The sequence below is a fragment of the Equus asinus genome, chromosome 4, assembly GCF_041296235.1.
Source record: "Equus asinus isolate D_3611 breed Donkey chromosome 4, EquAss-T2T_v2, whole genome shotgun sequence".
NCBI lineage: Eukaryota > Metazoa > Chordata > Mammalia > Perissodactyla > Equidae > Equus > Equus asinus.
The window spans coordinates 130,151,050-130,223,138 of NC_091793.1; the positions used below are offsets into that span (position 1 = coordinate 130,151,050).

General features: G+C 36.3%; 1 long non-coding RNA gene across 1 annotated transcript; it reads right to left on the minus strand.

Annotated features, from left to right (window-relative positions):
• Positions 1-36,414: 36,414 nt before the first annotated feature.
• On the minus strand, positions 36,415-56,365 carry LOC123284975 (uncharacterized). The gene is made up of 3 exons (XR_006526379.2): positions 55,993-56,365; positions 37,942-38,083; positions 36,415-37,045 (listed from the first exon to the last, which is right to left on the minus strand). It is a non-coding gene; the product is annotated as an uncharacterized lncRNA (long non-coding RNA).
• Positions 56,366-72,089: the final 15,724 nt, after the last annotated feature.

Genomic DNA, 72,089 nt, shown 5'->3' on the forward strand with positions numbered 1-72,089 from the left:
ACAGCTAGTAGCCCAGCTAAATTTGATGCAATAGTCTAGTCGAGAGAGCCGAGCGACAGAACAGGCGGTGGCCTCAGGGATAGAGAGAAGGAGACAGAGCCTGGAAAGGGAAGGGCAAAAGTCCACAGAAGTTGGTGACAAGTTGACTGTGGTGAGGGAGAGTGTGAGTGACAGAAAATGAGATACTTCTCACTTTTCAGGGTTTGGCATGCCGAAGAATGACAATCCTGGCCGTTAAGTCTCGGATTTGAGAAGACGCTTTTGGAGAGTAAGTGATTTCTATTTTGTTTAGGACATTATAAGATTTCCAACTATGATTACTACTTCCAACTTCTACTACTAGAAATATCTAGTAGATGGTTATTAGATTCAGGAAAGACAAGGAAAAGAGATCATCTTGGGATTCAAATTTTGGATCAGTTATTATGTGTGCAGTAGTGCAAGGATTTGCAGTATGTGGAATCATCTTGAATTGTTAGAGAAAATGAAATGTGCTTGAGAACAAAAGCAGAATCTTGAATAAGAGCTACATTTCAGGAACAAACAGAGAAAACAGAGTGGTCAGACATGTAGAAAAATGAGCATTCAGTGGCATTTTGGAAATCAAAGAGTAGTTTCCCACAGGAATATGTAGTTAACTATAAAGACTTGTAGATACTAAAATGATACCCACATTATTGAGAAAAGAGGTAAAGACATTTCTGCAGTCACAGTACTAAGACTGACACTAGTGGCACAGACACTAGGCTGGGAGACGCAGCCCAGTTCTTGTTCTTGTTCTTTGTTCTTGTTCTGACTTTAACTATTGGCATGATATCTAACAAGCCCCTTATTCTCTCTGAAACCTGGTTGGTAAGAAAAGGATGACCTGGGAGACTTTAAGACTATTTCAACTTAAATTCCCATGGCTCCTCTATTATTTCCCCAAAATGTATCATACTAGAGAATTGCAACATTATTTGAATATTAAATCTTTGTAACACATACTAATGTTTAGCCCTCTCCTAATTTATTCAGCAATAATTTTCTTTACCTATTATGAGCTAGCCCGGTGCCAGACACTGAAAATACAGCAAGGAACAAATAAATTTTCTGGGTTTATATTCCATAAAATCTGTTGGGAGATAATGGCAAAAGCTAATAATCACACAAATCACACTGAAGTAAGAATGGCATAAATGAAAATTACCCAAAACAATATGACATGCAAAATCATAACAGGACACAATCTATAACAGGGTCAAGAATAAAGTAACATTTGGGCCAGCCTGGTGGCATAATGGTTAAGTTTGTGTGCTCTGCTTTGGCAGCCAAGGGTTCGCCAGTTCAGATCCTGGGCATGGACCTACGTACTGCTCATCAAGCCATGCTGTGGCTGGCATCCCACATATAAAGTAGAGGAAGATGGGGGTGGATGTTAGCCCAGGGCCAATCTTCCTCAGCAAAAAGAGGAGGATTGGCAGCAGATGTTAGCTAATCTTCCTTAAAAAAAAAAAAAAGAGAGAGAGAATAAAGCGACATTTGATCAGAAGATAGGGAAGAATACATCACATGAGGAGTTTGGGAAGAGAGTAGGCACTGGGGTAGCAAGATGCATGTGGCAGTAATTGTGTGATGGAAGCACAGTGAACCAAAAGGACATAGTCTGGAAAGGATGGGGAGATATTCAGGGACAGGAACGTGCAGAAATGTGTCTGTCCTGTTTAGTATTTTTAATATCATCCTTAGTTTATTACAAAGCCATTGGAGGATTTTTAAACCGAGAATAATGTGATCCAATTTGTATTTTTTAAATTATTCTGGTTACTATAACAAGCAAGGCCTGAGGACGGTAAGAGCAGATGTTGCGAGAGGTATTGTCAGGCTAGTGAAGTAGCAGAGATAAGAAATGATGAGAGCTAGGGCTACTGTGACAGCAGAGACAGTGGGGAAAACAGGACCATATAGTTGTGATACAAGCAGAATAGAAGAAAACAGCACAACCTGGTGATGGGTTGGACGCAGGCAGTGTGTGGGAGGGAGACGTAAATGATGATACCCAGATTTCTGGTGTGAGCCACATGAAAAATGGAAATGCCATTTACTATGATTGGGAGCATTAGAGGAGAATCACATTTAGAGGGAGAAGATCATAAGTTCATTTTTGAATATATTAAATTTGATAAGTTAATTGGACCTTGTCAATTTCCGTTGCTTGTCTATTTTTCCTAAACATATTGCTTTGCACTTACACAGTTATTGCACTTCATTCTTTTTGTATTTTTAGAATTAATTTAATATCCTAAACTTTGGAAAATTAACCTTATTCAACCAGTAATTTAATGTGCATTTTCTTTAATTGCAGCAATTTTTTCTTAACTTCACAGATCAAAAAGATGATATGAATCTAAATACAGTCTTTAAAAATAAGGATACATTTTCCAAACCTAGATGGAAATTTTACGTTACGTTCATAGTCATAATCATTTTAGATTTATGCAAACCTATGATGGACCTCAAGATTTTGGGTTGATGTGAGAATTAATGGGAAAAACAAAAACTGTGGAAAAATGCTTATTTGTTAATATTATGAAATAAAGCAAAATAATGACAGTTGTACCAACAAACGTTACCTGAAAAGGGTTTCATGTAATTCCAGAAAAACGCAATGGAATTAATGTTTAAAGACTATTCTTCCAGTTCATACAATTGTACAGTAAGTCAAAATCCATACATAAATCTTAATATTTTTAGGATTTACCCTCGTACAAAAGTTGCTTAGTTTCCCGATTTATCCTTTAGTTTAGCTTCAGTTTGCATTTTGTGATTATTTTCCTTTGCGTACTATCAAAATTTATAATCCAAATTTGGACAGAATTTCTTTTGAGTTTTTGTTTTATTTTCTGCATCCGGCAAGATGCCGTTTACCCACTCTAATGCTGCAAGTTGCTGCCTTGTTGAGTACATTGGATACTGCCATGTACAAGCCTCAGGGTTTGTTTTGATTTCAACATTTGGTCTCTGGTTGAAAGTCAAATAAAAATAAAATTAGATTTTTTTTTATTGTTGTCAATCTTTCTCAATCTTCTTTATCCCAGGCCCTATCCTCTCTCGTCCGTGTGTGAATTTGTATTAGCTGAGTGCCAGAAGCTAAATTAAAAAAAAGAAATAAAATTTAATTGCTTTATTGTGTCTGTCTGTTTCAATTATCTTGAAGCTCTACTATGTGTTGTTAGCTGAAGGAAGGTGCCATCGTTTTTTTTTGTTCTTTTTCTCACCTCTGTACCTCACATGAGTATTGAGATTGAAATAAACACCGACCAAAAAGAACAGTTAACATAAACGCTGAAACTCATCGTGTGCTCTGCCTTATTCGAGAAAATCGCTAATGCGTGACATTGCTGCTCTGGGACAGAAAGAGCGAAAGTGCATGGGTAATACAAAGCACTGGGATGAAAAGACAGAAGATGAAAAAAATTAAAAATGAAGAATGTCAAAGCAAATGAGTTTGGTGCCTGATAGAGTCTGTTGAAATTAGCATGGTGAAATAAATTAAAGTGATGCCAGTTAGAAACTGATAGCATGTGGGAAACCACATTCAGAAAATATGCCATTAAACATCTAGATAAGCCACAAAGGCCTGATATTTTTCAGTGCCAAACACAATCCTTTGTATTTTATCAATGACCTAATTTTGCAGACCAAAAAAAAAGTGTATTATTTAAGGCTAGAAAAAAAAATTTAGACATCCATTTTTCTCAATAATTTAATTGGTAAATAAGACTTTGTTTTTATTTTTCCAATAAATAAAATGTCAGAAATGTCTCCAGCTTATTCTCCTACATAGAATGAAATAAAATATGCTCCTTTAAAGTTTGAGAAAAATTGACACCAGGAGAGATTGAGATAGTTGAATTAACACACTATGACAATATTTTTACTATAGAAAACGTTTTCATTTTACTGACATTCAGTACTCACTTCTCTCCATGTTAGAGGAAAGGGGCTACTGCACTACCACAAGGGTGTGGCACAAACATGACAAGTTGACTCCCTGTGATTGGTGACCTTGCGTAACTTCCTCTTTTTGAGTGTGGGTGGATCTTATAACTTGCTTTTAGCCAATAGAATATGACAAAAGTGTAGGAATGTCGCTGCCTTGGCTACATTATGTGTCCAAGATGATGAGGGTGTTAGTTTTGTATATTATGAAATGTGCATATATATACCCAAATGTATATATATACGTGTGTGTGTTATATATATATATATATATATACCCACTAGAGATGCTCTCCTGCTGGCCTTGAGAAAACAAACTGCCATACTGTAAGCTGCCTTAAAGAAAAAGCAATGTGTGAGGCAAGGAAATCACTGCAGGAGGCATCTGCAAGCTCACAGCAACCTCCAGCCTGTAGCCAGTAAGAAGATAGGCCCTTGCTCATATAACCACAAGGAAATGAATTTTGCCAATAGAATGAACTTGAAAGTGGATTCTTCCCAATACAGCCTCCAAATGAGAACACGGTCTGACCAACACCCTGATTTCAGCCTTGTGAGACTAAGAGCAGATGACTTATCGAAACCTTGGTTGAGGGCCGGCCCCGTGGCAGAGTGGTTAAGTTCGTGCACTCCGCTTTGGTAGCCTAGGGTTTTGCCAGTTTGGATCCTGGGCATGGACATAGCACCACTCATTAGGCCATGCTGAGGTGGTCCCACATGCCACAACTAGAAGGACCCACAACTAAAATATACAACTATGTACTGGGGGAATCTGGAGAGAAAAAGCAGAAAAAAGAAAGAAGGTTGGCAACAGTTGAAGGTTGGCAACAGTTGTTAGCTCAGGTGCCAATCTTTAAAAAAAAACGAAAAAACCTTGTTTGGAATTCTGTCCACAGAATTGTTGAGAAACTGTAGATAATAAATGTGTTTTTTTTTTAAGCTGCTAAATTTGTGATATATCTGTGATATAGCAATACAAAATGAATTTAGATGATATTAACATGGTTCCTGTAAATAACCATATACTTTAAAAACTGTTTATATGCTGGAGTTTTTCTGTAAATCCTTTATCACTTGGAAAGCTTGATATACTCATTTTTCTGTAATCCAACATTGATTAATCAAATCTGTAGTTTTGTTTTGTTTTGTTTTTAAAGATTTTATTTTTTCCTTTTTCTCCCCAAAGCCCCCCAGTACATAGTTGTATATTCTTTGTTGTGGGTCCTTCTAGTTGTAGCATGTGGGACGCTGCCTCAGCGTGGTTTGATGAGCAGTGCCATGTCCATGCCCAGGATTCGAACCAACGAAACACTGGGCCGCCTGCAGTGGAGCACACAGACTTAACCACTCGGCCACGGGGGCCAGCCCCTCAAATCTGTAGTTTTTATTTCCCACAAAGTTCTCATTAAGTAAATTAGTGAGTTCCCTATGATGGCCTTTGCACAAGCATAGATTTCTAGTTCTCTTAGAAGTCAGGTGAAAGTCTTCTTTTTTTCTGTCTAGGAATCAGGATGATACGGTCCGCTGGGACTGCACTGTGTTGGCATTTGTCCAGTTGACCTAAGAATAATGGATCCTGATGTAGCAGCCACATATCACTATCTACAAGGTTAGAGAGAAAGCAAGGATTACATTTTCTTGTCAACTTTGGCTTTGGTTGCAGAACCCTACACAGGAATCCTCATACGTGGGCTGGGATACTTTAAGGATGGAAGTTCATTTTCAAGGAAAACTGTGAATCATATTTCATAACTAATGTTGACCTTCCAAAATACATATAGTGATTGTGCCCAACCATTTTTCAAAGGCTGAATTTCAAACTTCTTTTGGGTGGTTTAAATGGAGGATTTGCAAGATTGGAGTGTGCATGCCTCTTTCACTCATTCTTCCTTTATGTTTTGCTGATGACTCACCCCTCCATGTCTTAACGGAAGACTCTGCTCTGCCTCTCCACCTTGCTGTGGAGCTGTGGAGCACAATTTACTACTCACCAGAAAAACACAAGGTGAGAAACAATTATGCTTTTTTATTGAGAAGAGACCTGAACTGGTATTATTTTCATTTTTAAGAAATAAATTTTCACTTCATTTGAAATCCACAAAACTATTAAAAGTATGTTAAATTAGATATTTATTGATTCACTTATATGTTAGGCATTCTACTATTTGCTGGTGATGAAGAGATGAGGAGAATATGTCCTCTGCCCATGGCAAGCTACAGTCCAACTAGGGAAACCCACATGTACAACTTAATATAACACATAACTGAATGATGAATGTAAAAACATAAGAAAATAAAAATATTAATTTTTATTGGAAACTATAAAGTTCAAGTTACTTTTAGGTTTCGTCTTAAAGTATTAGAAGACATTTGCTAGAGAAAGGAAGAAGGGGGATGCAAATGGCATATTAACAACCAAATGAGCACATGTGGCCAGCTGGTCTAATAAACTGGCAGGAAAGGGGTTGGGAAGTGTGGGTTAGGGCCAGATTTTGGAAACATTTAAAGGCTACACATCTTAATGTCTGTTAATGTGTATCTACTTGATGGAAAAAAAAGATATTTGATGTGTTGGAGCCAGCTGAAGTTGGCTCACACAGACTTAAAGGAGAGCTTGTACACATATCTTCCCAATTCCAAATTCAGTAATATCACGTTGGTAGCTTGAAATTGGCCATGATGGGAGTATTTACTTATCTCATGGAAATCAACAAACGCTACAAAAATCAGGCCTTCATTTCCCAGAAAACCAGTTAAATGCTTATCCACATACCATAGTATACACACACACAATAATACTCATGCGTTTATTCAAAAACTCAAGAAGTGTCTGAGTATCTTCTGTGTCAGGCACTGTCCTGAGGATAACTTTTGGGAAAAAATAAACTGTCTCTGTCCTAGTCAGTCTTAAACAGGTATTTAACTAAACTAATTTCAGGTATTTATAAATGAAATGAAAAAAAGAGAACTAAGTAATGAATAGACTAGAGCAACTGGGTTTTGGTGAGGGGTTGAGACTTTAGACAGGCTGATAAGGGAAAGCCTCTTTCAATATTTTAGCTGAGACCTAAATGTTGAGGAGGTAGCAGCGTGTGAAGATTTGGTGACAGTGCATTCCAAGCAGAGGAAATAGCAAGTACAAAGACTCTAGCAGGATGCATGATTTTTTTTTTTCTAGAAGGCTAATGTGGCTAAAATACAATAAATAACAGTAAAAGCAACGGAAACTGAAGACAGGATAGAAAAGTAAGCAGTGATCACCTCAAATGTGGCCTTTTGGGTCAAGCATCTTTGCAGAAATGCTTGAATTAGATGTATATTAATTCATCCAGTAATTAATTTATGTGGCATATTTTAGGCACCAGCTACGATGCTAGGTGATTAAGATAAGAAAAAGTGAAAGTCTTTTCCATAAAGAATCCATAGTGTTTTTGAGAGGGCATGATGACGGACCAGCTCCCTCGCATGTCCTGGACTGTATGGGCAGCTCAATCTCCCCTTCTTCACATTTCCTCACCCCATTTCCTCCATGGCTGCTTTAGGAAATCCACTGAGGTTTCTCTAGTTAAATGTTCAAATCCTATAAGAGGTGATAGTAAACACTGAAATTATATTAATATTTTGGCCAGATGTACTCAAATTGTACTCCAGAAAAAATTTAACCCTAAGAAGTCTCTGAGAGGGTATATATGCTCAGGATGACAACTGGCAAATTAAAGTTAAAAAACATTTTACTAATAAATTAGGTTTTGCTCCAGTCCATGTGTAGAATTGAAACAAAGTATTTTTGTTTGTTTTCCTATGCAAATAATGCCCTAAAAATTTTTAATCAAAAAGTCAAAAATTGGTTTTCTCAAGGCAAAGTTAAGATTTGACTTTTATTATTCCGTTATGAGAAATGGCCTTTGCTAAAGGAGAGGAAATAAGAGAGAGACGTCTTATAAGGAGAAAAGACTGTTTTCTACAAGATGTAGAGATGTCTGGCCAGGAAGAGCAAATAAAGTCTAGTCTCAAATGTGCAGCAGAAAAGGGAGAGAAGAAACTAAAAAGATAGGAACATCAACTCTCTTGCAAGAGGGGATATTTAAAATCATGGCTATCTAGGCTTCTAGGAGGAAAAGGATTCAACAAGCAACGAAGGACCGGAGAAAACCACAGCTCCTCCCCCAGCTTTGGGGAAGCAGGTAACACTCGCTTCCTTTCTGTCTTGAAGCAAGAACCATCTCTGACCAAAGTAGGGGAGGGAGGAAGAGTAGGAAATGGGAAAAAAAAAAGAGAGAGAGAATAGTAACAAAGACTACCACCATTTATCCACGCTATTTAAAAGCTCTGTCCACTAACTGTGGCAAATAAAATGTGTTTAAGTCTGGCCAAACAGAGAAGTGTCTCCTTCTTACATAAAGAGGAAAGTCAAGGAAACAGTCTTGAGTGACCCTAAGAGTCAAAAAACGTTGGATGGTAAAATTGCTGATATAAAGGTGTGTGGGGTGTAGTGAGAATAGATTATGAGTAAAGAGGAAAATAGGATGAAGATAAAATGCTCCAAAAAAATAGTGTACTTATATATGATAATATACTTAGATAACTTGATTTTTGCCAAATGGGCATTGGAAGAAGAAAACATTTTAATGTTAGCAGACAAAAACAAAAGTTAGATATTTCAGAATATGGCAGTTAATAGGGTTGAGTTGGCTGATATGTTGGGATGAAGGAGATGGAAAGATTCTTCAATGACTCTTGCCCATCTGTTGCCTACAAATAATGGTTGTAAACATTTTTTTTTATAACATTATTTAATAGCCTCTGTCATGTTTCCTGCTCTGAATATAAAATTTATTATCATAACCAGATCCTGTTGAGAGGCTAAGAGGGGAATGGTCAGATGAGTTGTCGCTGTAGGATTCAAACTATCATTTTATTGATCACAACTTGGTTATGCAGAGCTAAGAAACGTGTTTGTAGCACTTCCTGATTCTTTGATACCTTGTTTTGAGCCAACATTCTATTTAATACTGCTGAGAACAGCTATCTGGAGGAATTGCATGCCTAGATCATAAGGCAAATACAAAGAGAAGCAAAGTTTAGCGTCTCGAAGATAAACTCCATGTAGGCGGGTATTTTGTTATTGTTGTTTTTCTCTCATATGTTCTGCAAGGAGGGAGAGAAAGATATCAAATGGCATTCCATCAGGAAAAGACAGGTTGGATACTGTTTGGAAAAAATGCTAAGACACATGATAAGTGAGAAAAGTGATATGTATCATACAGGTAAAAAAGAGAGTTTCTTAATACATTGAAATATATTCTACTATTTAATGAATCACCTTTATATACATGATACGATAGGAGATTCTGTACTTACATAAATGAAAGGTTAGTTCCTACCAATGATATATATGTATATATACATTAATATGTATACAAATACGTATTTATAGATAGGTATATATATATATATATATACCTATCTATACATAAAATAGATATACATACGTGTATATACATACAGACTATATTTAAATAACAAAATGATGAAAATGTGTATGAATCTGGATAGAAGATTTCAACGAAATAAAAGCTTTTTTGCTTTTTTCTTTGATTAGTTATATATTTTCTAAACGTATGTGGATATTACCTAATACCATGGAGTGGTATTATGAAGAAAGGAATGCTATTCAAATGGTTTTGTCTCAATAGTTCATTCTTATTCAGCACTCATTACTGAGAATCAAATATATACCAGCCACTTTGCTAGGCTATTATAATGAATAAATGAGTAAGAGAAAATGATTGCTCTCAATTAGTTCAAGAGGAAACTAAAAATGAACGGTTGAACTATAAAGTGCTAAAGTTTATTAGATAAGGTTATGCATAAATTCCTATAGGATTATGGGTGGGCACTAAGAAGACAGAAACTGACTTCCGGGAAGTAATCGCAGAGAAAATTTATAGCTCAAAATGCACAGCTCAAAACTCTAAAATTGAAACAGAATAATCCAAAAGAAAAAAACCTCCTCATAAGCAAAGGAAATCCTCAAAAAGCCAAAGGAAAGAAACTCTCAAAAACATAAGCACAAACCATGATGTGCACACTGTCTTGCGTGCTCTGAAAATTCATGTAACTTTAAGCTGCAGTCTAATGTCATCTTGGGTAATTGAGGCAAAGCCTTGGGAATGCACCAGGTGAGAGACACTTGCACAAATCTATGTGCTTCCAAGCACTAGACACTCCATGAATGAATGATCTATAAAGTCACCCCACAAAAGTGGATAGTAAGGAAATGCCTTTGCTCATATCTTATCTCTGAAAAGAGGAGGAAAATGTGTCCACTGAGAAACTCAACCAGCCTTCCCATGGATCCGTGGCCTGAATCCATACAACCCACATTGCACAAAGTAATTCAGGGCCAGATAAGCCAGTTTTGCACAGTTCGGGGAAGTACACTTAACATAGACAATCAGTAATATGTGAGATTACTGGAATATATATGTCTAAGAAATTCCTTTGTAGAGTAACATGCTAGAAAATTTTATCCATCCTTGCCTAAGGGGCATACAATTTCTTAAGAAGTTAGGCTATTTTATTGAAGGGGGATAGGTGGTTCCTAACAGATATCCTTTGGCTTCCACTGTGCTTTACTCACTGAGTTGAGATTGCCCTTAGCAATTATTTTACAGAATGGGCTGTGGACCAAGTAAATGAGAATAACCCAGGATAATTTTTAAAATGGCATACCCCTGTGCGCTACTTCAGGCCTGAGGATGTGAATTCTTAATATTAAAATTTGAGAAATTGGACCATGCTGTGGGGCTGCTCTTCAGCAGGCTTTGGAAAGGTCAATAAATATTACTTTTAATATAAACAGGAGACATTTATAAGGAGTACAGTGCCAAGACTCAGCAAGAAATTTCAAATTGTGGTTAGAAAGTACCACTTATTTTAAGGTGGGGGCAATAACAATTATTTAGAAGTTGCCTCCAAGCAGAATGACATAAAAGAAAGAGCTTCTGGCTCCTCTCAAACCGAACTCTTGGAGATGGCATGGAAGTGAGAAGGAGGGCGACAGACTCCAGAGCCAAATAACTATAAAATACACACATAGCCAACAACAATAACAAAACCTTGGGAAACTCTCAGCAAGACAGAATGTGGCAAGCTCCTAGTCTGTGGGGAGTAAATGACAGCTGAGTGAGGCAGAGGACCTCGTGGCAGGACAGCTTTCCAGCTGTGCTCCTTGCTCTCACTCATGCCCTGGAGATGTGACTACCTGGCCCACTGCCACTGGGAAAGGAGCAGCGTGAGCCAGTCTCCAAAGTCATTGCCGCATTAGGGAAGTTGGGATGTGGCTGAGTTGAGAAGTATTGTAACAAGTACAGTTCAGCTTGCCAGACCCTGATGTTTCCCTTTCTACTCTGATGGGACAGCTTAGCTCAGCATGAGGAGGTGATCTGTGGAAAAGAGCAGTACCTGAGGGAAGTAATGGGAGAGTCCCAAAGGTCAGAATGGATGAACCAAGATTGCAACAAGAAAGTCTGTCCCACTCTGAGGGCTTCACCCTCCTTAATTCACCAGTTGGCTCAAAACCCTCATCTTCCAGCACAGTGTCTAATAATTTTCAGGTAACATGAACAGGAAACTTATGGAACCTTTGAGTAATGCAAACACTATACATTTAAAAAAAAAAAAAAACCTCACAATAAACTAAATATCTTAAAACAGAGAAATCAGAAGAAATAAATTGCCCAGAACAAGAACTTAAAATATGCATAATAAATAGCCTTAAAGGAAAAAAAAACAATATTGGAAGCTTAAGCAAAGAGAGGCAAGCCATTATGAAGGATGAATTGAAGACATTGTTTGGGTTAAACAATACTGTACATGCCAAAATGCGAGGGATTAATTAGAGAACTGGAAGACCAGCAAATGTTCTATTTCAAAGGCCACCCAAAATCGATAAAGATATGGAAAACATAAAACAAGATGCAATATCCAGGGAAGACACAAATAGTGTCGAACACCAGCATGAGCTCCAGGTGGAGAGGAAGACGTTAAATGAGAAGGAGAAATGCTTAAAGAAATAACGACTGTAGCCCAGAATTGAAGAAAGATATAAATTATCAGATCGATGGGTTGCAAAGGGTCAAGAAGAGATAAATGAGGAAAAAAACAAATAAGACCCCATAATTAGGTGTAGTATTAGGAATCTAAACCGTTAGAAACAAAAAAAAAGCCAAATGTAGAATAAAAGAGCAGGTCAAACACAAAGGAACAAACTTCAGATTAACGGCAGGTTTAACAGAAATCCTATATTATAGAAAACAACAGACCAGTATTTTCAAAACGTTTAAAAATATTTAAAAAATTCTTTAAACTTAGGTAAAATATTATTTGGAATATGAAATCTTTTAAAATTTACCAAAGATTTTCTTTAATTTCCTCTTTTTTTTTTTTTAAGAGGATTAGGCCTGAGCTAACGTCTGCTGTCAATCCTTCTCTTTTTGCTGAGGAAGACTGGCCCTGAGCTAACATCCGTATCCATCTTCCTCTACTTTATATGTGGGACACCTACCACAGCATGGCTTGCCAAGTGGTGCCAAGTCTGCACCTGGGATCTGAACCCGCGAACCCCGGGCCGCTGAAGCAGAAAGTGCGAACTTAACCGCTGAGCCACCAGGCTGGCCCCTCTCTAACTGCCTTCTTGAATTATGCCAAAAAAATTTTAAAAAAGGAGGGGGATCCAAAAGGAATCAATGAAATATGGAAAGTAAAGTGAATAAATAATCTATTACAGTATATTCTCTAACATGGATGTTGATTTAAAAGAAATTTCCTTCCATTCTTTACCCCTTCTCCCCTCGTTCCTGTAGTAATACCATTTTCAATGTGACTTTGCAGCTTCACCACAAATTTTTCCCCACCTCTTGAGGCGGGCCAGCCTGTGACTTGCTTTTGCCAACAGAATGCTACAGAAGTGGCAGTGTGCTCCCCAGAGCCTGGGCTCATCATACACTCCTGCTTGCTCTCTTGGAACCTGACACCATCTTGGTGGAAGGTAAGAGGCCTGTGTCCCAGCCTTGACCCACTGGTTGACAGCTGACCTAATATTTTCTTTACGTACTCGATCACCTTCGCAAATGGATGGCTCTGCTTCCTTGATGAGTCCCTGAGAAGATCATCTGTCACAGTGTATTCGCAACCACTCTTCAGGCTCAGGTTTTATACAGAACACTGTAGACTCTTAGAATTGAAAGGAAACTTAAAGGTCATGCTCCTGTCTAAACTTTCAGGCTCTCCTCTTAATCCAGGGAATTTATCAGTCTGCCTGCAACAGAAAACAGTTTCCCACATCAGACCTTGGTTCCTGTTCAGAACTGTTTCGTCACTTTCTTTACTTTACTCCATCTAACATCTATTTAGAAGCAATGCATAGAGGATTTTTTTAACACTTTGGTTTACATTTTTTTTTCTAGTATATCAAATGCCTTGAGTGCTTTTAAACAACGTTTGAGGTTGAAAGGTCATAGACGTACAGAAAAGACCAAGTATCTTTATAAGGTGCGTTAGGAAAATAATAGGTAATTAGTTTGAAAATGTCCACTCTTCTCAGAAGTTGATGTTAGCATGAATATTTATGTACGAGAGCAGAGAGATAGTATGAATTTCCTTAGGCAGCAAAAATGAAAGAGAGCTGTTATCTTACAAACCCAAACTCCGGGAAGACTAAGGATGAAACCAGCTAGTTGCAACTTACAGCTTAGTCAGAACTAGTTTATTTATTCAGAAACATCAACCTACTAGGGCTATGACTGGGCCAAAATTCCCATCAATCAGCTTCCAAAGGTAGACTCTTGCGAGGGAGCCGGCCTGGTTGGAAAGCAAGTATCACACTTCCCTCAGGGGTCCACTCCGGGGTGAACGCCGGGCATCAGGGCGGCTGTATCACTTTCCAGGAAGCTGACAGAGGTCTGCACTTTGGATATCATTTTCCAAAACACATTAAACAACCTTAATGCACTCTAGTGGGCCTTTTACTACTGTGTGTAACTGCCTTAAAGCAAACAAAATTAGATCTCAGAAAATCATTGTTATTTATATACTTATGCTGCTGTAAGTAAATGGAACTTACTGGTAATGCAAGTCTGACATGTTAAGGTGTGACAGCTCTGAGAATTTCCACAGGGAAAGAGTCATTTTAAATTAATACAGATTGAAAATCTTTATACTATTTGTACTTTTTCTAAGCCTGAGCGCTTTAAGTATTTGAGTCTGAATTGATTTGTGAGTCCTGAGTATTTCTTGCAGAAAATCCAGGGAAAGTTACCTATATTTTAAACATTAATTTTCACAGGAAAAAAATAGTATATTTCTTAACATTACAAGCAGAAGAAAAGGAAGAAATACTAGGTAAAATGAAACTCCACTGAATCACAACATCAATAGCAGAAAAGCAAAGTGCTTATTTTAACACCAGAACCATACTGTGATAGAAAAAAGAAAAATAATTTCTAGATCATTATGCAAACTCCCATATTAGTGAAGGTGTTCAATTGTTTTTCATAATTATATTATCTGTCAAGTAAATTTATTGAGATACATTTTAAATGGTAAGCAGATGACTAGTATAAAAAAATGTAGCTGTTGTGACTTCAGACATTTCAATTTTGAATAGAGAAGATAAAAACATTTAGACTTCTTTCTACACCACAGTAACTAAACTGTACACTTGATGTGGCCTTCTTAGGTATAAAACACTTATAAGAGGAATTTAAGATTTTACAAAAACAAATTTACAGTCTTATTGATATCGAGCCTGAAGTGAGTTCGCTCACCAGTTGTGCAGCAAGCCAATCTCTGACACCGGGGGTAGTGGAAGAAAGTAGGAACTTTATTACTGCACATCACTGAGCAAGGAGAAAGGGCAGCTAATGCTGAAATCCCAAACTCCCCGAAAAGCTAAAAGGAAGGGTTTTTATTTGGGGTTTTAGGTAGGGGAGGGGGAGCATAGGGCCTTGCTGGTTGGAACTTTCCCACCAGCCTGTGTTTGGCCTTGAGACACTTGCAGAGAGGAGGGAGCCCATGATCTTGTAGGTCAGAGCTTTCCCACCAGCTTGGACCTCCTTGGCGGGGAAGAGACAACGAATCCAGTGCTTATCCTTGGCGGTGTCTGTCCATGGAGGATAGTGGATTCTGGAGCCAGGGAGTAAGCAGGGAACCAGTGTTTTGGTTTTAACCCCATATATGCTGGGTTTGATGTGAGGGAACTAGTATCAGGTCCAGTATCATTATGTTTTTAATTATAGTATTAACTTTTCAAGAAAAAAGTACTGGTTCAATGATGAATTCATTAGGAATAGAAGTGGAAAATTGTAGCATGAAAATCTTATTTGATATGATAAAAACAGTATGCATGTCTTCATTTTTATGTCACTGAATGTATACTATTCTAGGAGACTATCCCTTACAAGGGGTAGTAGCAAAATGTGTAGATGATGATGGTAGCAAAGTAAGCTATACATCCAGTGTAGCTTATCTTACTTTTAAACAGACCTACGTTACACTCAAACACACAGTTTCCTTACTTTTCATTTTTCTTCCTTTCCTTTATTGAAGCTAAATATATTTCATTAATATTGGTTAAAATATCATCATAGCCCACGTCTTTGAAGAAATAAAGGTGCTCCAAAGCAGGAAAACACTTTAAGTTGGTGTTGTCCCTTGAGAATCTTCAAGGCTAAATCAAAAAATCCTAAATCAATGAATTCCATAATCCTTTGACTTTCCCCTTTCTGTATGCTTCTACGAAAGCTTATAAACAGAAAACTAAAGAACACTTTAGGTTTGTTCAAGATTATACCAGAAATTGTGTAGTCATAGGTTGTGTTAGTGAAAATAATGTTTTTGAAGGATAAACACAAAGGGAAGCGTGTTTTCCTTAAGCGTAAGTTTTGAAAGCTAACACATCACACTTTTAAACCACCGATATTAATTTAATTGAACTATATTATACCCCAAGAGTACTCATTTCCAACATGTGCTTACAAATTTTAATGAATGTTTATCGTGCACTTCTCATTAAAGGCAGTGCATAAGTGATTTTGAAAATAAGGATGAATAAAAAAATAGTGTTGCATCCTATACCCTTGACCATGAGATAAGACATTAACTCTTGTTATTAAACAAACTCCACCAACTGGGGTGAAAGTAGACGACTTCGTTTTTCAGGAGTGGGTCCCCACCAACCACTGAAACCTGATATGGGAGTTGATCTTTAACATGGTTAGAGAGAAATAAACTAAATTTCACCCAATTTCCCTAGTTTTTAAAATTATGTTTAGTCCATCGCAAAAAAAAACAAGCAAAGATCTATGTTTTTAAGTCCCAAGAATAATTTTATTTCATATTCAGTTATGCAGTATAGTTTCATAATGAGACTGAAATTACATTTCCTTTAAATCCTCACTTTAGCATATTTTAGGCCCATCTCACTTGGAGCTCACACATTTTGGGCCTGTCCTAATCAGGAAATGTGGCCTAGAACTTTTCTAAAAGATCAGTTCATTACTCTGAGACTGTTTAGCCTAAGTATTAGTAATAGGGTGAAATGCATCATCGTAACATGCCCAATTCAAATTTCATTTTGTTTTATTTATCTTATTAAATAAGGGGCCAATGCTAAGGTAATTTGATCTAGTCATCTCATCTAATCACAGATGAAGTTCTGTTAAAAACAATATCACTAACTAATAAAAGTTCTTCATGTCTGGTTAGTTTTATCCTTTCTCTAAAATCAATTGAATTCTTGAAGTTATCTGAAAGAAATGATAAAAGTACACACGAAACCAAATATAGTAAGCCTGTTTCAGTGATTAGAAACTTCCTATTTGAATTATAAATTATTTGTCTTCGTGGTTAAAAACTTGCTACATTTTAAAATGTACATGCGGGATATTAAAAATATCTTGAGTTCACTCAGTAAATATTTACATAAACTTTTTATCTTTCTATTAAAATTTTTCAATATAAAGATATAGCTCTATGACAACGTTTTCCAAACACATAACTAATGAAAAAGTTAATGTTTTCCTTTAACAAAAGGAAAATGTTATAGCGGTGCATTTTTTCTCATTTCCTTTAGACAGAAATATATTTAAGAAAATTCTTTCATTGTAAATACATATTATATATTTGTATACATATGTACATTTGTATGACACATGTATATTTCTTGCTATACAAAGAAATGGTGTATTTCCTTCTCTTGTTAAAACATGTGTGCAGTTTTCAGTACCTCTTTAAAATAATTATTTTTGTTTTGGTAGCTTAAGCAATAATAGATGCTAAAATATTTCAAACATCCTATAAAGTAACATGCCTGTTGTTTTCAACTCACAGAGCTTGCCATGAAGGGCCACGGGACTCACATGTAAGTCATCAGGAAATACGGGATCTTCCTTTCTGCTCCGAGCCACCTGCATCTCTGGCTCACAGCAGGAGCCTATTAAGTTCTTCTGCTTCTTTCCTTGCTTGATAGTCTATTCTTAACTTAGTATCCAGCATAATTCTTTAAATGTTTAAATCAGATTCACCTTTAATGCCACAAAATTCTCTCTGCTTTTTCTGAGACTTTGATCTCTATACCATTATTAACATTTAGTAAACCTTGATCCCAATAAGATTTCGGACTCATGAATCTGATTTGGCAATCTGATTTTATGTGTCACAACAAGCTTTGTTTTCAACTATTGCAATTTCATAAAAGTGTCAAAAATTGAAGTTTTGGGATTTATTATTTTTGGATGTTTTGATGAAAAATTTCCAACTGATACTGACTATAGTGGAAGCCAATCTAGAGATAGCATTTTGAAAATTCAGTATTTATTTAGGACATGAACTGAATCATAAAATAGTTCTTCAAGGAATCAAATATTTCAAAAACCCAATTGATGATGGACAGCTTTCTTATCAAAGAGGAAGTAGCTACACCCATGCTTAGGAACATATTCAACATAAACTTTTTCACAAAAATATTCTAAATATCTAATTACTTTGTGTATATGTAAAAATATTTGTAAATTTTGCCAATTATAGCTTCAGTTTAGATTGGTGGGTTTTTGCTCCTTTATAGGTGCAATTCTAAATTGCATCTGTACCATAAATAATTCCTGGTATATTTATGTTCCAATGGTTTGTTAATTTAGGAAGAAGCCTTTTTAACATGATAATCTACTCCAGCAAACTTTGTGGTCCTATTATAATAACAAAAACTGCAATTTATCTTCAATATTGAACTTTTTAGTTAATGTATAATAACATTCTTATTAATGTCAGAGGTTTCAATTATGACAGAATGCGTTTCTATATGCTTTACTTTCATACAATGAATTATATAAAAAAGTGAAAGATTATCGGAATTCTCTGGTTTTCTATTTGAACCATCTGACAGCACTGCTTTAAAGTTGCCACTTTTTAACTTTTTGTTAATGGATCCAGAATATCAACAAGTTGATATCTTGTGGCAAACAGTTCATATGTAAAGCAAGACTTGAGGGGCTGGCCCTGTGGCGCAGCAGTTAAGTTCACAAGTTGAGCTTCTCGGCGGCCTGGGGTTTGCCGCTTCGGATCCTGGGCAGGGACATGGCACCTCTTGGCAACCCATGCTGTGGTAGGCGTCCCATGTATAAAGTGGAGGAAGATGGGCACGGATGTTAGCTTAGGGCCAGTCTTGTTCAGCAAAAAGAGGAGGATTGGCAGTAGTTAGCTCAGGGCTAATCTTCCTCAAAACAAAAAACAAACAAACAGAAAACCTTGAACTAATTTAGAACAGTTATTTGATCTAAATGGAAAGCCATGCATCACTCATTGATATGTAACACTGATATGTAACTAATATCTGCCACTGTACATATTAGTTATTTTGAGACAGTTTTCTTTAAATATGGCAGAAAATGCTGATGTTTCTTCAGTAGATTTGTATTTGCTGATTTTTCTTTTTTTGAGTTATGGTAAAATATATGTCTTATAAATCTTATGGTAGTAATATCACCACAGTTATTTCTACAAATATTTTGTCTAACCTACACATTAATTGTCAACTGTCTTAAAAATAGAAAATCAGTAAACATGCTCTGTTTTTTTAGCTCATTCCTGTTGGAAGGTTTCACTGCAATATAAAAGGCATTATCTAACTGTAACATGAATAGAAAATTGAAGATTTATACCATAAAATGCGAAACTACTGTGACATTTCAAACGACTGTCTGTATGCATATAGCAGAGATGGTCGCCTCCGTTTCTGGCACATATTTCATATGCAACTAACTCCTCATGTTTCCTACTGACCATCAATTTGGCGGCCTTCTGGCCTCCTACAGAACTAGTGGCTCCGATGGCAATTGCATCAAATACTTCTCTCATCACCACTGAAATCCAAGAGAAGTTAGCTCTTCATAATTGTTCATGTTGGAACACGTCTAATTTTATCAGACCGTCTTATACATACTTCCTTGAAGGTATAAAGATGGTAGAGAAGTGTTGTAAGTCGATTTTTTAATATTTATCCATATTTTATTTTATTTATTTTTTAATTTTTTTAATTTTTTCCAATTTTATTTATTTATTTATTTTTAATTGCAGTAACATTGGGTTATAACATTATATAGCTTTTGAATGTACATCATAATACATCTCGAATTCTGTGTAGATTACATCATGTTCAACACCCGAAAGCTAGCTATAGCCCTTCCCCTCACATGTGAGCCTAATCACCCCGTTTGCCATCCCTCACTCCACGGTAACCACCAATCCATTCTCCGTTGCTATGTGTTTGCTTGTCACTCATAAGTAGAAGATAAAAACGACATATTTTAAATTAGTAGTTTGTTCATTGCCTATTCAGCTTACAAATGACTAGAGGATTGAAATAGATTGAACAGTGGGACAGTAGGCATGAACAAGCAAATAAGGATAAACGGTCACGAGAGTATGTTCTCACTTTGTCCTTTGGTACAAAACAGTTTTCCAAAGTTCATGAGTGGGGAAGATAAGAAGATACTATACTTGTGATGCCACAGGCCTGAACTATCTGGAAAACATCATGCCCCTGCCAACTATCAATGTTTCCCAGCTTTCCTTGAAGTTACGTTGGGACCATGTGACTATTCTGTGTATGTGAGTTACTTCTGGCCAGAGACACTGAAGAGGAAATATGCCACCTCTTTTCCTCTCTTTACCTGCCCCAAACATCTTTTTTGAGTCTATGAAATAGAAACCTGAGCCCCTAGGTCATTACATGGAAAAAGCTAACTTGTACTATCATCCAGCTGGCATGGGAATTTACTGTGAGTGAAAACCTTTTGTTGTGCTAAATCCCGAGAGCTGGAGCTTTTTCCTTACTGAGGCCTCTTCTAGCCTAGTACTTCCTGACAAAGGCGTGTCTCCTCCAGGTATTCCAGCTGCTTGCTCCCACACATTTTGGGGCTGTGTTAGGATGTTCCCTATTGATGGAAGTCTCCCTCGATGACTCAAATCATTTGCACTTTAAAGCCGGAAGGCTAAGATTTTGTTAACACTATTAACATTGAGGTGGAGTGGGATTAGGGGTTTGAAGAAGGGTGGGAAAAGGGGCCTAAGGGTGCAGATGTTTCATAATTCTAAGTCTTCCATGCATTGCCCACCAAGATCTGGGCAACTTCTCTTACTGCACAACAGTTACACCTTGCAACTAATCCCCTTCTGTTACTATTTAGATAAGAATTTTTCTCCTCTGTTTTCAGACTTATTATGGTCTTGTGCTCAGAAATGCTTAAATGGATACAACCATCACCAAGGGTGAGGTGGGTGGGCAGAGGAGAATAAAAAATAAAGCACCAATCTTGAAAAAAATACTTTTTAAAATACTGTCCATGCTTTTGAAATACTTTTTTAAAATACTGTCTGTTTTTATCCCAGTACCATACTATTTTGATTAGTCTAGCTTTGTAATATATTTTGAAATTAGGATGTGTGATGCCTCCTGCTTTGTTCTTCTTGCTAAAGATTGCTTTGGCTGTTCTGGGTCTTTTGTGGTTCCTTATGAATTTTAGGACTGTTTCATCTATTTCTCTTTATATTGCCATTGGGATTTTGATCGGGATTGCATTGAATCTGTAGATCACTTTGGTAGTATGGACTTTTTATTGATATTAATTCTTTGAATCTATAAACAAAAAATATCTTTCCATTTATCTGTGTCTTATTTAATTTCCTTCATCAGTGCTTTACAATTTTCAATGTACAAGTATTTCACTTCTTTGGTTAAGTTTATTCCTAAGTATTTTATTATTTTTGTTGATATTGTAAATAAGATTGTTTTCTTAATATCCTTTTCAGACAATTCATTGTTAGTGTCATAGAAACTAATAGACATATAGATCATTGGAACAGACTAGAAAGACAAGAAATAAATCCACACACTTATGGTCAACTCATCTTTGACAATGGTGCCAAAAATACACAATGGGGAAAGGACAGTCTCTTCAATAAATGGTGTTAGGGAAACTGGATATCCACACACAAAGAATGAAATTAGATCTGTATCTTATATCACACACAAAATCAACTCAAAATGGTTTAAAGACTTAGCATAAGACTTGAAACCATAAAACTACTAGGAAAAGAACGTAGGAAAAAAGCTTCTTGACACTAGTCTTGGCAATAATTTTTTGGGTATGATAACAAAAACACAAACAACAAAAGCAAAAACAGACAAGGGAGATTACATCAAACCAAAAGCTTCTGCACAGCACAGGGAACAATCAACAAAATGAAAAGGCAACTTATGAAGAGGGAGAAAACATTTGCAAATCATATATCTGATAAGGGGCTAATATCCAAAAAATATATGGAACTCATACAACTCAATAGCAAAAAAATAAATAACCTGATTAAAAAGTAGGCAAAGGACCTGAATAACCTTTTTTCAAAAAAAGACATACAAATGGCCAATAGGTATATGAAATGGTGCTCAGCATCATTCATCATCAGGGAAATGCAAATCAAAACTATAAGGATGTGTCACCTTATACTTGTTAGAATGGCTACTATCAAAAAGACAAAAGATAACCCTTGTCCACTTGGTAGGAATAAAATTTGCACAGCCATTATGGAAAACAATATAGTGGTTCTTCAAAAAATTAAAAACAGAACTACCATATGCTCTAGCAATCTTAATACTGGGCATATATCCAAAGGAACTGAAATCAGGATCTCGTGTATCTGTACTCCCATGTTCAATGCAGCATTAATCACAATAACCAAGATATGAAAACAACCTAAATATTTGCTGATGGGTGAATGGAGAAAGAAAATGTGGTATGTATATATATACCTATACCCCAGCGAGGAGTCAACGAGGATGGCAGTTTGCATGATAGGTAGTATAAGCCAGACTCTATATGGATGAGTGGCCTCTGGCTCCTTGGTGTTTCTTAGCCCAGGACTTTCCTGACAACTCTGTACATCTCCCAAGAACCCGCAAGAAAAGGATTCCTCTGGGAGGAGTGGTGGGTGCTGCAGTGCTCCAGGCCAAATTTCACCCTTCTCTGAGTGGCCCTTGACAGTGCATCCCAGCCCATCCTCTCCCTGTCCCCTCCATGAGAAACCGCACTTACTCCCTACACACACTCGAAGCCATGTAGTGCACCCTGGGGCTCCAGCTGCTCCCCGTTTGCTTTCCTGGGAGTCCCCATACGCCACCCATTCAGACCAGGCCCTGGCTCTGGCCCACAGGTGTGCCCCATGGTGTTAAAAAACAAAACAAAGACACAAACCGAAAAAAAAGAAAAAGGAGTATTATGCAGCCTTACAAAGGAAGGAAATCATGCCATGTGTGACAACATGTGTGAACCCGGAGGACATTATGTTGAATGAAATAAGCCAGGCACCAAAAGACAACTACTGCAAGATCTCACTTGTAAGTGGAATCTGAAATAGTCAAACTCATATAGAGGCAGAGAGCAGAATGGTGACTACCAGGGGGTGGGGGAGGGGGGGAATGGGGGGATGTGGGTTGAAGGGTACAAAGTTTCAATTATGCGAGATGAATAATTTCTGAAGATCTAATGTATGTCGTGGTGACAATAGTTAATACTGTACTGTATACTTGAAATTTGGTAACAGAGTAGATCTTGACTGTTCTCATCACGAAGAAGAAAAAAGGAAGAAGAAGAAGAAAATGATAGCTATATGAGATGACAGATATGTTCATTAGCTTGACTAGGGTGATCATTTCACTATATATATGTAGATCAAAACATCAATTTTTACACCTTAAATACATACAATTCTTATATGTCAATTATATCTCAATAAAGCTGTTAAAAAAATACTGTTCAGGGGGCCACGCTGTGGCCGAGTGGTTAAGTTTGCACACTCTTTGGCAGCCCAGGGTTTCACCGGTTCAGGTCCTGGGCATGGACCTAGCACTGCTCATCAGGCCATGCTGAGGCAGCATCCCACATAGCACAACCAGAAGGACCTCCAACTAGAATATAAAACTATGTACTGGGGGGCTTTGGGGAGAAGAAGAAAAAGAAAATAAAAAATGATTGGCAAAAGATGTTAGGTCAGGGCCAATCTAAAAAAAAAATACTGTCCACTAGGCCTTGCTTACCCTTGGCCTGATCTACACTTCTTCACAGCAATGTTCTTGTAAAACCTTGACTTAGGTTGTGTAGATATTTGTGTACTTATTTTTTATAAGAGGAGTCTGATGGAAGTTAATTGAGGACTTCAGATTTTCTCATACTACATTTCCAGTGCCAAGAATAGAACTGCATGCTTGGTGGATGTCAGCACACAATAAGTGATTTCTAAATACATGAAGAAATCCTCACTCCTCAGGGTATGGAGGTTAATTAGATGCTTGCTGTCTCAGGGACCTCACCTGGAGCTGTGGCTGCCATCAAAATAGGGGAGCATGTGGAAGTAAAAATGCAATGGATAGCTGAGCTCAGGGGCACTGGGTGTAGGGACATATCATCTGAACATACCGCCAAAACTGAAGAGCTAACAACCACACCAAATTTTGGAGTGTAGAAGTGGGTGTCACAGAGACAAAGAAGGAAATGGAGGTGAAGCATTAGTGAGGAACAGCCTGGAAATTTGTCTGAAGTTCTGTTTTCCCTGCACACTTTTGTTGTTGCTGCTGTTCCTGCTATACTATGGGGCCATTTGAGGAGGTTTTTACTAGGATGTGATCAGTAGAGATGTTAAGGTATTAGCTGTCCATTAAGACAAGTTTAAAAATGTATACAGAAAGCCAGAATGAGATTTGAAAACATACAAGATTGGACCCTAGGATTTCCTATTTTTTATCTTGCTAAATTTAAGATTTCCTATGAACTAAATTTTGCATTTATTTTGAGCACTATGGACAGGTCCAAATTTAAAAAAAAAAGGGGGGGGTCATTTCAAATTACTAACATCAAACAACCAGGAGTTAACACACCAAAACAGAAAAGATTATTAAGGAAAGCCTTGGGAACTCCTTACCATATTATGGGAGAGCCCCTGGCTGGCTTTCCTTCTACAATCCGCAAAGTGAGGTTACTTGGTAATGATATAGATCGTTCTTCACTTTACTATTCTGTACAATATTAAAACTCCTAAGGCTAATTATATTTTATAGTTACAGAGATTTCTGTACTCACAGAAATCTTTCACATCTTACATCCAAATCAAAATTCAAACAGGATGTAAATTTTCTGATATATCAATTAAATCACCATTACTTTCAATTGATTTACCTGGTAGCAGTTTGAAGGAGTAAAACATCATCTCAAAATCAAAAAGCACATGCATCTTACTATTTTGATATCCTGTTAGTAATTAAACAATCAGTTAAATTCATCATTCTGGTATAATTCTGCCAAGGTGTCTCAAAGAGTGCTCCGACAATCCTCATTCATGGAATTTTACGATGTTCTGATATAATGACGAAAATTTTGCCTTAATTGTATGATAAAAGACATTTGGGCATCTTGTGAGCTTTTAAAAAGTAATATTCTGCCTCTTTATTTATGCTGAAAATTGACACAGTAATTTTTCTCATAACATTATGAGTATTTCTCAAAATAATTAGATGATAGACTAGGTAATTATTATCTAGCACGCTGAGATGTGTATGTGTGATGGCACCAACAGTCATAGGGTTTTTCGGCCTCAAAAAGCTACATAAAAATGCCAAATTATTAAGAATCCATTCTTTTATTTATTTATTTATGTATTTGGTTAGTTAAGTTTAGTCTATAGAGACTGAAGCTTATCTCAATTTTATATAGATTAAATTTGTTGAAGTAAGAAACAAATTTTCTGTGTTAGGCAGAAAACAGTTATATTGCAACCTTTTTTACATAGGCTAAAATATTAGCAATATCTGAAAAATTTCTCTTGGTAAAACAAGAATATTTAATTCTATATATTTTTAAAGTTTTGTCCTCTTCCTAATAAATTTTATACATTTTCTCAAAACGCATTTTAAGTCAGAGGTAGCACAGCTCTAGTAATCAGACAGACAAACCCTTAGCCAAGGTTACTTCTCCTGTACATTCTCTGAATCTTATTTTGATCTTTCTGAGACGTTTCTGGCATATGTCCTTGTTCTTAAACACACTTATAAATTGTTGTATCACTTTATTTTTTAAAAATACCCCTGTATTTTTATTAAAATAATGACAAAATGCCTACCTAAATATTTCTAGGGCAACAAACATACAGAAACATTGATTTCTCACAGCAACATTTACTCCTCACATATTTCATAAAGCAATTTTGAAACTAGAAAATAGGACAATGAATTTGTCAGCTCAGGCTTAATTTGTGCTTCATTCGGTGTAGAGGATTTTTTTTGACCAAAGGGAACCTGTAAAGCTCCTGCATATCACTAGGAAAATAACCAATAAAATGTGCCTCTTTTTAATTTGGTTCCATCTTATAGCAAAATTGCAAGCTTCTCTCAATTTTTTTCTGTTCCACTTTCATATCACTTGCTGTAACTCTGGTAAGAAAAAGTCACACACAGGCACATAGGCTGGAAGAGTCTGAACGTCCGACTAAGTGGAAGCATTTAGAGATGCTTAGGTAATATTTCCAGAGCTTCTCTCTACCAGGCTCACGAATGTTTATGGTGCCTGATGAATAGGCTTGTTCAAAAGTGGCCCAGTTGCTCAGTCCGGATTTCCTGGATAATATGCTAGATGGGAACAGAGCTTCCTTGTGCTCCCAGCAGGAGGAGGTTGCAACTGAGCTCAGCTTCCTATGGGTCAGGTAGCTTCCTGACCCCTCTAAGCGGGCACTGCAATTTACCAAAGATCCCAATTTCCCCGGGGACTATAAGCACTAGGTCATTCAAATAGCATATATCTAAACTAAATTTCATGGCTCTCACACAGTTCTCCCAGTAAAAAGTATTTTTCACACTTCAATATGAAATGGAAGAAACAGCAGGGCAGTCTCTCCTGGGGAGCACGAGCTCACTGAACGTTCCTGGCACCTGTCACAGCGTGCACCTGCAGGCTGCTGGAAGGATGTGGGCCCTGCGCTCTCTCTTGCTCACCTGTGGCTTGTAAGCTCTCTCAATAAAGACTATTTTTTAAACCATATCATTAACATTGTGGAATTTTCACCAAGCCCTGTTACACGCCATTTTCTTGAATGCATGATTGTTTTTAAAAAATACAGAAGAGAAAATCTTATTTTCAAAAGCCTATAAATCTTTACAAGGATCAATAATTCATGATTTAAAAGCAAAGATTTTTGTATCCAACAGTCTTATGTATTCTTTGGATAGATGAGAATAATTCAGAAGAATGAAAATACTTTAATTCTAAACATGCTTGACCTTTTATCATTGTATAGGAGATAAAACGTCTATCAAATTTTGTTTGGTATAGAATTAAATAATCTTCTGAATTATGCCATCTATAAATCAAATTAACTATTTATTAGAGATAAAAAAACAATCTTTACATTGTTTTTCTATTTGGTTTTTTCTTTTGTGACATTCTAATTTATATCTTATAGCCCTCTTTTGTTTCTTACATGGAGTTTTAAATAGTACATTAGCAGTTTCAACCTTCTCTTTTTTGTACCAAATCTTTGTTTCAAATAAAACCTTACACATACAAGCACAACATACAAAGCATTAACACAGTTTGAAATTTACTTTAGAGAAATCATTTCCAATTTATGACCATACACATATTTTGAATTCAAAGTTCTAACTACACTTTCTGCAATATCTTTTGGAGATAAATTATGAAACTTTCCTAAATATACTGAATCTTATTTGTTCATTCTATCAGCTAACAGTTAAAGATTTCTGTCTCGTTAACATTGGGAGCATGAAGGCAGGGCCGGAGTGAAACGGAGCCAGCTCTAAAGCACACATCCTGGGATCGGGTTTCAGCCCGTGTACAGGCTCACCTGCTGGATGAGGGGCAAGAGAGGTGGCTTCTCCTAGCCTTTGCTTTTTAATCTGTTATAATAATAATATTAATAAAGCTTTCCTTAGAGATTATAATTTTTATAGAAAAGCGATGTTACCAGATTGAAAATAAACCACAAATATTTTTGAACTGTGATAACCTTTTTTCTTGTTCACATTAGCATTTAGACATAATCATCAATAAAATGTCTTTTTGGGCAAAGGGAGCAGTGTATTCTGAATTTAGTTAAGGGCATAAGCCCTGAATCTGTATCACCTGGGTTTAGATAACAGTCTAAATACTTATTAACTGTATCATCTCGGCAAGATACCTAAGCTAGCTGTGTCTGAATATCCTTACTTATAGAATAAAAATACCAATAGGACTTACCTCACAGAGTTGTTGCATTAAGAGATGTCTACTTATGTGACCACTTAGAAGCATGCTTGGGTTTAATAAGTGTTCTCTGAGGGGAGCTATTATGAGGGCAATTATACAATCGATGATCCAAATCATGACACCTTTGAGATGACGAGGTGCTCCATTAATGATTATTTCTTAACACAGACCAAGACTCCCCAGGCAAACTGGAGTCTAAACTGGTGCATAACAATGGTTCAGTCAATGATGGTTGGCATATACGACAGTAGTCCCGTAAGATTATAAGTGAGCTGAAAAATTCCCATCACCTACCGACATCACAGCTGTCGTAACACTGCAGCACAACGCATTCCTCATGTGTTTGTGGTGATGCTTGTGTGAACAAAACTTCAGGTCCTTCAGGAGTTATTCCAGAAGAAGGCATTGTTATCATAGGAGATGACAACTCCATGCACATTACTGCCACTAAAGACCTTCCAGTGGGACAAGAGGTATAGGTGGAAGACAGTGATATCGGTGACCCTGACCCTGTGCTGACCTAGGCTATTGTGTGTGTTTGTGTCCTAGTTTTAACAAAAAAGTTTAAAAAGCAAACGAAATAAATTTTAAAAATAAAAACTTATAGAATAAGGACACAAAGAAAGAAAATATTTTTGTACAGCTACATAATGTGTTTGTGTTTTAGGCTAAGTGTTATTCAAAAGAGTCAAAAGGTTTAAGAAATGAAAAAGTTTATAAAGTAAAAACGTTACAGTAAACTAAGGTTAATTTATTATTGAAGAAAAAATAGTTTTTATAAATTTAGCACGGCCTAAGTGTCCAGAGTTTATCAAGTCCACAGCAGCGCACAGTGACGTCCTAGGCCTTCACGCTCAATCACCTCTCACTCACTCGCTCACCCAGAGCAACTCGCATCCTGCAAGCTCCGTCCATGGAAAGTGCCCTACACAGTGTACTGCTTTTTATCTTTTGTATCATATTTTACTGTGCCTTCTCTATGTTTAGATATGTTTAGATACACAAATACTTACCACTGTGTTACAATTGTCTACGATATTCAGTATGGTAGCATGCTGTACAGGTCTGTAGTCTAGGAGCAACAGGCTATATAGCATACAGCCTAAGAGTGTAGTAGGCTGTACTGTCTAGGTTTGTGTAAGGACACTCTGACGTTCACACAACAACAAAATCGCCTAAGGACACATTTCTCAGAATGTAGCCCCATCATTAAATCATGCATGACTGTAAGTGATCCACTCAGCTGACAGACTCTTGCTGATTGTAAAATGTCTAAAGTATCTGACAAAAAGAAATATATCATTAATCAATTATAGATTGGTTAAGAAAAAATGGTCAAAGATATAGAAATTTATGAAGATTCTGATGAAATTATTGCTAGAGAAATGTTAAAAGTAAAAGTACAGTAATTAAAAATGAAGGTCTGGGCCGGCCTGGTGGAGTAGTGGTTGAGTTCACACGGTCTGCTTCAGCAGCCTGGGTTTCAAAGGTTCAGATCCAGGGCCTGGACCTAGCACTGCTCATCAAGGTGTGCTGTGGTGGCAGCCCACATAAAATAGCAGAAGATTGGCACAGATGTTAGCTCAGTGACAATCTTCCTCACACACACACACACACACAAAACTGAAGGTTTGACAGAGTTGGAGAAACAACAACAAAGACTAGAAAATCTACAAAGAAAGTTATAAAATATACAAGGATTTGTGCTTCAAAAAAATAAAGGCCTTTGTCAAATTTGATAAAGCCGTCATATATCTTTTACAGATACATTGTTTTTCACAATCACATTGCTAAAGTAATATAAGAAGTAATGAATGTCATGTTTTGTTGTCATAAACTACTCTCAAAAATTGTGCCAAATATTATTCAGCCTAGGAATTAGCATATAGTGGCAATTAAAATACACATTTCATTAAGTGAAAGGTAAAATAAACATATTTTCATTGCAGTTATTTTTATTTTCAAGTTAAATTCCCAATATATTTTACCATTAAATATGAAATGTTGGTTTCAATTGTAAGTGGATTTATTTTAATTTTCCATTTTCCAAGGACAAATATCTTTGACTAATAAGGATGCCTGGCCCTTCCTGAACAAGGCCTCTGTGAGGATGAAATAAGATGGGGCATTAGCAGCACTTAGCAGAGTGCTTGGTACATACAACAAAATTTCCAACTGTTGAGATTTTATTATTTATACTTACTCCTGTGCTAAACACTGAAATTAGAAGAGTGGAGGAAATATAGATGCTGGCCTGGCCTCTGAGTGCTTACTCTGTAGTTGGAGATTCTTTTCTTTTTGCTGAGGAAGACTGGCCCTGAGCTAACACCCATGCCCATCTTCCTCTACATTATATGTGGGATGCCTGCTACAGCATGGCTTGATGAGCAGTGTGTAGGTCCACACCCAGGATCTGAACCAGTGAACCCCAGGCAGCTGAAGCAGAACATGTGAACTTAACCATGACAGCAGTGGGCTGTCCCCTGTAGTTGGAGATTCGGATATTCCAAATACATACTACAAAACAACCTAATAAATACTAGGATAGAGATTAGCCAAAAATTCTGGCTAGGGGTCTGGAGGCAGACAACTTACAGAATGATTTTAAATCATTTTAAACCATGGAAGCATGATTAGCAAAGTTCTGCTGAGACCCACCCAACTCTCAGCACAGAACAACTCCGTCCAAACCTCTGCGCCAGGATACAACGGCCCCCTAGCACAGCTTCTGGCAGCTTCAGGCCATATCCCCAGAATGACCACAGCCGACCTTAAAATGCCTGCCAGGAGAATTTACTGTTTGTTCCAGCCAAAGCCTGGTGATAGGCGGATTGGCTTCTGAGGCCCTTCTTAGAGCGGTTACCTCAGAGAGTTTGGAATTATAAATCCTTTCTCTGCCCTTAGATAAGTAAATCTACCGCGGGAAACGTTCCAGGACTTGAAAGCGGTCTCTATGAAACATAAGCATTCAGGGAGATCTCCGTCTCCCTCTCAGTCCCTGTGGAGGGTAAGGGCCTAAACTAATGGGCGCCTTGTTCTAACTTACGCCATGATGTCCTGTCATAAACAGAGGAGAAATCTATGTCTCCTTCAGATAGGTGCCAACTAACAAACCTCGACGGTCTAGTCACATCAGGTTAAGGGCACCAAATCCCTCACCACCCTCAGAGCCTTTGCCTTGGCAAACCTCTGCCTTTCAAGTCTCGACTTCTGTTTCATTGAAACTGATTTCTATTCACACTGAACCCTCTTCTCTATTATAAAAGTTATTAAATAAAACCCATCCTTACCATTGTAACTAGTGCCCACCTTTGTTTATCTTTTACACTGGAATAGCAAAGAGAATTTAAGAAAATGTCAGGTATATTCCTTAACTTCTCTGAATGGCTTTAAGAAACCTACCACTCCCTTCTATACATGATCTTTCGGCAACAGAGCAGAACTATCTTGTGAGTATAATTAGACCACCTGAGCTTCTGTGTTTAAGAGATCTAATGATTCTGCTTGCCATTGTGTCAGTAAGGGAAAAGAACATTGATTATTCAGTTCATATGTTATTATTTTTTAATTTCTTAGAAAAATATTGTGTCCGAGGTGGGAAAAACTACTTCCATGTCACTCCAAACCTGAGGAGTCAGAGCGGAATCAGAGGCGTCTACACAGAAAGAGCGTGTAAGGGAAACATTGTGCATGTGCTGGGCCTTTTTGTCCTCAGGTGTGGTCCTGTCCTCATCGCTGTGCTCTGGATCTCAGGGAGCTGGTCCCTCGCACAGATACTGTCTGTTTACATTCAACAAAGGCATTTGAGCAAGATTACAGGGAGGAATTTGGGCAAAAGCCAGGGTTTCCTCCCTGCTCCTCTCTGCCTCAGGCAGCGTCTCTCCAGGGTCTGGCCATGAAGAAGCAGAGTGTACCACGGTCCCTTCATCCCCAGGAGCCCCAGGCCCCGCCTCCTGGAGCACTGTCTCCCGCTTTGTTCAAAACTCTGGGCCTAGCAGTGGCTTCCCACTTTTGCTAATCTCAGTGTGGCCTCAACTCTTCCATAAGCTGTGTAACCTATGTCTTGCATTACATTGTCTCTCTTTTTTAAAATATAAAACTGTCTGTTTTTTCTGGCTAAACTCCAATGGATCCAAAACCGCCTGGAGGAAAAACGCAGTTAATGAGGTGAGCAAGCTGTAGGAGAGAGTCAGAGGGGTCTTAAACTGTAAAACCAGTCAATTCTTGTTTTAAAATAGTGATTTGTGTCTTATAGTTTCCCTACAATTGTATGATAAATCTCCATTTATGTGCCATTTTAATAACATGAATACCGTTAACCTTAGAAGAAAAAAATATAGAGTTAATCCATGTTTCTGGGATCACAGTTCAGTTTTTTATAGATATCATGTCATCCAAAATAGCGATGCTAATAATAACCATGACAATCTGCAGTTATTACATCCCCATCTGGGAGTCTCAGAAGTTCAAAAACAGCAACGACAACAACAATGAAACTATACATTGCCTAAACTGTCATTCCCCTACGTAAATCAGTTTCTAAGTCAGCTTCTAATTAAAGCTAATTATTTTCAATTTTCCCCTCAGTACAAACACGTTTATACAACCATTATTCATTCATAAATATGTATTGTCAGCCAGAGCAGTGCGGAAGAGGTCCTTATGACTTAAAAAACAATATATTAGTTCATACCTTAGAAATTATCAACTGTAAAATTTATAGTCCTATAGAGGATTATTTTCTTTGTTTGCATTATTTAACAGTCAATCTTATATAATGATTTCTAGAAATAAAAAACAAAACGAACAAAAAACTTTACATCTTTTTCTTTCATTGTGACCTGTAATATGTAGATTTCTTAAAGTATGATGTGTGAAAGACCTCATGAAAGAAGTAAGTTAAGTGCTGGATAAAATTACAGATTCCTGGGCCTGATCCTATACCGAATAAATCAGAGTACCTGGAAGTGGGCCTTAGAAATACATATCTAAAGAGCTCCTCCAGACATTGTCATACACATTAAAGCTTGAGAACCACCGATATAGAGGAATGAAATCAACTTATTCAGTTCCAGTTGTAGCTCATTTCACAAAATAGGCTATAAAATGTTTGGAAAATAACAATATGCTTATATCAATATAGAGATTTAATTTAATAATAGTGAACAGTGAAGGACTCGTAGATATAACAAACGCTCTGTATTGAAATATGAAAGCCTCCTGATGTGCCTACCTGCCTATAAAATCAGATCAAAAATTTAAAAGATAGAAAATAAAGTGCAAATGCAGGTCACAGGACTGACACAGAAACTTCTATCCTCAAAAGGAAGCACACTAAGTGAATGCACATTTAATAAGCTAAAATGGGCAATAATCAGAGAGAAGATTCTAACATAAGCGATCACATTAGCAAAGGCAGTTGGAACATTTAGGCCAATTTTATTTGGTGCTACATAAGGACCATGCAAAACAAGTTTCAACAGAAACAGCTTCCACTTTATGTCAGCTTTCAGTTTTAAACTATTCCTGGCAATTGACCTATCCAGATGGTCTTGGAAATTTCAGTTTGACCATTTGGCAAGGACCCTCCCTAAGGGATTAGTATGAGGCAAAGCAAAACTTCAAAAAGTTGTAAATTAGGTACACCACAGTTAGCAACTCAGACGAAGGTTCAGTCTATTTGCTGATGGGTTTTAAAAACGGATTTACTTCACAACTCTCTTGTGCATGCTTTACCTCTGTTGGCCACACCCACCCTTCTATTGTCATACTAAACTCCAGTACCATGGAACTAATTGCAGGTCTGAAACGAGTGCTGCTCTTTCAAATATCCACTCATTTCCAAAGCCACTGTTTGTTTGAAGTGAAATTCTTCTCTCCCCTCCACTTGGAGTCCTCATAAATGCTGCCTCCTCTGGGATGGCTTTTCTAAGACACAGACCACAAGCAACAATATTGTATTTTATCATGTTCCTTGGAATAAAGTATCTTCTGCAAAAAAAAAAAGGGATATTTTAAGCAGCATTTAACACACAGTTATCATAACTTTTATTTGCTCTGAAAATTTGCTTGTGGAAAGATGTCTTTTTATTTAGCTTTCTGTTTCATGGTAATTACAAACGTAGGGGAGGAAGACTTTTCCTCTACCTAAATGTGGGTTCATCTGGCCGGAGAACAAATTAAATTCACATGAGACAGACTAGCAAGAGAAAATTAAACAAAGCTTTATGAGGAACCATGGCCTGGGGCCTTTCTCCCCAAAGGAAGAAAGGGCACCGAAGAAGTGGGGTGCACAGAGTGGTTATATACCCCCAAACAGAACGTTTCACATATGATTGAAATGTCCCTCCCACAATAGTCACAAGATTGCCCTGTCAGCACAGTGCTTGATGGACATAGCAGATAGTGGGTTTGCTATCTTGGAGGGCGTAGCAGGAGGCAAGTCTATTGTCTTAAGCTGAGTGGCACAGGTGAGTGCAGCAATCAGTTCCTAGCCTAAGGAAAGATGCTTAATCCTTAAAGAAATGCCAAGGTTGGGAAGGGGAGGAAAGTCAGTTACAGGAGGTAACCAGAGAAGCACAATAAAATGCAGATTTAAGTCCTTGCCTTTGGCATTGATTAAGAGTTTCTAGAGAGAAGCTCATTCCCTTTCTTCTTCCTGGTACAGAGAGGGGGTCACCTTTACAGACAGAGATTTCCTTTACAATGTAAATGTGTCCTAACAAAGGGCAAGCAAGTTCCATTCCTCAGAGCCTCCTTCCCTGTCCCAGTTTATCAAAAGCAATCAGCCTCAAATAATCCTCATGCCAAAGAGACATATCTTGGGGTGGCCAATTCCAGTCCCCACACAAATAAAGCATGGTGAAGAATTCCCATTTGATAATGCCACCCAACATGATGCTTCATGATGCACAAAGATATCCTCTATGCTGTAAAATCCAACAATTTGGTTTAGCATTTAAAACAATGAAAAATAGGATACATGCATTTGGCGAAATGAAGAATAAGCAGAACATCATAGAATCTGCCTATCGTGACAAGTTTCATTGTCTTTGTAAGATTTCCTGGTAAAAGTGAAATTAAAATAGTGTTTTAATTTATATGAATGGAATCCACTTGTGAAACATGACAGAGGTGAATAATTACATATTAGTCTGGAGAAATGATATGTTAGATATCTGAGCTAAGATGATTTGGTTAAATTCATATACATAATAAAGCTAATTTTATGACAAAGATATGGCAAAAAGCATGACTGTTGACTTTTTGAAAGAGAGACAAATAAATCATATATCAATATTTTAAAATGCTTAGAAATGGCAGTTAGATTGAATTGCATTGGTCACTGAAACATGATTATTTTTTGTCAGCCTGGAGAATGATCCTAATGCAACAAGTCTGTGAAACCAGATGGAGAGTTTTAGCATTTAGGCAAATAAGTTAACAGTCTCTCAGACTTTGTAGCTTATTAATTTTATTCAGAAGTTTCTGGTCTACTTCGAGGCACAAAATGGATCTATGTAATTCATTTCCTTCTTAATGCCTTCAGGCACTATTTAAATAGTGATATTGAAATAAATCAATTTTTAAGAACAAGAATGTACCACTAAGTATAATATGCAAATGTGCAACAAAATCATTTTGTCAGCATTTAGGATATTTTATAAGATATACATTATATATATAATATATATTACTATAATATATAATATTCCTCTTAGAAATTATTTAAAATATGAATGAAATGATCATGATTATCGACTTCTCAAAACCTCTACCACGTATCAGTGAAGTATACTTCACTGGTTTTAACTGTACCACTCAAATGTTCCTTTTTAATAGATAATTCTAGTTTGCAAGGACAGGACATTCTTAAAGAGTAAAGATTTTTCACCCCATTTCTACTGATTTCTAAGTGCCTAATGTCACGCAAAAATAGTGAGCTAAAGAACGTCAAAACGTGTTGAGATCATGTGGACAGTTCTGTCCAAGTAGTACTTTAAATCAGTTATTTGTTCATTTTTCTTGTAGAAAATCTGTCAAATATATATTCTATGAGGAATTAAGAAACTTAAAGTCTATTAAAAAATATCAAATTCAAGTTTTATCAATGTGACTTTTAATGCTTGAAGTGTCCTTCAGGAAATGTGAAGTGAAGCAACTTTAAATTCAGTTAGGTATTTTATAGTACTATATAACTCTTCCCTTCTAAAAGTCAAGCACCTTTAATTTCTAGCTAATTCAAGCAATTCTATTAAAAAGAGAATAGAAAACTGTAAGCCTTTCAAAATAATGAAAAGAATCTCCAAATTCTTACACATACCTAGTAAAACTGGTACTTTAGTTTTTACTAGTTACCATACACATAGATAGAAAATTTTATTTTGTTGCATTTCCTTAATATAATTAGCTTTTTAAAAGTTTAACAAATATAAATATTTTCATATTTCTACAGTGTCTAAACTATTTTAACCACTGCATATAGAATTAGTAGATTGTTTTGTTTTGTATTTCACACACAATAGATAAATGGGCAAAGAAAATTATCAGGCAACATACATAAAGAAAAATATACTTTTTACTGGTTTATTTAATGGGCTGTAGTAGACAGGTCACAAGCAGGAAGTGGTTTTGATTTGTATTTATAGTCTAGCCTCTCTCGCTTTTGTCACCTCTTCCTACCATGAACATGGTAGACATTTGAAATAGAATTCATAAAGTTTTTAAACACTTTCAGGTATGAATAATCTCATTTTAATCCCTAAAACTGAATATGAAGACACAAAATCAAATATTAATTGGTAATTCATTTCAGTGACAACTCCCTCCCACCCCCAACACCACCACCACCAGCAGTTGAAGCCCCCTGGAGGATTCTGAAGACCATCAGGGCTGTAGTGAGTTGATGTCTGTTCTTTCAATCCTCTTGCTTCACCTCCTCCCTTACTCACTGTGAGCTCCAGTATTCTTTCACTCCATCCTTCCTATCTTCTTTCCTTACTCAAATTTCCCCTTTTCCAGAAATAATTAGAGAAGAGGCATGAGAGGAAAGGACGTAAGGCCTTTTACTTATATTATGCTATTTGTTGATTCCTCTTAGCTTCTGAATGCCTGCTTTCATGCCATGAGATATTCTTATGGGTTCTTTAGTGGATTTCTGTAGGCATCCAAAACAAGCTTCATGCAGTACTGTTCCAACAGGCCTGACATGGAAGAAGACAGTTATGTTTGCAAACTTTTAAATATGACCCTTATTAACAAAAAAATTATCATCATCAACTCTATAATTGCTGGATTACCACTGGAGCTAGGGAGTTTTACTCCTCTTACAGGAAATCACTCAACTTCATGCTCTGAACAGTGAATGCACTAATTTTTTTCTGTATCTGCTAGATAAGTAAACATTGATTATCCAAACAGTGTGTATAGCTTCTCTTTCAATCTTTATCTATGGCCGATATTTTTTTGTACCGCGGATGTACTGGTTAATTGAAGAAGCAGAATTGAGACAAGGAACCTGTTCCCTTAATGGCTAAACCTCTCTAGCAAAGTGCTGGATAGGAATAGAAGAGGTATTGTTATCATGGCTCATTGGTCTTCTTATCACCTCTGATTTGAGAGGGCTAAATCTTGACATGTGATTGGATATAAAATTAGATGTTGAGATTGGACGTCCCTGAAAATATAGAAGACTATATTAAACTTGGTAAATTCGTGGTAATGCTGAAGCTATGGGAAAAGCTCTTATGTACACTTGATACTCTTGGTGAATAAGACAAAGATGAGTCACTCCGATGAGCCAAGTTATTCACAGTGTGTCTTTGACTTACCTGGTCTTACAGTCTGAATCTCTTTATCAAGCACCCTCATCATCCAATATCAATTATAAGATACATTTTAACGGCCACCAAAACAAATAGAAATCCAATTAGAAGAGACAAAGAATATTACTTCAGTCAAATAGTTTCAATATGTACCACTGCTAGTGATGGTAACTGCTATGACGGATAACCCAGCAAATCTCAGAGACTTATCAGAATAAAAATAGATATAACATCACAGAATAACGCAATAGGAAAAAGAAAGAGTTAATTCTCACCATGTGTGATAGATCAACTCAAGGGTTTGGTGGGTGGCATTCCACGCGGTGATTCAAGGCTCCCGGCTCTATCCAAATTTGCAGCACTGTGACATGAGAGGGCCTTGGAGTTCTCTGCTCCTAGTCAAGTCATAGTAAAAAACTGGAAAAGGCACATCATCTTTACAACCATGGCTCTGAAGGGAAACGTGTCATTTTCTCTCATTTCCATTAGTAATAATTAGTTACATGGCTCCTCCTAAAGACTAAAAGTTCTGGAAAATATTTCTTGGATGGATATCTGCTTCCCAGCAACAAATCTATCCTATGGAAGGGAAACACGACTCCTTGTACCCTGTTAGCTCTCTTTCTCTATCCCCTAATAAATGTGTGCTTAGCATAGCATGAAAACATACAAGTGAAAATGTAGGTATAAAGAAAAAATCAAACTCAAATATATTTGAATTCTTCAGTATATCACAGAAGAAACTGGTAAGAAATTAATGGTTGCATAAAGAATTTGAATAATATATTACATATAAATATATATACACATATATAAATATATATGCAAATATGTTTTGTCTAGCAAACTTTCTTGCTCAATGTTCATGAAATATTAATTTTAATATATTTCTAAAAGCAAAAATTTCAGGTTAATCTGATAGATAACATTCTTAGATAATAAAATTAAAATGGACTAATACCTAACATAACATTATTTTATGTGTTTTATATAGATATGTTATAAAAATCTTAGAACAAATATGTGAGGTTCTGGTAATATATCTGTTTCACCAAAATGAAAAATAAAGCCAAAATGGGTGAGTTTCCTCTAAGTAATAAAGCCAGATTTGAACTCAAGCTGTCAGATACCACAATCTTCACTTTACCCACAATGCTATGCTGTCTAACTTACATATGATGCAAAATTTCAAAATCACAGTTTGAAATTTAAACAAATGATATTTTGGGCAGACTAACTATTTTCAGACAGTGCTATATTAATAGTGCACATGTATTTTGTCCTTTTCAACCCAAATTATGCAATAAATGCCTGAAAGCAAAGGAAGGTAATATAAGGATAGTAAGGGCTAGTGGAATTCTGACAAGAATCAGAGCTCTTACCAAACTACTAATAATTAAATCAAGAAGCAGGGAGAAATCCAGGATCCTCAGGTTGGGTCCTCAAGTTCTTTTTTACACATCAGATGCGTTAGGCCCAGGCTGAGGTTTTTAAAAGAAATGTGTGGTCACCTCATTGACATGAAGAAGCTATTTAGGTCATGAAACCTCTCCATTTTATACTTAGATATTTACATAATTTGTGTGACATTTTCCAGGGAGCCATTCACCATCAACCATAGATTCCAACTATTTTGACCATAAGTAATCCTGTCATAAGCAGTACACAGATGAGCATTTTCTGCTAGGTCTTCTTCCAGATGATTTGCCATTAGTATGTTTATAAGGAAACAAGGCTGGGTCCCCAGGATTCTTTCTTTCCCAGGAACACCGCTCCCACTCCTCCAGAAAAAAGAATGAAAAGCTGTATAGCTGCAGTTTTAATCATATGTCCCACAAATTATGCTGCTTATGCATTTAAATTTCAGTTCAAATTTAGTTAAATACACAGTATTTAATAAAGATGTGTTGACTTGTTATTAAAGTTAAAAATATTGAAATGGCATGAAAATCATTCTAATATCATTTTGCCAATTTGGAAACTCACATTTAAAAATGGTTATATTAAGGACATTTTTAGAAACCTACATTAATAAAAAAATTTTTCCCCCATTACTCTGGCTTATATATTATAACTTATTCTCATTGCATTTGTACAACTCTTGCAGTTGAAAAGTTCAACATAGCCAGTCCATGATTTTTTTAAAAAAATCTATAGAGCATAATAAAAAATATAGACCAGATGATTATTTCAACAGAGAATACCTAGCGATATTGGTATTTAGTATTTAGTAGTTCTTAGTATTTAGTAGTTCTTAGAACATATAAAGTAATTGTCTCTGTAAACTAACGTGATAAATGCACCACACACATAATCTTCTGCATCATTCAATTTACTTTTCACAATATTCTTAGTTGTTTTTACTCCTTAGAGATTGCAATCCAAATTGTTTTTGCTACACAAGATAACTAAATTATTGTAATTGTAAATACAATACAATATACATAATATGTTAAGTATGTAGTATAGGATTATTTGTGTCATTTCAGATGAATTTCTCTTTTTTATTGCTCTTAAATGTCTGCTTGATGTATTTTTAATATTTTCCTATTTACGAGAAACTAATAGTGATAAAGCCTCAGTTAATTAAATGATGCTTTTGCCAAATGACTTCTACTTATTTAGTGTGTATATACTGAATAATGTGCCATTTTTGTGTAGACTATAATCTTTTCTTCTCTTTTCTGTGTCTACTGGTGGAACATAAGTAAAAGATTCACAATTATCATTTGATATTTTTCTCTCATGACAGTAATTAAAGACCTCAAGGCATTCCAAAATGATTTCTTACATTCACAAAACCTTTGCAAAGCGCATAAAGGATCTAAGGGTAAAGGGTCAAAAATGCCATTTACCTGTTTGAATCTTTTGCATGAGAAATAGAAAAAATAAAGCAGATAGAAATCAAAAGCACATTTTTTGAACTTCATACATACTCTTTTATTATTGTTGGATATTAGGGAACAAAATACAATTAAATTTTGAAAATTAACCTTTAATTTCATCTTTATAATGGAAGATAGTTGCAGCATTACTTAAAAAGTTGTTTTGAAGGTGAGCAAAACTTTCCAACAATTTAGTCTTCTGTCGTTTAAATTGATAAGACCTGTTATTTTATGTTATACTGCTAAATTCAACTATATTTTGTTTTCTAAAAACTATTTGGCATAATTTTTAAACATTCTAACTAAAATGTTAAACCTTATAGTTTACAATGTCTTCAAATAAATAGTATACTTTTCCTTTGTGCTGCATGTATAAAATGGTGCATGAGAGGACTCCAGGCAAATACTCTCATGAAAGGAAGTCACGTGCTGGCTTTCTATACACTGGAGCATGTTATTATGCAGCTACAGAACTGCTCTAGGGTTTATAGACACCAAACTGAAGGACTTTACTGCCTTGAACTTCCCTTTGACTCACATAAAAGATATATGTATATACATATATATCTATAAACATACACGCTTGCACACACATATATACACGAAAACACGTATACATACATAATATTTTAGTAAATAATTTTTTTTAAAGATTTTATTTTTTTCCACAAAGCCCCCCAGTACATAGTTATATATTCTTCGTTGTGGGTCCTTCTAGTTGTGGCATGTGGGACGCCGCCTCAGCGTGGTCTGATGAGCAGTGCCATGTCCGCACCCAGGATTTGAACCAACAAAACACTGGGCCGCCTGCAGCGGAGCATGCAAACTTAACCACTCAGCCACGGGGCCGGCCCCTTTAGTAAATAATTTTATTGGCTTGTTCTTGTAACAAAAAAAACTTCACTCCAATTTTTCTCCCATATAATTGAACCATCATTTTGCTGAGAGAATGATCCTCTCTGAAATGTAAATTCTGCTCTTCAATCCCAGATCCATTTCAATTTGGAAATTCACCATTGTAGTGAGCCTAATTAGATCTAAGCCTCTTGGGACCATTAGGTTGGTTCTGAAGTGTACGATGTCATCTGTCAGAAGAGCAGAGGCCTCCAGAGACCTACTGGTTCCTGGCATTACTACCTGTCTCTCTACTTGTTGCTATAAATAGGAATTTCCAGTCCTCCACGCCCTGTGGTGCTGCCATATGTTGTTACACTCAGAGAAGGCCAAAACATCTACAGCCCAGCTGTTGTTTATCAACACCCAACTGGTAGAAATGGGACCAAACCAGTGGTTATTGCACAACACCACAATAGATTTGCAGGACACTTCATTGATCTATGTAGCTTTTTACTATAGATGCCATTTTTTATTGTAAACTAGTCTCAGGGTTTGGGCTGTACAGCAGCACTGTTAGCTGTCTATTCAACACTGACTTCTCTCTTTAATTCTCTCTCAGCTCAGAGGTTGAAGTCAATCCTGGGATCTCATTCTCCTTGCCAATGATTGCTTTCGCAATTAGAAAGCGACACAATTGCAATCAATAAGATGAAAGAGGACACTTGCTGGGTGCTTCTGGAAAAGGTTTCCAGACTCACAAAAAAGGACACAGACAGGAAGATATAGTCTATCTTCCTTCAATGAAAGCTATTCTGTCAGCAAATGATGCCTGAAGCCGCAGGAATTTTAGTACTATAAAAGGAGCTGGCCTGAGGTCAAAGCTGACAATGGCAGGACACAAGGATCCTGGATTCAAGGTAAGTTTAGCTATCAAATGAATCACCCACCTCTGGACTTCTTAAGAAAGATAATAATACATTTTCCTTAAATCAATGAGGCGACAGGGAAGTTTCTGTTGTTGTACTTGTTGATTTTCGATTTGTCCTCCTTCCTCTCTTTCCTGCTCATTGCCTAATTGAGAGGTGAAACAATTGATCTCACTACCCAGATGTCTTGATCTATGAAAGCCTTATTTTATGAAGGTCATAAGGTGGTTAAATTCTTAAATTAAATATCTCAAACTACACCCATAAGGGCTAGTACCACAATCCACTGACTACGGCAGCGATCAGGCTTATTATATGTGCCCAATCTTTTTATATGAAAGTTGAGTGGAAAGAAACATTCAGATAAGTTCTGCAAAGATTTCAGGGGGCTGCTTCTTGAAAAAATGATCAAGAGACTTGATTTCCTTACTCTTCTTGAATAATTAGAAATCTGACGGAAATCGGACACCTGGCTCCATACATACCCACCTATACCTTATCTATCATTCCAGTAAGAGTGGAATCTGTGCCATGGGCTGTTGATTCTTCTTGGATCCTTAATAAAATGAACAACCCACTTTATCTTGAAGTCTCAGATTGGGTGGAGGCCAAAGTTTGCTTTCAGTTGTCAATGTAAATGAACATAATTGGGTGGATATAGAACCCCTTTTCATAATTCTCACCATTCCCCTCCTTGGTACCCTTTCCACCAAAAAGGACACCTCTTAGAAGTTTCTGTATTTGTTCATTATTTATTGTAGCAGAAAAGTTTTACATTTATTTGTATAAAGAGTCTTTTTTTGGAGTGTAATGGGTGAGAGTGTAGGGGGTGCAAGATTTAGGGTTTTTTTACATCTTTATTTGAAATTGAATTTTTTTTTACAACTTGTTTACTGCCTTTAATTAATTTGTATGTGGAACTCTATCTGAAGACTTAGATCTTCCTTCAAGTCAAGATAGTTTCCTTCTATTGTTATTTAACATTTTAAATTATCACCTCTGTTCCATTCTGTCATCTGTCTGTTTCTTACTATACATAGATAGGATCTCCTCAATAGGTTCTTCACTTGTACAAGTTTAACTTCCAGCGCTTTTTTTGAGTCCTAGGAAAATGTGTTCTACTTTTGTTCTTCAGTTTTCTGTACTAATCAGTCTACTGTTTACTGCTTCAATCAAGGATTTACATTTACCAACCAAGTTTTCCCTTTACATGTAATTACTCTTTATCTTAAATCGATTTTTCTCCATAACTGCTTTCTCTATTTTTATGGATGCAGCATCTTCTTATATCTTTTAGGAAATATAAAATAGAAATTTTCTATAATTGCCTCCTGTTTCTTTATATATGTCTTTCTGAGAAAGAAAGAGGGTGAGAAAGAGCAAGAGAATGAGAGGGTGATTTTCTGAAATTTAAATGTTTACCTAGCATCTGCAGTATCTTTCATATCTTTAATGGTTCTTGTGTTATTTTGGTGTTTGCTTATTTGCAAAGTATTTCAGTGTCTTGTTCTTGGAGGAAGCCAAAGTGTGCTGGATTTTACTTAAGTTATTCAACAAATACTATTGGAATATTTCCCGTGTGCCTAGAACGTTTCTAGACTACATATATGACAGTGAAATAACCGGCAAAGATTTCATCTTTTGACTCACATAATAGAGAAGCACTCTCCAGTAGAACTTTCTGCAATGATAGAAATAGTCTGTCTAAGATGGTACTCACCAGCCACATTTGGATATTAAGGCAGAAGACTTACGTTTCTACTTAACGTAGGTAATGTGACCAAGGAATTATATTATGAATTAAATTTTATTTAATTTATATTTGAAATAGCTACAATTATTGGTGTCTATTTACAGGACCATTCCCGTATAGACGGTGAGAGAGATAATAAGTAAAGAGAAGAGAACAATATATTTTCAGATAAGGAGGAGTTCTAAGAGCAAAATAAAGCGGTGAAAGAAGGGAGACAATGATTGGGGGGAAGACACTGTCTTTAGATTGTGTAATAAGAAAAGTCTCTCTGAAAGATAAGAAGTGAATTGACACGTGAATGATTTGAAGGAGCCCCTATGCAAAGATTTACTGTAAAAATATTCAAGCAAAGCAAAGAGAGAGAGCAAAGGCCCTAAGGGAGAAGCAAGCTTGGAGGGATCCAAGAACTAAAAGGACAGTATGGTTGGAGTATATGCATGTGTGTATACATATATATGTATATATACATATGATAAACTTCTTTCAAAATTTCTGTTGCATGACTGTGGGAAAACTAGTCTAACACCTATTCCATCGTAACCATGTCCAAGGGTGTGCTTATTATGAATGCACTCTACTGTGCCACTATGGAGCCTCATCTTGGACAAGTTTGGTACATAATCGTACAAGCGTTTGACGAGTTTCACCTGTTCATTCAGGTGATCTTTCACAAGGGCAATACCCAGATATTGGCGTTATTTTTATAAGGTGTTAATTTGTTTAATTCTAGTAATGACTGACTCATTATTTTCTTTTTTTTAAGATTGGCACTTGAGCTAACAACTGTTGCCAATCTTTTCTTTTTTTTTTTCCTTCTTTTTCTCCCCAAATTCCCCCAGTACATAGTTGTATATTCTTTTAGCTGTGGGTCCTTCTAGCTATGGCATGTGGGACGCTGCCTCAGTGTGGCCTGATGAGTGGTGCCATGTCTGCTCCCAGGATCTCAACAGGCGAAACCCTGGGCCACCAAAGCTGACCATGCAAACTTAACCACTGGGCCACGGGGCCTCATTTTCTTCTAATTGTAGTGCAACTCCATATTATTTATCCTCCTTCCCATTGAGATCTAGATATATGAGACCATAAGATTAAACAATTTGGGGAACTCTTTTTAAGAGAAATAATGAACAAAATTAACTACATTAGAGACTATTTTAAATAAAAAATAAATTAAAACTAAATAACACTTTTTTTTAAAAGATGGAAAAAAACTCAAACATCATCGAAATACAAAATATATTAACACTATTATAATTTATTACACCCGACATGACCTTAGAGAACTTTTATCCTAATATTGTTTATTGTATACATTTTGGTTGCCTCTTCCCATGTCAACTATTATGTAATATGTTTTATTGAGAGAAGAAAAATAATTCAAACTTTCTCTTCTAGCTTTGTTGGCTTTTTAAAAAATATATTAAGGGAAGTTTAGGGAAAAAATAGTATCACGATTTATTTTTGGCGATGCTACATTCTCAACTTTCTCTTCTGGTTTTTATTCAGAACGTACTTCTTTTGACATAGCCCACAAGTCTGCTTTCAAAGAAGCTGGACCAGCGGGGCTAGATCCTCACCACCCACACTGCTCTCATCACTTCTTTCCCACAGAGCTGCATGTGGAGGTGGGGGCAGGGGGTTACAACAGGAAGCAAAGTGCTGACTGTTGAAAGCCAGGCAAATATAGGAGTAAAGTGAAAAATCTACCAGCCTCTTTCTTTGTCCCAGACAACCACAAACCTCTGACACTGGTGTAGAGCTTCTGCTTTCTCCTGGCATCTATGGAAGAGAAGAGAACTAGCCTTGGGTGTAACCTATGTCAAGTGAAGGTCCCTGTAGCTAAAGCTTCCTCAATTTCATGATTTACTTGTTATAGTCATTGTAGTTCATTCCCTCTTGTCTTGGAAGACAATTTGGGTACTTCCCTGATTTTGTAGTTTCATAATTTTTTTCAGCATATTTTTATTCCTCAGAAGATTGGAGACATTTTTCAAAATTCATCAAAGCTATCTTATTCTTGCAAACATAATAATCATGGAGTTTGACGCTGATATTGTGGGCAGTGGTAGCATCTGAGTCTTGCCCAAAGTTTGTACAATTTTTCCTGATTTCTGGTATTAAGGGTGGCAAAATGAAGGAAGAAAGGAACAATTTTGTGATCAGAGAAAAGATGAGAGGGTCAGTGAAGAACTAAGAGGCAAGAACCATTTTTGAGATCGATACTATCATGGTCGGTGTTGACTCGTTCTGAGCATAGGTGGTGTATAAAGCTAATGCTTCCTCGTATAGGGCTGTTGAGGAAGTTATTGAGAAGACATAACCACCAGTTGACCTGAAAGTGGGACCCGGTCAATCAGAGGCTCCTTACCCTCTTCCCCATCCTTGGAATGTACATTCTGCCCACCATTCCCATAGCTGGAGCCATTTCAAGAACACAGCCTTGAGAGAGCAATGTATTGTTGAGACCATCTGGACTGAATATGTGGCTGAACCCCATCAAGGGCTCTATAAAAACCCCTAAGATTCTGGCTGGTAAGTGTGGAGATCTGCTTGCGTTGTGGCAGCCCAAAACAAGCCTCATATGTAGGTTCCCCTATTCATTAAACCTGCCACCTACCAATCTGGAGTGGTCTGCCTCTTTCTTCCGTCTCTCCCTATCTTCTGTGTATGGGAGCCAGTTCCAGATTTTATCCAGGGAACTCCTTCAGGTCTTCAGACATGAAGCCACACACTCTTATTCCAGCACTTTACCCCACTACCAAGGCCACTTCAGCCACACTCTTTCCTGAATACTTTTAGACATGAATTGAATAACCTAAATTTCATGAGAACTATGTCAAATTTTCCATTGGGTTCTTGTAAAGCCAAATGCCACATCTTAACAACTTTATATGCATCTTTGGTGTTTTTTGTTTTTCCTTCAGGGTGCAAGATATTGGTCTAAGAATCTCAAAAGTGATTTATTCATTGGTAAATTTGTTTGATCATTATTCAAGTCTTCTGTATCCTTATTGATTTCCTGTCTACTTGTTCTATCAATCATTGTAAGAATTATTAAATCCTTTAATATAATTGTGAATTTGTCTATTTCTCCTTTCAGTTCTAACAGGTTTTGCTCCAGTTATTTTGAACTCTATTATGAATTGCAAGAACACAGGATTGTTATGTTCTCTCAATTAAATGTCTCATTTATAAATAAGAAATGAGCTTATTATCTCTGGTAATATTCTTTGGCCTAATGACTTGTGTCTTACAATAATATAATACCCCAATAGCTTTCTTTTTAAAGTAAACTTTTTGTTTGGAATAATTTTAGATTTAGCAAAAATTTGCAAAGACAGTACAGACTATTCATTTATACTCTTCATTCAGCTTCCCTCAGTGGTAAGATATTACATTAATGTGGTACATTTGTCAAAACTAAGAGATCAACGCTGGTTCACTAGTATTAACTACACTCCAAGCATTTTTGGATTTTACCAGTTTCACAAGTAATGTCATTTCTCTATTCCAAGACTTAATCCAGGAAACCACATTGCACTTAGTCACATCTCCTTGTCTCCTCAGGTCTGTGACAGTTTCTTAGTCTTTCCTTGTTTTTCTTGATCCTGACTGTTTTGAAGACAGTTTAGCCAGTTATTTTGTAAAATCTCTCTCAGTCTGTGTTCCTTTGATGATCTTTTTATCTCTAGACAGATTTGGGGGAAGAAGTCAGAGAGGTAAAGTGCCCTTCTCATCATGTACTATCAGAGGGATACAAAAACATCAACATGACATCACTAGTGACGTTAACCTTTATCACATCCTTAAGGTCATGTTAAGGTATGTCTGCCAGGTCTATTTACTCTAAAGTTACTATCTTTCCTTTTCTGTACTCTATTCTTTGGAAGTGGATCACTAAGTCTAGCCCACATTCAGGTCAGGAGGGGGCTAGGGTGGGTGATTAAACTTCATCTCCTGGAGAGGAGACTGTCTAGTTATATTATTTGGAAATCTTCTCTAAGGAAGAGTTTTCTTTCTCTCTGTCTTTATTCATTTAGTCAATCATTTATTTATATCAGGATGAACTCATACATTTATTTTATATTTTGTATTACAGTCAATAATATGTTATTTATTTTCTTGGTTAATTTATTTTTCTTTTCCTATGTAGATAAGAGAAAATTGATTTCATAAGAGTAATTAATTTCAAGTCTTTCTTCTTTCTTAACTTAAGCAGATCATGCTACAGTTATTTTTATATTTTTTAAAACGTTTTCTACTTGTTCCATGTGTTTTTTTGTTCCTTCTTTCTTCTTTCCTTGACTTGTTTTGAATTAATTGAGTTTTTTAAATAATCAATTTCATCATCACTATTGGCTTTTTAGATTTTTTTTCAATGCTTGCTCTAGATTTTACAGTACACATCAGTAATTTTTCACAGTCTACCCACAACTTCACGTGTAGTATTAGAAATAGACCATATTCTTACATTTCCCCCTCCAAGTATTTTGCAATAGTTTCCATGCATTTTCATTCTACATATTATAAACCCCACATTTTATTGTTATTTACTCAATTATCTTTAAAAGAGATTTAAAAGTAAAATAAGTCTATTATATTTACTGAAATATTTTCCATTTTTGGAGCTCTTTATTTCTTCTCCCTCTGGTTATTTTTAAGATTGTATTTTATCTCCATTTTTCAACAATTTAATTGTTTAAATGCCTTGACAGAATTTTCTCTATTTTTCGTCTGCTTGGATTTAGTTGAATTTCTTCTACCTGTGGGATATAGATTTCAACATATTTGAAAAATTTCTGGCTATTATTTCCTTAGGTAATTTACTATTTTTCCTCTCCCTTCTCTCCTTCTAATAGTCCACTTACATGTACACTTTACTGCTTGATATTTCATTAGTCTAGAAGCTATATTCATTTGCATTTAGTCTTTTATTGTCGTGCTTCATTTAGTATAAATTCTATTGTCATCTCTCTGTGTTCACTAATCTCTCCTTCTGCAGTGTCTAATCTTTTAATATCATATAATGTAGTTTTCATTTCAGATATTATCTTTTTCATATCTAGAAGCTCCATTTGGTCTTTTAAAAATCTACCATTTCTCTCCTAATGATGTATACATTTTCCTTTACATCTTTGAATCCATTTATGAAATCTCTTATGTCTATTCATTCATCATCCTCATCATTTTTGGGTTATTTCTATTGATTGCTATTATTTTTATTCCTGATTATGAGTCATAATTTCCATTTCTTTGCATATTCACTTTTTCTGATTGGATTCCAGATATCGGAATTTTACAGTCTTGGCCGCAGATGTTTGCTGTAGCCCTTTAAAGAGTATTGAGTTTTACTTTAGTACATAGTTCAGTTACTTGCAGATGTAGTTGACCTTTTTAAGGCTTGCTTTTAAGGTTTTTGTTTTTGTTTTATTAGTGGTTCCAGAGTGCCTTCATTCTGGGTCTAATTTAACCCTTTTCTGAAGGCATATTCCTGAAGATTGTACCCAGTGCCCCATTGTTTCAAGGTCTCTACACTCTAAGAATGCAGATTATTCTCAGCCTGGTTTCATCTCTGAGAATTGTTCATCCTACTGCTTTCTGGTGCTACTTTGCCCAGCTGTGGGGATTTCCTCCCCCACATGTTCACCTCAGGACTCAGCTAACATCTTCAGCAGCCCCTCCAGAAGGTTTCTAGAGCTCTTTCACTGTGCACACTGTCTTTTTTGCTACTTTGCCATGCAAATTCTCAGCATCCTTTAATTCTGATCTCTTTCTCCTCAATCCAGGTGAGACCACAGGGCTGTGTTTTAGTTTTCCCTACCTGCACTGTGGTCTGGAAAACACCTGCAGGCAATAAACTGGACAAGATTAGGGTCCATTTATTTGTTTCTCTTTTCTCAGGTATCATACTCTTGTAGTGTCTTTTGTCTAAAATTGGCAAGTCATTGCTGCATATATTTTATCTAGTTTGCTGTTTGTTTATGGGAGAGGGCACTAATTCCTATAGTAGTAAATCATTCATGCGTGGAAGCAGAAGTTGCATCCAGTTCATCGATTTCTAACAAGTGGTTTACTTAGAAATAGAGAATAATTTTTTAAATTATAAATTCATCTAACCAGCCAAATAGGCAAGACAACACAAAACTAAACTTTATAAAAATATTTGGATAAAATTAAATATTGTGCCATATTGTACCGAAGAGCGTTTTATCACTTTTATTTATATTAAGTAAATATTTTTAATTAACACCTTTTCACTGTAATTTGCTTAAAGCAAACTAACCATAATAAATGAATAACAGAGCTCATGTAGACAGTTTTCTTAATATTTTAGTTAGCATGCTTATATTCTCTCAAAATTATTTTTGCGCACAGGAACATAAGGGGAATTGCAAATGTATGTATTTCTAGAAATTGCCCTAGTCTTATAACATTTGTCTTTACTTCTGGATAGCATACAACAAAATAATTTAGAAAAGTAAGATTTTAAAAAGTCAGTAACATCCACTAATATTGAAAATTTTATTTGTGGTTTATGTACGTGTGTGGTCTTTAACATGTTTAAGGTTTTGATAAGAAGTTATACTTTTCCACATGCTCTCTACACATTTAAAAATATCTGTTTTCTTTCTAAATGATAATTTGCCCACGTCTTAGTCCATTTGGATAGCTAAAATACCATAAACTGAGTAACTTATAAACAGTAAACAGTTATTTCTCACAGTTCTGGAAGCTAGGCAGTCAAGATTACAGCACCGGCAGATTTGGCGGATTTGGTGTCCCCTGAAGGCCCAGTGCCTAGAAGGCTGTCTTTTCATCTCTGAACTCGCACAGCAAGGGAGCGTTCTCTGGTCTCTTCTCATTCATGAGGGTTCTGTCCTCAAGACCTAATCACCTTTCAAAGGCTCCACTGCCTATTCCCATGACCTTGGTGGTTAGCATTTCAACGTATGAGTTTTGGGGGGGCCACAAACATTCAGACCGTAGCAGCCACTAAGAATATAACTTGAAACTAGCCTCTTTTTGTTGTGGTTGTAAATTTAAGGTGTATAACGCATTGATTTGGTAAACATTTACTGCAATATGACTACCACCATAGCATTACCCAACACTTCTAATCTGCCACATAATCACCATTTCTTTTTTGTGGTGAGAACCTTTAAGAATTACTCTCTTAACAACTATAAAGTACCTAATACAATATTATTAGCTATAGTCACCATGCTGTACATTAGATCCCTAGAATTTGTTAATCTTATAACTGGAAGTTTGTACCCTTTGAATAATCTCTCCCCATTATCCACAACCCTCCCCCCACCAGCCTGTCCCTGGTAACAATCACTCTACTCTCTCTTCCTATGATAGTTCTTTTTTAACTACAAAAAATAATAATCATTGAAGAAACTTCTCATTTTTATTTTTTTAAGTAATAACTTCTTTAAAAATTCAAAAATATCCAACGTTATGCAGATGTTGCATAACCGAATGTAATCTATTTCATCCTGGCATATATGAAAGCTTCTGTCCCCTCGCTTACAAGGAATCAATTCTGAGACACTATATTGCTAACCATAATATATATCAAAGTTCAATATGATCTGTAAAAATTTCTGGGAAATCAGATTGCCAAAAGGATTTTCTTAGAATTTATTTTTACCATTGTTATCTTTACTCCCAAGGAAGTGGGCAATAGGATCTTCTTGCTTCTCAGATCCCAATGGAACGTTTTGTAGCGCAATGGCCAGAAGATTCGAGACAACATGTGCTGAGGTGAAATTTATAACCTCTGCAGGGACAGAGTGCTCCAGGAAGAAATCTCTCTGCTCCTTAAGCACGGGTGACTGTTTCCACCACTGTGTTTCCAAAACGTCATTTCTGTGACTAGTATTCTCACTCACTAAACAATGTTCCTTCTAGTAGTGAAGATGCAATACATTACAGTGGTGGTTTCCAGAAAATTTTTTTTGTCAAGATTCAGAAAAAACTGAGCTGCTCCATATTATCCTCCTCCTCACAGCAAATTAGAGAAATCTATTCACAGTGCCACAATGTGTGCTGATGGAATTTCTTATTATTTCAAAGGTGGTTCCCAAATATTTGGGAAGAAAATATACATGCAACAAAACCACACAGCTTGTGATGAAAAAAGAAATAAAGCCTATACAAAAACATCTCACTCACAATACTTTTTTGGATTAACTTTGTGCAGTCCCTGCGTTGTATGAAATAGGTAAACATGCCTCTCATAGTGGTTTTCTTGAGGTATTCTAGCAGAAAAAGAGTACATAAAATGTTCAAAAAATAGGCTTCTTCATTGTCAGATGTAAGATAAAGGGCAGAATTTTGTGATATACTGATAGATCTGTGAATCAAAACCTGATTAATATTATGTAGACTAATGATGGAAGATAATTTTATCCTTTATTTAACCAAGAATTTTGATCAATGATATATCTCAGACCTTTAGGACTCAGACTATCCAAGACTTCTACAGATACACATTTGGAAGGAAAAATATGGGGAAATGATCACTCTGTTCTTATAATATGGTTCCACATCCAAACTTTGAAGTCAAACCCATGACCCTTGTAAGCTGAGCTGAACCCTGTGAGCCTCAAGTGCTCTTGTTGCCTAGGCAAGGAGAAAATTGTAAGTTGCCCAGGACAAAAGTGAGCTGAGATGACTCTGGTCACTTCCTCTAGTCTCCATCCTAAGCTGCAAGCCAATATCTAGTTGCTATTTGAAATTTTTTTCTTTTGCTGGTAAAAGGGAAATTGGAGAAACAAAATAAAATAGTTACAACTCTGAAACAAGGAACATAGAATATGATATTAATTTTATTTGCTTTTTAGCTGTTGCTCATTACAAAATAGATGCTCCTATGAAAAAAGAAATACTCTCTGCAAAGTCAGTTGATGAAAATGAATTACTGCATTTCACAGATGTTTTCACTTTAAAATGGAATATTATGATGGTGCTAAAACTTTCTACCACCATTACTGTAATTTGCATATCATTACTAGTGATGTTTATATTTTGAGAAGTTGAAATGTTTTTGAGCTCATCATAACCTAGTACTAATGATTCTCAGTACATCTGTGGAAAACCAACATCTAGGCAGTTTTCTCCAGCTCAATCATCTTTGATGAGTTTGTACTGTCTTCCAAAATATTCAACTAGGATTTTGTATGTACTTAAAGATTCTGCTTTATGTATACACAATCTGAAACTTAAACGGAAGGTAACAAATCAAAATTATCTGGCAGCATATGAATACGCTTGAATTCTGGCATCTGTTTTAATAAAAGCATTTTAGTAGACTTCTGCTATATTTTCAGAATAGATCATTTTCCTCATGGATTCATAGGGAACTGATGCTTTGTTTGCAAACAATGAAGTGAATTTGCCTTAATTTAGAGAGTGAGGTTTAGAAAAAAATCTACATGTTGCGGGTGCCAATAAAAGAAGACTCTAAAAGAAATAATTTCGAATGTAAAATATTTCAGGAAAGAAATAATAAAATTGATGTGGAAATTAAAGAGTGAAAACTAAAGGTAATAAACAATTAACAGATGTGAGTATTTTTATAAATAACCATAAAGTGGAACCGTAGCGCTCACTGCATAGTTTCATTATCCATTATCTTCAAAGTAAGGATAATTTTCAAATGCCTCTGAACTGTTCTGAGTGCAACTACATTTTCAGTTTTCTATTTTCCACATAATCATGAAAATATCTTACCATTAACCACGCACATAATAGTAATGCTAAAATTATCCAAGCAGTAGCTTTCATTATACAGCATTTCCTGTATAAACAAAGTTTCGATTGCATGAACCTTCTACTTCAGTACCATATGAGTCTGTATTTGATCTGCTTCAAGCAAAATAAAAACTCTAGTTTAAACAACTTAAACGTGAATTACTTTTCATGTAAAAAAGTTCAGAAGTAGGCAATCCAGGGCTGGTATGACATCTGCCCAATGACATGAAGGACCCAAGCTCACATCTACCTACTTTATACGCAGTATATTGTTTCCGTGGTTCCTTAAGGTCGCCTCAGCGATGACTAAGAGGCTGGTGCAGTAGCAACTATACCAGAAAGCAGAAATATTGCTATTTTTAATTTTTTAATGGAAAGTCGAAATAATGGCAAAATGAACTCTTCATCCACGCTTAAAGAAAAGTTAGACAGGTCCTAATAAGATAGGAAGAAGATATTTCAGCAAAATATCCTCAGAATCTTAAATTAGGAGAATTTTTTAAATGGAAAAACATTAAGTAAATGTGAGCCAATGCAGGCAGAAATAAAAATTCCTTAGAGTTTATGGACTGTAGTTTCATGAAATTTATCCCTAGTCAATATCACATGGATAAAGAGTTCATTTTGTCATTATTTCAACTTTCCATTAGAAAAATTAAAAATAGCAATATTTCTACTTTCTATGTAGTTATGTAGCAATAGTAATGAAAGCTGGCAGGGGCCGCCAGCTACTACTATATCCGTATTTTTTGGTAATTGGACTTATCACAAAGCAACCTGTTTGGGCTACTAATTACCTGCATCCTTGCAGCTTTGACTACACTATTTGTTCTTAAACTTTGAGGAAATTTCAAAAGTTGTATGCAGCAATTGCTGCAAGTGTCTCTGAAGAATCCATTAGCAATCACTGAAATCACGGCCATAGTAAAATTTTATTTTTTTTAAGGAAAATGCATCTAATTGTAACATATTTTCCCCCAAACTATATGTGCCTCAACTGTCAATCAGACAGACTCCTTACCATTGAATGTGATGAAATATATAAAGCTTTTTAAAAAAGCATTTGATTGACAGGAAAGTTTGTTATACATAAATCTGACACTACAGTTGAGTGTAACATGCGTTTTGACTGACCGATTAACAACTGAACTATCCACGCTGAATATGTGTTGCTTTATGACATTTCCAAAATTGAGTACAGGATTCCAGGATTCTAATCCCTATAGAAAAAAAAAATCAGGCTTTTTTTTTGGAGGAAGCTAATAGATTAAAATCAGAAGAAATACTAGATAAAACTTAAAAACTGAGAAGGAACTATTTTGATCAGACTAGTTTAGAAAATTAACTTTACATTGTTTAATTTTTTTAGTTGCAAAAAACCACATAAATTATTGTATAATAAAAGCTAAAGAAAACAAATCAAAACATCAAAAAATAACCACCAAATAAATGGAAAAGAAGGAGAAACAGTCATGATACTATCTAGATTTTTAATGTAATAATTTATTTTTATGAATTATTAGTAATCACCTCATTTTAGTTACAGTGCAGCTTTTGGTTATAAAAATGATGGACACTTTTATAACTGCATTTCTTAAATTTTACTTCCTAAGGATTAGTAAATATAAATAAAAACAAGGATAGGTTTCACTCAAATACACCCCTGTATGAGCAGAAAAAGAAAGGACCAAAAATCTGAATACTCCAAAGAATATTCTAATATTCCAATGTATTCATCCCAATTCCTTGGGTAAAAATAGGGCCCATTAAATAATTGTAATGAGAGTTTGTATCTTAAAGGGAAAAAAATCCCCCAAAATAAGCCAAAAAATAAGCATGTGACTGAAAAGCATCTGATGAGAGAGAAGGCACTACCAGCCAAATAAAAGAATAAAGAGCCATTATTTATATATAAAGAATTTTCTCAAAAGCCCTGTCACACTATCCAATAGGAAGACACACAAACTTTCCCTCGTTTCCTCACTCAGGCACAGATGTTCTTTTCACCTTTGCCATCATTCCTTAAGAAATTCACCTACATGTACATTTTTATCTGAATTTATGGAATGAAAATATTTATACTTATAAGGACACGGGGAGGGAGCAGGGCGAGCACACAGCACACACAGTGACATTGAATTCCACCCCCTCCCGGATACTCACAGTCTGGTGAATGCGCACTTCCTCCGGGAACTGTGGGCAAAGGGCTGGAGACACGTATTCTGTCCACCCCCTCCTCCTCCTCCTCTGTTTTGCCACAGACATAGCAGCACTGTGTTCCGTGGGTGCTGGTGCTGGGTGGAGGTTTCCTCCAGCCTCGTGGTCCCTCCAGTTTCCTAGAACACTGTCCCTTCCCTTTGTCCCTTAAGTTTGGGTGGTGACATCAGCTTCCCTCTGCTACTGTTTCCTGGAGAGTTTGCCACCGGTTGTCTGTTCTGTGTCACTCTGCCCACATCTCCGTACGTAGACCCGTCGTTAAACTCCTCATTAAACCACTGGAGGCAGCCACCTCCATCTCCCTAATACCAGTCTGAACAATTTTGACATCCGCATTTTCTTAAATGTCTAATATTGATGCCATGGTTTCTCACGTTTGTCTCACTTCTCTCTAACAACTACTAAAAGAGCACTTATTTTCCTGTGTGTAATGAAATAATCAAATATGTATTTCTGAAAGAAAGTTAGAAATGACAAAAAGAATAAACAATTTCTCTTGGGATTGACAGGAAAAAAATCATGCACTATTCTTCTAAGAATAATGCCATAGTCGTCAAATAAATTATTCAGTAAAATACGTGAACTATGATGTAGCAAGTTTTACATGAAAAAAATCTAATTCCAGGGAAAGGAGGTAAGAAAGTGGGTATTTAGTGTTTGTGTGCATGGGGTATATGTGAACATTTGTGAGTGGTTATAGAAAGATCTTAATATTAATAATTTACTGTAGTGTGTTAAAAATTCTACTTTCATGAAAATTTCAAATCATTTGATTCTTAAAAGAGGGATAAAGGTTTGATATATTGCAGCAACGTTAATGATGAACTGAGTAATTTAATTATTGAAATTCGTTGAAACCTATGATGAAGTATATATCAAATTTTAACCAATTTATGAGAAATAATAAAATAGAATTGTGTTTTTAGTTACCCTCACAGCATTTATTTCCCAAATTTCTGTTACATGAGAGTGTCTAAACTTCCTGCCAGAATCCATAGTGTTCTGAAGGTTATTTTCTTCATGGGTAGAGAGCTTCCCCTTTGAAGAGAGACTTAAGTTATTCACTGGAAATTCCATTCTGTCAACTACTTCACAGGAACAGATGCAGAAATATATTTTGGGTTAATTTTGCGCATCAAATTACCAATTTTTCCATATAGATATTTCCTGATAAATAGGTTTTGTGTCAATGAGAAATGTACTTTATGAGTTTTGGGAGGGTAAAGGAGGGATCGCAAGTGGCATATTTATACTGCGTGTTAAACAGTGATGCTGGCCATTAAATAATTGCTACAACTCTCGATGTTTAAAATTCTACTCCTGTAAAATTTCAGTTCTAAAAAATATTGAAATATTTATAGTAAATAGGAATATATTATCATTAGATGAAGTTAAATACTCATAAAGCGATACAGTAAGAGTTTTAAGAAGTAGAAATGGACAGATCATGTCTGTTAAGGGCTTACATCTTAGGCATGTTGATATCAGACAGCAAGTTCCGGTTTTGTAGCTTTGCATGCTTTACTTTGATAAATCCTTTGGAATGAGACAGAGCAGAGAGCTCTTATAGTCGAAAAGGGACAATAATCAATGGTTGGATTTCAGGATTATTTCTGCGAAAGATCACTTCCAGCCTTTTTTGCCTTTTATCTCCAGTTCCTAATGCTGCTCTATGGCGCTGCTAGAATCAGTTGCTTTCTGCATCATTTCTGTGCACCAAAGTCACCCAAAGGGCTGCTTCTCCAAATGCAACGTGCACAGGAATCACCTGTGGATCCTGTTGTGATGCACATTCCAACACAGTAAGTCTCGAGCGTGGGTTAGATTTTGAATTTCTAAAAATTTCCCAAGTGAGGCTGATGCTGCCAGTCTGTAGATCACATCACATAGCAAAGACAGAGCATCTGTAAGGAAAGACTCCTGGACCGGCCCATTAGAATTCTGACGCAGAACGTCTACGGGTGGGCTAGAGAATCTTGACTTTGAGGTCTGTCTACTTCAGCCAGTCTGCTTTCTATTTGAAAATTACAGCCTCGGATTCTCTGAATAAAAAGTAGAGTTCTAGCTCTTTTTGTTATCCGAATTTCCAATCACTTACTCAAAGTTCTTAGAATTAGTTCATAGAATTGCCTCAATTAGGCCAGAAAACTTGAAAGTGTTACAAAAAGTGCAAGTTAGATACTTTTCCACACACAATAGATAATAGTCTCCAGGAATGAGACAGCATAAATGTTAATACGGGAAAATCTCACACAGAGTTGTTTGCAATTTTAATACACACACCTTGAGGTATAGATCTAAATATCAAGGTTACTTTAAGGATTATACGAATAAAATAAATGCTGACTATCTCTTTAGGACTACAAATGACTATTTTTTAAATTTTTCCAGATTTTATATATATATATGATTTATTCCTTAATTACTGACAAAAATAACTTACATATTGGAAAAGAGCATATCACATAACCAATAATCTGTTTTCCAGCGAGGTGTTATTCATATGCCTTTGTTCAAATGATGCATAAAAACAGAAATTCATGAGGAAAAAAAGCAGAAGAAAGACTTTTAAGTATTTTATAAAATAATTAGCAACTATTAAATACTACTTAATTGTGGTTGGTAGGAGTACGTGTTTTAATGTAGAGCTCTGACATCATTCATCCATTCACCCACTCGTTCAGTATAGACTATCCAGTAACTATTGGTGCCAGGCACTGTTTTAAGCAGTGGAAACTAAGGGCAAATAAAACAAGCAAAATCTCTGCTCTCATGGAGCTTATATTCTACTGGAAGAAGCCAACATAAACCAAAAATAAGTGACATTTAATTTGATTTTACAAAGAGGTAAATGTTATAAAAAACAAAATCAGAGGAAGCGATTAGAAAACTGCCAGCGTTGTTATCTTTTTGAACTGGTGATAACTGAGTAGACAAAAGAAGGAAGTGAGGGCGAGGGGTGTGTGAGTGTGCTGGAAAGTCATCCTAGGTAGATGGAGCAGCCAACCTGGAGGCTCTGGATCAGGATATGCTTGGAGGACGGGAAATGAGAAGAGAAAAGCTGGCGTGTGTGTGTTGGGGTGGGTGGAGGAGAGGTGGGACGGATTAGAACAGGGCTTCAGGTTTTGTTTCCACTCTAAGTGAAGTTATTGGAGGATTTTAAGCAGGGTTATTAAAGGACCACTTGCCTTCCATGTGGAAAGTGAAACGAAGGAGAAGTATAAGTAAAACAAGGGAACGAGTTAGAAGGCTGATATAAAAGATAACACAGGGGAGAGATGGTGGATCTTGTGTGAGGGTTGTTGTTGAGAAATATGCAGGATTAAGACATTTGGAAAAAATGACCGACTAGATTTTTCCTGTAAGAGATGAGAGCTGACTAAGCATCAGTAGCTTTTCATAAACCCTGACCAGAAAAGAACCTTTTAATAGCTGTCTGTTGCATAGGCATGCAGTTTGTGTAGTTAAAAATATAGACTATGAAAAAAGTTAGACACACTTGCTATTTTAAAGCATTTTTAATAGTAATTCAGATATTTCCCTTTCAGAAAATTATAAAAGAAAGTGGACTTTCTATTTTATATTTTGATTTGTTAATGTTTCTAAAACAACACTATCTAATTTTATCTGCACAACTTGTGTAGGTAGGAAAATAATCTTCCCCCTAAACTTCAAGAATGTACAGGCAGGGTTTTCACCTGGTTGTTTTCATTATAAGAAGATAAGTCAAGTCAAAATTACTGAGTTAAATATCCCAAGATTGATAAGCATTTTCCAATACAATTTCCTTTGACAAATACAGTTTCAAGTTTAAGTGAACAGAAATACTATACCACAAACATTTTTACAAGTGTAATTTCATATAACATTTTAAATATTGGATTTACAAGAAATTGACTACTACAAAAAAGGACTCTGCCTTTTTTATTAAACAGCCTTAGAACAAAGTTCAGTGTCATAACGACAAGATTCAGAGCAACTATAGCTCTAACTTAAATTTTTTGAAAACAGTTATCTAAATATTCACCATCTTAATTCTTACTTCTCTCTAAACAAAGGCAAAGGGAAATCATGTTCTTGCATTGCACCAGTTCTTCTTAACAGCTTTATTTAACATTTTTCTCAAGATTTTCTCATTTACTGCTGGTTGAAACATTGCCCCTGGATTCAACATAATTGTAATTAAGGCTGAAACGAGGAATCTGACTCTGAGAGTAATTGATTTCCACGTAATGAATTCATCTTTGAGCTCAAAACCAGGAAGAATAGAGGAGAAGGGGAGGCAGATATTAATCAAGTAGAGGAAAGCAATGGAAACCAGACCATGTTCTTGGTACAGTCGCCATTTTGTGTAGTTACTGAGTGATACTCAGGAATATGTTTCATAAGAAGTCTCTTGAAAACACTTACATTTAAGAAAAAGTATGAATCTCAATCCACAAGGATAGAAATAAACAAAATAGAATATTCTTTAATTTTCAACGTCTCTTTGTTATTTCTATTTGGAGCCCCCATTTCAGTCGCGGAGACTTGATCTCAGTCAAGACGAAATCCTTACATTTCTCTGAATACTTTCAGCTACCGGAACACTGACATCCTGCCAAAGAATTGGGCGAGAGTCTTTCTGGCCCATCAACCATCTCTCCTCATAAGTGGGCACTGAGAAGACTCGCAGTCCGGTTTCTGTGGTTGCTTCAGAAAGCTCTGTTACACGCAAAGTGAAATCTTTAATCAACACAATTTTCGCATGATCTTTCAGCAATTCTCACAAATGTATGACTCACTCTTTTGTTTTATCATGATTTCCTTTATACTGACACCAGGGAATCATGTTATTGTGTCCAATTTGCTAATACAGCTTAATGAAAAAAAAAAAACACTCAGAAAATATTCTACTTTCTCACTCACATATCCACAACTAGGGGATAAACCTATAATGTCTGTTGTTGTTATCTATCAAAAACATAACTTTAAAAAAATTCCTTCTCAAATGATGACTGATACTTTACCTATCCATTTATTCTCTGAGAACCACAAGCAGAGATTTTTCTCCGTTTCCTCCACTGCCAGTTTTAGCTAGAACCTTTAATATCACAACCATCAACTGATCTCTGTGACAGGACTTTGGAACTTCGATCACAATTTTCCTCCCATTCTTATTCTCTAGTCACTTCAATGGCTGCGTTGATGGCCTTTACAGCATCCCCAAATCTGGAGCCTAGTCTTCAGTCTCAATACCCCTGATTAATGGGTGCAAGTTGAACTTGATCATCATTCAGAACTACTGCAACCTCCAAGATTTTACATTCACACTTGTATGTTAAGCTTTCTTCCAGGGGAACATCATCCACCATAAAATCTTTAATTATAATCTCCATATGAATAAATCTAATACACACATATGTGTTCTTATTCTTTCTCCTCAATCCAGACATCTGTTTTCTGGATTTATCAGGGATGGCACTGGTAATCTAAAACAAAACTGATTATCTTTCTTATTAACCTTCCTTCTCTATGTTTTTCCTATATGTGCTGTTTCCTACCATGTTTTCAGTCGCAAGGGTAAGAACTTTTTGAAATACCTTTAACTTTCAACGTATCCTTCATATTTTTCTCTACTCTATGTTTCCAGTGAAATGAACAAGACATTTTTGCCTCTATATTTTTCTAGTTCAGGACCTCATCTTCCCTAATCTAGACAATTACAAACATTTTCTAACTTTTCACCTATTTTCAGCCTCTTTTCTCTACACATTTTCCCACACATTGCTGTCATAGTTGTTTTTCCAAACATAGCTAGATCCCATCATGCCACTCTCAAATAAAAAAACGACAATGAATGCTTCTCCTTGCCACTAGAATAAATTCCCATTCCTTTTTTTTTTTTTAAAGATTTTATTTTTTCCTTTTTCTCCCCAAAGACCCCCTGGTACATAGTTGTGTATTCTTCGTTGTGGGTTCTTCTAGTTGTGGCATGTGGGACGCTGCCTCAGCGTGGTCTGATGAGCAGTGCCATGTCCGCGCCCAGGATTCGAACTAACGAACACTGGGCCGCCTGCAGCGGAGCGCGCGAACTTAACCACTCGGCCACGGGGCCAGCCCCATAAATTCCCATTCCTTATGAGATTCAAAGCACTCGCTGATCTACACCCTTCATTAGTGCGCTGTAACCTCAAACCCCACAGAATATTTCTCTTAGTGTTTTAACTTCTAACCTTCATAAACTTATTTGTGAGCCTCACTTAGACTACTATTCCGTTTCCCCACAGCACTGTCACAGACCATCTCACTTAGTAATTCTATCACCCTGAATTAGATACACACGAATGTGCACACACAAAATTGGTCATTTTGAAAGAAGTGTGTGGAATGGCTTCTGGAATAGTCTAAATTACAGACTGCCTATCACATCCATCTGCATATTTTAAAATAACATAACTTTTAATACAAGCTAATTAAGAAAGGAAAGAGACAATAATTTAGGTGATAATTAGATAATTAGAAAATAATTATATAATTAATAATTAGAAAAGAAGAACATTGAGTTGCAATCTTAGTGTCCCCACTCCCCAGCCTCTGGGCACACGATATCGCACTTTACAGTCAGGCATCCATGCCCCAGGGATGGTTCTGGACCATCCTCACTGAAGACGCAGCATTATGGTTCCTTCTGGAATAACACCCAACTGTGCAACTGCCTCCAAGACTGCTACTGGGGGTGAGGTTTTAGGGATGGGGAAGCAAAGAAAAGGGACTGATCTCCAGACGACGTCATAACAAAGTGCGCATTATGAAAAGCTTAGTGGCCTTGACCTGTGACTACAACTCAAACTTTCCATAGAGTCCTCTCCCTTTTCTAGTTTTCCTGCAACAGCACAAGGCAATCCACAAAGTTACTACTTTGCATTGGTTTAATTCTTCCAAAATCTCTATCAGAAAAATGTAAGTCAAATTCTCATTGTTTCAAATACCGCATCACACTTAGTGAGACATTTGACTAAGACATTCTTTTGATGAGCACAAATATTCTTCACTAGTTCAAACTTTTTAAAATGTATTTATGAGCTAGAAATACCTGAAGATCTTCCAGAATTTAAAAATGGATCTATTAAGCAGCATGCAGGTTTATAAGATGTTTGTAAAATTGGCTCCTTTTTGATTTTTCAAATGCCATAAGAGTGGGCCACTTAAAAGACAACTAATTTGATAAATTACTAAATTATGATGATCTATAGCCTTCATTAACATCACAAATCACTCTCACATTCTCATTAATTCTAGTAATTGTATTTTAAAAACTAACAATTATAGTTTATATTTATTGCATACTTACTATGTAGATGATCTCATTTAGACCTCATTACAACCCTCTGTTTATCACCTCTATTTTCTGATGCAGAAATCAAGACTCAGAGCATTTAGTTAACTTGCTCAAGATCACAATTCTAAAAAGTAGTGCAGCTAGGTTTTGAAATGTGGCAGATTATCTCCAAGGCTTCTATTTGAAACTTCCATGATAATACTGATGCTTCATTTATTTATTCAACAAAGATTTTTTAGCATCTTTTGTGTGTGTGCGAATGTGTTTATACACATATACATACTAACCATTGTTCTTTCCTTCCTTGGCACTATAATAGAAAACAAAACAAACACACACACACACTTTTGAAACTAAATTGAAGTTTTACAATATGAATTTTAATACATGAGAGTAATGTAGATAGGAATTATAAAATTTAATATTTTTCTGAAGGTAAGTTTTTAATAAAATGTATTAGAGCCTTGAATATTTGAGTCGCAGCAATTGTATGACTTGGTTATAAAGGAATCATTTTGTACGCAATTTTGTTTTAAAAATAAAAACTGGTAAGCAATGAGGAAAGAGACAGATGAAAATAAATGAAATATTTTATATCTCATAATAAGTAATAAATGAAACTGAACAAAATTATTTTCAAAAGCAATTAATTACAAATATCTAATTTCACAAGATGCCAGCTTTGCTGAAATTCTATCACTTGAATGGGAATTCTTGTCTCCATCGGAAAGCCTAGTACCTAATATTTAGTATGCATGTGACATGTTTGTGAAAACTTAACTACCTGAATAATGTATTTAATCAAGAATCTTAAATGCAATGTGTTTTTCAATGTCTGCTGATTAGAAAAAAACATTATCAACTCCCTAAAATTTTGAAACTAAGTGCTAATAATATGCATAATATTCATTTGGAGTTTGGATTTAGTCCTGAAATAAAAGTTGAATATAAAAATTCCAACAAGCTTTCTGATTTAACTCATAAAGCATTCCTGCAACTCCATAAGCAACAGTGAATAAGAGATATCTTCAAATGAATGAAAATAATATGTAAATTTTTATCAGAGTTCTTAGATGAATAAAGCCTGTTTTTTAAATAGCTCTTTCCTCTTCTTTTTTCATCTGAATAGTTGAGAGAAGCCCTAATAAATATGAAACTTTGAATATGAAACTGTTCTACAATATAACAGGATGAGTTTCCCAGGACATTATAGTTGAGGAAAAAAGAGGTCAAAAATGGGAATTCTGTGACGTGTCCCCACTAGTTAGATTATTTAAACTGCAGCTCATTCTTTCTCATTCCTTGGACATTCTCCTCTTCCAATCAGTGCTGAATGTTGTTCAAAATAATTTAGAATATGCAACATTGCCGCTGTTCACTGATGCGATTGCTCTGGCTGTTGTCAAGATGCCTAACGTGTATTTCCCTCCAGGACAAGCTGTTCCTTCTGAGTGGTTTATTCATCCTTCAGGAGGGACTGCCCTCTTTTCAGTGTGCATCCTAGAAAATCCTAGCACAAGTCACTCCCCATAAATAACTTACCTGAGTGCGTAGATCTCTCCTAATCTTCACAATGGAGCTGCAACTTCCCAAGTTTGGGATTCTGGGCCTTATTTCTTTGGAGGGAGCCAGTATGAATCTCATACAAACAAACATAGGACCACACACATGTCCCACCTGAGTTTTCCAGGCAGCTTCTAATTTCCTCACCAGTATGAGTAATTAGTGAATTGTTTCTATCAAGATTTACCATATGCCTCCTCTGTTCCAGGCACTGTGCCTAGAATGATAGACATAATGTTGGATCAAACCAGATGTGTCCCTATCTCAATGAACAGAAACAATAATGGGACAGAAACAGAAATCAAATAAAGGCACGATTGACAGGGGCCCTTCTTTGCTTAGAGGTTTTGCATGTTCTCCTCTTTCAGGAAACCTTTGCAGCACTTGCAAAGTTCTGAACAATATTCCTGGCATTGGATGGAAGAGAGAGAACACAAAATTCCTAGTGACATTCTTGACATTCATCTGAAACATAACATGCTTCCTCCTCCATTTCTTACTGCTCAAACTGTAGTGCTGTCAACATATTTAAAAAGTCTGGTTGAATCTTTTAGAGTGTTAATCCCCTGTGAAGTGGAAATGGATTGAGTATAGATTTTGGTGTGCTGGCCAACTAGAACAATTCACATAGTATCCAGTTCCCTCAGTTTTTCCCATGAGTTAGTGAATTCTAACTGGAAATTCATAGATGGAACCCTCTGCATACATAGCCATTGTTGAAATATGTTTCTTCCAGAGTACACAAGTAACTATTGGAACTTTCTAGGAATGGCTAGTAAAATAATTTCTTAGCATGTGTATGACACCAAGATTTCTACTTTCTGAACTCAAAGGCAAAAATTCTTAATCACTATTCCCTAAAGAGGTAGCACACGCAACTGACTGTATGTTCTCTGAAATAAAAAGTGCATGGATTTTCAACAATTTTCACAGTAAATATACACAATCAAGTCACCTCGACTCTCTGTGCCTTTGCTTTCTCATTTACAAAACAGAGATATTTTGTAAAACACTTGAAGTGGTGTCTTGCACGTAATACATATGCAATTATGTTGCTTTAATGATATTAACTGCATTTTAGTTAATTTATAACAAAATACTGTGTACACTAATTCTAAGGCTCTGCTGCTATTGATAGTTCCCATATATGTTAAACTGAAATTGATTTTTATAGAAATACACCCTTTTACATTCCCAGAAAGTCCCCCTAAACACAGAAGATATTTAACAAGTAACATAATATATTCTTAAAAATATCACCTGTATTATTGCAATATGCATTGGCAGGATAACATATGAACCATTGCCTTTTATACACACTCTCATGACCATTTGTGGGGAATAACTATTCTATGTGATGAGCTCTACTACACTTCTTTTCATTTGCCTTGCCTAGGATTTCTTGGGATAACTCCTTAAACATCTTAAGCAATCAGCACCACTCTAGTTTACTATGAAAACCTATGAGCTACTATGAAAAGCACCATGGTCAGCAAAGACATGTCTTCAGCACGTACAAAGGCCCTTCACACCAGTTTCATTTACATTTATCTGATGGCCGCCTTTTCCAGTCCTGTGATGGACGTTAGAATTACCAAGATGAATACATCCCCCCCTTGCTGTAAGGACCCATCACCCAACAGGCAGATACCTATAAAACAGCATCTATAATAAAGAGAGGGAAGTCTTGATAACCATCACAAAAAAGTGCACCAAATATAGGGCATAATTAAATCCAACTGTCACTTTAATGAAATAACATATCAGGAATGTGCTCCAGAAGGGATAAGCTGAAGGGAGAGTGTTGAAGGAAGAGGGAACAGCCCAGAAAGGTGAGAAGATGTAATAGACTGTGTTGTGACTGGGTCGACAGTGAGCGCTTCAGCTTGGCTCGGTGTCGAGCACCTTGGAGACAGACAGACAATGAAGCTGCAGCACAAGTTCCAGCTGTGCCAATTCCATAAGCAGTGAAAACTATTTTGTGTGAATTAATATGCAGTAGATCATAGCACAGGGAGCATAAGGTGAGATTGGATACTACATAGGAGGCCAGTTCAGAAAATAGACATGGAGGGGCTGGCCCCTTGGGTAAGTTCAGTGTGCTCAGCTGTGGTGGCCCAGGTTCATGGGTTTGGATTCTGGGCATGGACCTACAAGACTTGTTAAACATACTGTGGTGGCAACCCACATACAAAGGGGAGGAAGACTGGCACAGCTGTTAGGTCAAGGCTAATCTTCCTCAGCAAAAAAAAAAACCAAAAACAGACATAGATAAACTAATGGTGGGAACTGACATGGAAAATAAATGGATTAATGAGAGAGAAATGGGGAAAGACTTTATTGGATTTGGAGACTGATTAGAGCTTGGAAGAGTAAGAAAAAGGAGAGAAGTGATGATAAGGGGAATAAAGATTGTGGCAGATGGAAATGATTCGGGGTGGAAAGTTTAGTTCTACATGTCTTGTATAATATGCAAAATCTACATAGTCACAGATCAGATAATATACAGTAACAATTTCTACAATAAATCTAATTTATTTTATGTGCCCTGTTTTCATTCTGAAACAGAGAAAAGCTTTCAGATATTCTAGTTCATTCTGACTAAAATAACATCCCTTAGGTCAACATTCAATTAAATTCATGTATAATTATCTCAGGCAATGTCAAAACGCCTTCTTCAATCTTTCTTCTTTATTCAAACATTCTTGTTTCTCTTGTACATTAGTTCCATTTCTATCTTTATCAGGGTTTATATGTGTTTGTACTCCCATGACATTAGAAAGTACAGGAGGAATGAATGGCCATATAGGCATGTAGATTTTAGGAAAGTTTAAACACTTGGTACATTCATTAGCACACAGGAAGCTCAGAAGTTGGATCCCTATGAAAACCATCTCCAGGGAAACCTGAAGTGAACACCGTCCCCACCCATCTAGCCAGTGGCTGCAGGAGCTGCTCACATCAGCTTCTAAGGGCCATTTATGTACAGGATATGTCCCATATCCCTGCTCAGTGATTTCATACTGGTATCTTGAAATCAGCCACGGCGAGAATATTTATGCTGAGGAAATTTTAGCAAATGCTGCATATAAGAGTCCTCTTCCTTCACCCTCAGAGCAGTTTGTTAAACACTTCCCAACTTCCACCATCTATCCTACTTTGCCGTTTCTCCATTCTTCTTCCTCTAGGACCCAACAGCAGCTAGCACGTTTGTGGGGTCTGTCACTCAGAAAACTCCCAGGGACAGGCGGGTGTTAGTCCTCCCAATTCACAAGCAGTTCTTAAATCTCTCTAGAGTGTTCTCTCACATACCCATCTGCACTCTTTGAACCGGAAATCATCTGAGGGAGGAAAGACAAACTTTTCTTCAACTCTCCGTCACAGAACTGTCCTCTTCATGAAACCCTCATGGCAAAAGCCAGAGCATCAGTTCTGAATCTGCCAAACTGCTTGACTCAACCACTTAGAATCTGGTAGTCCTTCCACCCCACTCTTGACTATACTGTACGTGCATGTGGAAGAAATACATTCGGCATCTCCAAGTTCTGCCTTACACATAATTTATGCTTAATCGGATGATGAGAAATGCCACAGAAATATAGGATTAAGTTCAGTATACATAGTTTACTGCATTTCTCAGTTTGTCAAAACTAAGTGCCGTGCCTTAAATTTTCATAAAATCCAGTAATAACATCATCAAAATATTCAACACTCTGAACATGTGAAAATTATTTAGTATTTTAATTAATTTAATATTTTAATGGTATTTAGTGAGTGGATATTCTATGTCAACTATGTGTTAGGTGCTATATTGTGTGATCAATGACCTCAAGGGCCTAACAGTTTAGGAAAGAAGACAAAATTTAACTATCTAAAGTTTAAGTAATAAAAGAATTTTAGTGAAAGAAAAAGAAAAACAATGAGAAATTAAACAATTTAAGATACCTATTTGGAAAATATAGGGCTTCAGATGGGTCATGCATTATGGTTCATAAAGGCAGAATGAGCAAGGGGCTTCATGAATTAGGTATATGTGAGAGACAAGGAGGATCTTTGATGGTCAAAAAGAACGGAAGAATACAGAGGAATTTAGGAATATAGTTGTCAAAGGAAGGAGGAAAAAGTTTGCGAAGTGTCTTCAATGCAGAGAATTTAGAGTTTGGTATGAAAGGCCAAAATGTATATTATAAATTATTAAGTGGCAGTCGCACCATGAAACGTGTTGCTGGTGGGAAGGTTTCTTTCCCACTGTTGACATTCTCTCCTATGTGGAGGCAGCCTCTCCCTGCCCCTCCAATCCTCTGCTCCAGGAGTGCCGGAGTTTACCTGACTGAGAAATCGAAAGAGAACATTCCACAGAAGTTCGCCTCTCCTCTTTTCCCTCTTGGCAGCAGGCCTAACTTTCTTCTCCTCTGACGTCCTGGATGAACCTGCTAGGGTCTGTGCCAGTCTAGCACTGCCTCTCTCTAGGTTAGTAAATCTGTCAAGTTCTCGGGCTCAGGTAGCAGGCACATTTGACTCTAATATTAACTAGATTCCTCAATGTTGTCTTCATTGGTATACTGGTATTTTGTTCTCCAATTTGCTTTATGCTTTTATCTTATTTTTAAATTTGTTGAGAATTTGAGAAGGGAATGGGAATGCTCTTTATTAGACCAATTAACAGACTCCAACATCAAGGTGTTAGGAAGAATAGTCTCATAAATTGGTAAATTGAGCCAAGTGAGGAATGAAGGGTAAAAATGAAGCTAAGTAGGGGCTGCTGTAATGGTTAAGTTTGCATGCTCTGCTTTAGTGAACCAGGGTTCGCGAGTTTGGATCCCGGGCGTGGACATACACATCACTCATTTAGCCATGCTGTGGTGATGTCCCACATAAAATAGAGGAAGACTGGCAAGAGATGTTAGCCCAGGGCCAGTCTTCCTCACCAAAAAAAGAGAAGAAAAGAAAAAGCAGTTAAGTAGCTAATTAATAAAGTATTTCAGTGTTCAGTGATATGTAAAATTAGTCATGGTAGTGGCTTTAAGAATAAAGATGAAAAAGCATATTTAGAAAAAGAAGTAGAAAAAAATTCCAATGTATGAAAGAATATGTAGAATTTTAGATAATCTAAGATACAGCTCTTGGTACTTGAAGAATAGCAGTTCATTAGAAAATAGAATTTCAACTCAAAGTTTTTTAAAAATTTATTTCCATATATATGTTTTCACTTACTTTTAAAGAAATATGTTCTTGGTTGAGACTTACTATTTTTAATCACCCAATAAAAAATTACCTTGTCCATCTAAATGACATGTTTTCAAAACAAGTTACCCACATTTGCATTTCCTCCTTCAACTTACTTCTTAATTGTGGTTCTAATCAAAACTAAATGAACTTTACCAAAGAAGAAAATTTACAGTCCTTACATACCCTGTTGTACTTGAAAGATTCAGATGAGTCTGCTAATTAGGTTATCACAATTTTGCCTGAGTTCACTAGAACACCTAGAAAGAGATAAAAGGGGGGAAAAAGTGGTATAGAAAATTAAATAAAACCAAAGTCTCTCTTACTCATTTCGCTTTGGAAAATGTCCTGGACAAATGTGTGAGCTGTGTTCCTCTTCACCTGAAAGGACTGCAGTGTCCCTGTCACACTTCATTTGGGCTCCAGGTTTGCAGTTTCAAATAAAGCGTGGAGTTGCCCATGTCAAGTCAGAAGAACGCTGCTCTTCACATCAGTTTACACTGGCTGTCATTTTATGAAATAAGGTTGATAGTAATGAAGAGGTGATGTCCCCAAATTCCCAGAAAAAGTAAGTGGGAAAAGGCTTATTCTCTGTGACTAGAGACACCAGTAGCACCTCCCAGCCGTGGTCGACTTCTCTCTTTCCCATCCTGGTCTTGGCTGTAACATAAAAATTCCAGAGACAGAAGAGATGTTCCTCTGAGGGCTGCCAAGCAGATTAACATTCTGCCTTGTACCAGATTGTACATCCCAGTCAAAGTTAAAATCAATGTCCTGGAATGTTTTCTATTTGTTTACATTTTGGTAAGACCACAAACATTAAAAAATAAGTTATCTTAACTCAAAAGTCTCGTAGATGAGAGAAAACAAAATGAATAAAACCTGCATAAAATTAAGAGGTTGTAGGCTGATGCTTTATAATCTTGATTAGAGGTACAGATTCTGGAGCCAGGCTACTGAGATTAAATCACAGCTCTGAACTACTGGGCTGAATAACCTTAAGCAATTTACTTAACCTCTCTGTTCCTCCATCTTCTCATTTGGAAAACAAGGAAAACAACAGCACCTGCTTCTAGGTAGGAGATAGGGAGAGTTCAATGTTGTCAACAATATTGTCCTTATGACTTTATCTACACTACTTGAACTTGAATAAAGGAATTTATTGAGAGTTATTCAGTTAACTCTCTAAAATGCCTAATAACACCATACAACCTGATTCATATCAGTCATTGAGTTTAATCACAAAACATTCGCTATTCTTTGATAGAAACACAGAAATATCCCCAATGATGTTAAGCCTTGAACACAGCAACATTCGTTCCCACAGCTCAAGGTTAGTCCAGGCCTCTCTAGGATATTTTCTGAAAATACTGGAAAAACTTTTCAAATTGACAGACTATTTCTAAGAATTTGCAGCTGCATCAGTTTTAGGCTTAGGGCGATTATCAGAGGTTAGTTGGCAGTGCGATCCGTACATCGACCTCATACTGAGGTCTGCAATACAGAACTTGAATGGAACTTAAAATCTAGTTTTAATATTAAATTGATAGAACATTAAGGAAAACTGAAATGCTGTTGGACTCAACTCAAAATGGCGATTATTTTTCCTGATCCCTCTGCTTCCCTCATATTAGATTTGTTACTTGAGATTTCCATACAGAAGATTTTTCCTTCTTATATTTACTCAATTGAAAGGCAATGATGCAACAAAAAAAACATAGAAATTAAAATGAGCGATTGTTAGTAGCACTTGGGACAATTACGGACACTAACGAAGCAAAAGAACTATCCGGGCAGCGCGGGCACCTAGGCACCTGCGTGTCTGTGGAGTAAGTGCTCTCCTTTCCATTGGAAGAAGCCGGGTCGTTCAGAGCACATTCATCAATGCAGAGCAGCTGGGTTTAGTGTACAGATTATGGAACTCTTAAAGAAT